Here is a 72089-nt window from a genome sequence, read left to right as displayed (position 1 = left end):
TCTGAAAATTTCGTCACGTCTGCATTCAAATGCTTAGAACCATGGTACTCAAGTAAGAGCAAGGATTTTTTTTAAATTCCTTGTTTTGACACGACTTAATGAAGCTATGAATCTTTGATGTTTATAACATGTGAACAATAAAAACAACTATTACTGATTATCCGTTGGACCTAGAGCGCGCAACTTTTTTTGCGCACGGAAACTTTCTTTCGCAACGGAGAGTTAGTTGGTCTTAATGAATATAGGCGATGGGGGAAAAGCCAATTTGAATGAAACATTAACTCTTCTCAAATTGGCATAACAACGCCATATTTTTCACTTGAATACTCAATACAGAATTTAACAATAAATAGAGAAACAATAATATAACAAAAATAAACAAATACAATGAAGTAAACAAGGGTAAAAATATAAAAAAGCAGAAAATAATAAATATCCGGCATGCTAGGAACTAGTGGATGACACGTTGAAATCGAAATCCGCAAATTATTCGTTGAATGTGGAAGATATGAAGCGAATCGGATCATGATCACCATGCAGGGAGTTGCTATTATTGCAATTATTGCTATATTCCAACAGCAAAAACTTCGTTGTTGGACCACACGTTCCGATGTATAGGTGTGGAGTTGACCTTATAAGTCCGACGTATCTAACTCTCCTAGAAGAATCTTTGCAACGAAAACAGCTATGTTTATGTTGATTTGTTCCAAACATGTTAAGAATCCAGAATCACTCCCAGATGTTTAACGCAACTGACGCGTTCAGTGTCTGTTTCTAGTAGACGGTAATTAATTTAAATCTAGTCCTTCTTCCGCGAAAATCACATTACCTAATACTTCTTCGGGTTCACACACATGCGGTTCGTGTTACACCAATCAGTCAAGACATGAAGCTACTGTTGGAGAAATCTGCAATCTTATATTGAACGAATTTGATGCGATCATCCGCGAAATACAGTCGTGGAGTCTTCAGAACTAGATGTACATCATTAAAATAGAGCAGAAACATCAATGGCCCCAAGTGGCTGCCTTGAGGTATTCCTGGCGTAGAAGTGAAGAGGGACCCCAGGCTGACAATCTTCTATGACAACCGCTATCTCTTGGTCTGTGAAGTAGGATCGAAACCAATGCAAAACATACCATTTATTCCAAATCTCTCCATTTTTGCGATTGCGATGTCGTGATTTATCTTATCGAAAGTGGTGGATAAGTCGGTGTAAACCGTGTTAGACGTAGTTGAACTCTCGAATGTGAGACCGTATTGATTGTCACTTATGTACTGCTTACAGTGAGCCTGAATTGGTTTCATAACCCCCAGCTCAAACAACTTCGAAATAGAACTCAATGAAATTATTCCACGGTAATTATTGAAAGATATGAAGAAGCGGAGTAATCAAAGCTTCGATATGCCTTTTCAGACTTAAGCTGAGAGAAAGCTCTGATAATCATCGTTGCATCAACATCGATAGCACCCAAAACTTGGCCTACAAGTGGAGCTCTGTTAGCAGCTTGTTCGATTTGCTCAATGGTTAGTGCTTCATCTGTGAATATATTCGCGATTTTTTCTGAAAATAGTGCACATATAATGTGGTAGGTGCGTTCCTATTGGAAGTCAAAGTCAAAAACGTTCAGGATGCGATTTAAGATTACCCTGAATATTTTACTGATATCGAAAAAAACAATGTTGACTGGTTCTTTCATATGCGTGGTTGTGACTGACGTAATGGTTCTGAGTGATATTGTGCGATACTTGGTAAATCTCCGCAGGGCACTCTCTTGATGGATTTGAGCCGTCGCAATGTACTCTTCAGCCATGGATGGCCCATTTGTCAATGGTGAACTTTCTGCGGCACGTGACTATCAATAACGTACACTAGAACGTTGAAAAAGAACGTAACTTCGGTTTCGTCATCTTCGTGGTCCAGAATATTTTCCCAATCGATGGTGGAAAGAAGGTCTACGAAAATCGTAGAAGACGGAGAGCGGTAAAATTTCGAAATCATACACTACAATCATTGGAGTTTTACTAGAAGATAGGAAGCCATCACTATTGATGTGGCAGAAACCTGAAGGTTGAGGTGACGGCTATTCTCATTGGCAATAGGATAGATTTATAGTAACGTGGCTGAGCTATAGCTGTCAAGTAGTCTCACTGCACCTGGGTGGAGAGCGGAATGATCAGAATGCGGATAAAGAAATTCGAATTGCGTAAGCTCCGACTTGTGATATTTTATTTAAAGCAATCAAATGACGTTACTGGTGACAAGACTTTCATGAAGAACTAACGCGTTTACATGTCCGCTCACAAAGTTGAGATCGATGGTGCAGTTATCAATTCGAACTTGGCATACATGGATCTACTGAAGGATGGGATTGGCTGTTTCAATGACTCCATGCGCCAGTGATCGTAGATTTTGAGTGACTATCGCACCGGACGGGACAAAATGGTGTATCCCTTCAAACTAGTGTTGGGTGACCTTTAGCGACCTTCTTCGACAAGCATCGTCTGTATAATCGGTTGTTTGTGGTCTTAGACAATGGAGAAGAAACAAAGAGTTTCCAGCGCTTCCAGGAACATCAAAAATCCCATGTGACATTTCAATCAGAGATTCAACTTAGCGCAAGATTGGTTGGATCTAGGTTGGAAACCGGCAACTTTGTGATATTGCGGAACTTCAAATTTCATGGTACGGCATGAACTTATCTTCTCGATGATAATTGATCTAGTTTACTCTACGATCTTTGCTACAGCTTTAAAAAGGTGTTCAGCTTTACTGCCAATGACCACATTTCCGTTCCCCTTGTTCCTATGAAACTGAGAAAACGAGCGAAAAAATAATTTTCGTTATTTTGATTGAAACTTGTCTTGTTCGTTGTTTATTCTGGACTAACCAGACCGTAGCGTAGTCTTCTGGCGCTTTTGGTAGAGTGGTTATGCGCCCTTTTGCAGTCTGCTTTGGCTTTGGCATCAGGTAAACCAAATTTTACTTCTCCGTATTACGACATACGTTCTGCAATTAGCTCAGGTGTCATGTCATGATAAGTCATGTTGCCTTGCCTCTATATAGTCTTTTTTCATAATGAAATTTTTTTTCAAAATAGCAAAAATTATTAAAAATTAATTAAACCTCGAAATCTATCTTTTTGTTCGAAAGAACATTCTTTGCCATTTACTGTTTGTAAACAATTTCTTATAAATGTTGACCATAACAGTGAGGTGGTCCATTCGAGGTATCCAATATTTGAAAACGCGTTCGAGCATTTCAAGCGGTATATAGCTAATTATTCGACTAATGTTGGCTTCCAGTGCTTCAATCGTTGCAGGCTTACCCACATATACTTTTGACTTCACATAGCCCCATAGAGAAAAAGTTTATAGGTGCGATAACGTTCGATCTAGGCGGCCAATTGATAGGTCCACGGAAAGTTAATGAACGTTCACTGAATCACACACGCAATCATTCCACTGTTACATTACTTGTGTGGCACCTGGTCAAGTTGTTCTGATATCAATACTGCATTGCGGAGATGATCATACTGAAACAAAGTTTACTTGGCTCAATTGTAGATTGGATTCGGACAGAAGTAGAAAGTAAACCGAAAGCAAGGATTTGGAATATACAGATCAGAAAACTAGAAGTAGCAGGTTAATTCAGAATAGGGTTGATAGGGTGCTGAGCCTAATGTCGTCATTATTTATATGGTTAATATGGTGAAAATAGGCACTTTACCCTAGATTAAAGAAGTAATCTTTTGCTTTCGGCTGGTAGAAGTCGGATCGTTCGGAAATGTCTCACGGCAAAGGAAAACGATAAATAATATGAGATCGATTTATTTTTAAATTTTTAGGGTTCAATTTTTTTTATTTTATGATTTCATCATTTTATTAGTTTCGTTGATTATATTTACGTCGATAATATTTTTTTCCGGCTTGCATAATTTCATTTCATTTAACTTTTACCAAGTTTATCAATTAAATGAATTTAATTAATTTTATTAATTTAATTCATTCTATCAACTAAATTCATATTATTAAATTTGGTCACATTATTCAAAATTGGGTGGATTCAGCTATATTGGGGAGAATTGTACTTCATTGTCGTTGTACCATTACGCCACATCTTGCTGTGATGGTAGCCGACTAAAACTATTCTAAATGCAATCAGACCATCGTGGGACTTAAAGAAGGGTAAAATACGATCGATGACGCATCCTCTTTTGTATACGTCCGAATCCATAATCCTATTAATCCCAAAAACGATGATTTTCTTTCCGCAGAAACAGATCCCTTGCCAAATCATAAATTTTATTACGAACTTTTTTTATGGCTACGTGCTTGGCACTCGGTAAACTATTCATCAGTTTGTAAACTGAATAATTAATGGTTAATAATGTAAAATAAAGAAAAATAATTACAATAATAATGTTATTTTTTAATTTTTTTTATTTCGACCTATGTAGTCACACATGCTTTTTTACTTTTCAACGACATTCAATTAGCAAGTGATTACAAAGTAGGGAAAGTTATAAGAATTTTAGAGCCATAGTACTCAAGCGAGAACAAGGACATGAAATATACACATCGGAAAACTATAAGTGGCAGGGTCATTAGAAACAGGCCTCAAATGTTGTGGACTAATCTTTTGTCTTCTGCTGGCAGGAGTCGAGCTTAAGCAGTTTTACTACGAATCACTCAAGTCTACCAACACATTTAATTTTGTCAAAAACTAATAAAAAATAATTGTGTCAATTTTTTAGTTTAAAGGTCAGAAAAATCAATTGGATATTAATTAGGGTGGATGTACCAGTAGTCGCATACATAAGGAAAACTTTTGCTAAAAAATCAATGAATAGACCTATTGGCAATGTTAATACATTAAACGAAAGCTTTTAATCCCTACTTCACAGGAAAAATATAAAGATGGTTTATTATCCATGTTATGTATTCAAAACCGCTTATACCACTATAGGAACACATGTACTAATAGTGGAGCAATCGATAATTTCGGTTCCTATTGTTGCAAATCCCATTGATTTGTTATGAGAATTGCAACTATAGGTACATTAGATCAACTATAGGTGTAAGGGAGCTCAAAATTCGAAGAAAAGCATTTTTTTCAGTAGTTATTTCAGCAAATTTCAAGGATAACAGTTTTGTTGTCGCATAATTTTGGTGCGATGAATCGATAAAACAATACTTGTTGATGGTTGGTACCTTAGTTAGGCGTACAACCCACTACTGCAACTATTGGTACACCTCAACTATAGGAGCACCCACCCTACTTATGTTATATAAGGAAAGACCGTGGCTTGTTATTAAATCTCGAACCGGAACGTTAGAAAACTTCATTGGGTCCGAAGGGACGTCCAGACGACATGCTCGATGTCGTGTTAGCTATCGCTGCAAAAAGTAAAGTTTAGCTTAAATTGAAGAAATGTGTTGCTTCCGCTAGGTTGACGAATGACAAACACTTTACAACATGATGCATCAATCACAATACGAATTCGAACATCACAAAGTCGTATGGAATCGATTGTGGATCGACCTTAGCACTAAAACGTCGTCATATTTACAAAACTAAATTTGTTAAATACTCACCATAAATAATACAAAATTCTTGAATGTAAGAAAATTTACACAGTACAATCGTAAGCCTAATTTTGCCAACAGCTTGTACAAAACAAACATGTTATAATGAAACATAATGTGTTACTTGAAGTACACGACGAGAGACAGCGCTCTTCGTCTAAAACAAACAAAGAAAAATCGATTCCATATAACCAACTAACACCGCACTCCCCTACTCCACCCACATAAATTTGAAACAAAAGAGCACAACCTGCCGCTGTGACTTAATCTGCGCCTTAAGGTGCTAAGTGCGCAAACGAAAACGAACGGTTTTTGGCTGCGGGATAATAAATAAACATTTGGCATGCCAAAATGGAGTCATTTGCTACTTCACTACACACTGCCTTGCGACCCTGTTGAAAGACATTGGAGACAGCAAATTATTCCCGTACCAGAACAGTTTATTACGATCACGTTAAAATCCCATCCCAGCGTCGCGTGGGAAAGTCTCCTGCAGATTTGAACCCTGTAACGTCCGTTTTCGCTAATGACATTGGACTGGTGACATTTCTCGTTTAGGATAGAGATCATTTTCAAGTTTTAAATTTTGTTAAAAAAAACTAGAGATCGGAGGAAACATGTTTGAATCCACTAAACAATCGGAAATAGAAACTAATACAAAGAAGGATCATCATAGGCAATACTAGGTTAAATTTCAAATTCATGGTAGACCAGATGGAGAAAAGTCAAATGCTATTATTAGTACCAGCAACAAGAGTGGAAAGCCGGTAGCTAATGTGCGGCCCCGTGTCGGTGCTTGGAAAATCGAAACCATCCAACCGCCACTAATGCTCTTGTGGCACGCTCTCACTGATTTCAAGAACGGCAGTAGTACTACCATTTTACAGCTTTCTAAACTGCTTTGAAGAATGATCCTACTTGTTCTCGACAGAAAAATGTGCTCGAAAAACAAGCTCAATTTGTTTATTCTGCTCTTCACCGGGACAAATTTGTGAGTGGAAGAAGATTATTGCATTTACCGCATTTATGACCAGAATAAATAGATACCTTGATAAAACAAGCGAACCGCCAAAGCGTTGGATTTCAGCTAACCTTGAAAACTGCGCAAAACAGTTCTTTTCATTTAACACTCTGCGGGATACCGCAACAGATCGCTAATTGGTGAAATATGTAGGTGTTTTTATTTTATTGCACTATATTCGAAATCGACTATAATTTGCGTATTTTCATCGACCGCTAGCGCCCGACCTCTGAAATCATCACGATAAGCATCGCGACAGCGCAATTCTAATGGGGAATCGGGGAAAACAATGCCATCTCGCAAACACCCACTTCAATCGGACAGTAAACAACAACAAGTTTAACAAGCCGCAAAAATCCCGCGTCCGGCTCGTTCTAGAGATATAAAAATGCCGGCTGCGAAATGTTTTTTTTTTCAATTTTCGCGTACGCTAGGATGTCAGGATTAACGTTCATAACCCAAACCTTGGGCGAAGATAAATGAAGCACATTTGCAATGCAATGTTTAGTTGAGTTGTACATTTTTTATAATTGCTGTGATCACGACCGCATTAGTCCGTTTGAAATAAAGTGCTTCGAACGAAAACATTTTCGAAATTATTCATAACGTTCACCTATGGGATAGAAATATTACTTTGCACACGAAGTCTAACCATCTCGTTATATTTATAATTGTATTAAGGAAATTAAAAAAACAAATGTAACCCGCTTTTAGGAACATCGTATCCCGAATTGGTTGAATTATAAATTTAATAGCGCGGCCATGCGATACGAGTAATAAAGACATCGTGTTGATTTATTTTGTTTCTTATATTCGAAGCTTTCCAAATTTTCGAAAGTGTGTTCAAAACTGTTCTTTCCTTTTACCACATCATTTTTCACTCTTCTTGCATATTTCTTTATTCCAATCTCTCTGTTCTCATCACTATTCACTCTTTACTTTTCATTCTTCGCTCTTCACTCTTCACTCTTCACTCTTCACTCTTCACTCTTCACTCTTCACTCTTCATTCTTCACTCTTCACTCTTCACTCTTCACTCTTCACTCTTCACTCTTCACTCTTCACTCTTCACTCTTCACTCTTCACTCTTCACTCTTCACTCTTCACTCTTCACTCTTCACTCTTCACTCTTCACTCTTCACTCTTCACTCTTCACTCTTCACTCTTCACTCTTCATTCTTCACTCTTCACTCTTCACTCTTCACTCTTCACTCTTCACTCTTCACTCTTCACTCTTCACTCTTCACTCTTCACCCTTCACTCTTCACTCTTCACTCTTCACTCTTCACTCTTCACTCTTCACTCTTCACTCTTCACTCTTCACTCTTCACTCTTCACTCTTCACTCTTCACTCTTCACTCTTCACTCTTCACTCTTCACTCTTCACTCTTCACTCTTCACTCTTCACTCTTCACTCTTCACTCTTCACTCTTCACTCTTCACTCTTCACTCTTCACTCTTCACTCTTCACTCTTCACTCTTCACTCTTCACTCTTCACTCTTCACTCTTCACTCTTCACTCTTCACTCTTCACTCTTCACTCTTCACTCTTCACTCTTTACTCTTTACTCTTTACTCTTCACTCTTCACTCTTCACTCTTCACTCTTCACTCTTCACTCTTCACTCTTCACTCTTCACTCTTCACTCTTCACTCTTCACTCTTCACTCTTCACTCTTCACTCTTCACTCTTCACTCTTCACTCTTCACTCTTCACTCTTCACTCTTCACTCTTCACTCTTCACTCTTCACTCTTCACTCTTCACTCTTCACTCTTCACTCTTCACTCTTCACTCTTCAATCTTCACTCTTCACTCTTCACCAGTGTTTCAAAAATCATTCCAATCAGCATACGTTGAAAAAACCATAGTTTGACAAATCATTGAAATCCATGATTTCATCACTCATGGTTATTTTGGCTCCTGAGGAGTGAAAACCGCCAAGGAGTGAAAACAGGTTACTAGATTATAATTGCAGCATACAGTTTAAAAGCCCGAGCTCAATTTACATTTTCAATTTTCATTTTATCAAACACAAAAGCAAAACAGATCCTTGGTATAGTTCATGGCGAAAGCTTCTTTTCGATAGACCTCGAAGGTCAGCATTCAATGGTTAGCGTACTAGACTAGGCTTAGGCCATTACAGTAATAAATAGTACACCTGTTTTGCATCCTTCCACTATGCATTTGAACTATTGGATTTCATCACTTCAGCAGAAACATTTTTACACCGGATTTGAGATATGTTTGCCCGTGATTATTGTTAGATAGATATATATATATATATATATATATATATATATATATATATATATATATATATATATATATATATATATATATATATATATATATATATATATATATATATATATATATATATATATATATATATATATATATATATATATATATATATATATATATATATATATATATATATATATATATATATATATATATATATATATATATATATATATATATATATATATATATATATATATATATATATATATATATATATATATATATATATATATATATATATATATATATATATATATATATATATATATATATATATATATATATATATATATATATATATATATATATATATATATATATATATATATATATATATATATATATATATATATATTTGTTAAAGAAAATTAAATTGAAAACAAATGACTTGCTTCAATATATACGGGGAGCGCCATCTCGATGTATCCTATTTCAACATTGAACAACTCCGCCATTTTTCAGCCGATTTTGACAGATAAACAAAATTCTGAAACCATTTTGGGTATAAGTCGATTTACACCAAAAGAAAGCGCTGAATCGCTGAAGCACCCTGTACATTCTGCTGGGATAATTGAGTAATTAAACATACAAATTTTGAAGACCTGTTATCAAAGTTTGTGATTAAATTCTATCTATAAGAGACGACAGAACAAGAATCACAAACCGGAGTGGACAGGAGGAGCCAACACCAGGAGTGAAAACCTAAGAGTCAAAATCCACTTGGATTGCTTTGATTGTTATACTCACTCCCAGAAACGTGCATAACAATGATTGGTTTCCACCGCTCCTTTGGAAACAGGCTCCTTGATGTGAAATGTGTGGTTTATTTGAAACACTGCTCTTCACTCTTCACTCTTCACTCTTCACTCTTCACTTATCACTCTTCACTCTAAGCTTCGTTTATCGAGTACACAAGGTATGTGACAATGTTTGCAGTACATAACATATCAAAATTATTACCAACCGCGAAGTAACAGCGGACACCGCCAATAAACCACAAGCACCAGAATCAAATGTCGATGACGCCAAATCACGCCAGTTAGACAAAAAGTCCAAGCAGTTCACACAACGTATATGAACGCCTAAAACAACTCCCAAACAATAAATGCTTTTTGGTTGTAACTAAATTTATAAAGGTTTTATTACAGTCACAACCATTTCTATCGGTTTTATAAAAGTAATAAACATTGTTCTTGTTAATATCTTAAAGCTCAAATAAATAAATAAATTGTGTAATTGAGTACAATCGAAAAATCTTTTTGGCCTTATTATTTGCTTTATGGCACCTTTGAAGTGCGCAAGAAATTATATAGGGGGTCATGCATAAATTACGTAGCATTTTAGGGGGTAGGGGGGATATACCAAATTTGTGACGAAGTGTGACGAGGGGGAGGGTAGGGTCAGAAGTTGTGCGACGTAGCATTAAGTTTAAATTTTTTGACGGGCATCAAAACCCATTAATTAGAGAAAACAATTTAGTGTTCCTTCATTCCTAAGTTGCTTTTCACGCGGTTTTTTATTTTGTAAATTTTACTGTTCGCGGAATGGCAGGCTCGCAAAGAAAAGGAAAGATTTTTCATGCGGATTTAAATTTCCATATTAGTTAGCTAATATTGCTAACTAGAAGACTTATTTTGGTAGCTGAATTAAATTTTCTTTCGGATTCAATCAAAGAAAATTTAGTAATTTAGTTGAGTTTATGCTTCCTAAAATCGTTGGCAGCTGCCGGATTGTGAACTTCTCTTCATGCTTTATGACATGTAAAATTCTAAACAAAACTATCCACAATATATTTGTCATGGGTTTTTTTTTGTAGGCAATTTGCTGTTATAATGAAAATGTTGATAAAAGTCGTAAAAAACATTTTGTAAGGACATATATTTGAAAGAATTGAAAAAATTTGAATTTTTCATCTCCCGGTTGCGTTGCGTGGGGGGGGGGGGTTAGGGAAATGCTACGTCATTTACAAGGGGGAGGTTAGAATTTTGTGACCAAATGCTACGAGGGGGGAGGGAGGGGTCGAGAATCGCCAGAAAAAAGCTACGTCATTTGTGTACGGCCCCTAGCTAACGCTACTATAAACCCCTGTGACCTGGCTTAATGTTGTTTTATAAACATTCGCAATAAAGTAAAATAGTCTTTGAAAAGAGTCTTCAAAATTCTTATAACTACGACTCCAGATTACTACGCGTTCATTATGTCATTTTGCTGCTTCCTATCTGTGTATATTAATATGCTGATGCAGTTAAGAGAACGGTACGCAAAATTATTTCAAATAATCGCCTGTACACCTGATCAATTATAGGGCCCCTTAGTTCCCAAGTAATCAATAAGCATTATAACGTATTAAATTGAATTGAGACCAATGACTTGCGTTGAATTCCACAAGATATCTGTATTCACAACGTTAATTACGCCATTCCTCTAAGTCGCTCAGAAAGTTTTGCTTTTTTTAAATTGTAAATTATAGCGTAGCCCAATATTTGCTTCTGATTCGCATATAGGGCAGTCTTAAAGGATTTCTAAACCCTATATTCTTATATAATGCTAATATAATGCAAGAAAAGCGAAATATTGTGCTATTACTGTGCATAGATTAGCAGCCCGTTTTCTGCATTACCAAAGCTACTACAAAGCACCAATGCATAAATGTCAAATTTGAAAGCCTGATATCGGTACTACTCATGCTATTAGAATATTTTAATTGGCTATCAATTTCCGCAATGTTTTGCATCGCTTTCTTTATTCTCCTTTTCAGTATTGTGAACAAAAAGGAGAAATGTCAAAATACTGTTTAGAACAGTAATTGACTTCCTCTTCTAATGCATTATGAAGAATATTTTAATCTTAACGTTTTACGACAATTTTTTTGTGTTGGAGACGAACCACTGCGACCAGTATTTAGATCTATTGTGGTATAGTAAGATTCCGTTTTTGGCACGTTCCGTTTTTGGCATGCTCCCATTTTGGCACCCTCCGATTTTGGCAACAAATAGGTTCCGTTTTTGGCAACATTCTTTTTGTACATAATAAGTCTTTGAAAAATGTGCAGTCAATATTTTTTTCGTCTCAATTGACATTGCATTTGACTTTATTTAATGATTTATTTCCAAACATGCACGGTCAAAAAAAATGCGGACGAACATGGTCAGGCGATTTAAACAGTTTGACGTTTGACTCAACTTGCCTGTGCTAATTGCCACTAGGAACAAATGCAATTTGCGAATGCGATTTAAAGGCAATTTCAACACTTAGACAAATTTTCTGGCGGCTGAAATGGACTTGGTTGTTTTTTTTGCGTTATTCAAACATGGCGGTTCATGTTTGGCTTAATTTTTACAATTTTTTTTAAACAATTGGCGTGTTCTCGCTTGTAGTTTGTTTGTATAGTGCACTTAATTTAGCCAACGAATGTGGGAAATTGTGGAATCGTGCGTAAGTATAGTGGAACAAGATCTTTGACCTAAAGTCTAAATGAAAGTCAGACTGTGGTAAGTTTTGATGTGAATTTCACCATCGATTCTTCCTATAGTTTGGTGGTGATTACCTAATGTACTGATAAATTTATGTGAGTAGATAATGAATCCGAAAATAATTATTATTTTTAATTTTAATATCAGTCAATTAAGGGCGATTAAATAGCGCGTTCCCTGGGCGATTTGGGGGCGATTTAAGGGCGAGAAGAGCGGCAAAAAAATTACGGCGGCAAATCACCCAAATGTTGCATTTAAAATAGCCCCCTAATTGCCAGCAAATTGCTGGCAAATTGTAGGGCAAATAGCGCATCCGACTTGGCAAATAGCCCCCCGCTAGCCAGCAACTTGCCCTTTTTGACTGGGTGGGAGTCATATTAACCCTCAAAGACGCAAGCCTTTTTTTAAATTTTGTTTCAATTGTCTCATAGTTTCCATACATTACTGTGATAATTTTGAGATGTCTTAGGCAATGTTGTTTTAAAACAGCGTTATGCATTTAAGGGTTAACTATATTTTACACTACGTGTCGTATTTAATGATTACCATATGTATAGAAATGTATTATTTATTTGTAATATAACGGAATCAATTTTTATAGCAAAACCCAGAGTATGTGCACTTTAAGAGTCAAGTACAGAGGAATGCGCTACACTGCATAATAAGACTAATTTTGGAGAAATTTTTCAATAGAACCTTAGTAACATTGCGAGCCTCTTTCTCTTTCGATTATTACGACGTCACTACATAACTTGGCACTAAATTTTCAGTACATATCGAAAGCCCGTATTTAGGAATACAAAACTGATAGCTCCCAAATAGTTTGTTTTAGCTTTATGATGTCTTTGGTTCCATTTTTGAATTTGTTAGTTTTTTTGGCGATATTTTCAAATGAATGGAATTAGGATGGTTCTTGTGGTTAGGGTGGTCAAAGTATCAGCTGTTTAGATGTGTGAAGTTTACCTGCGCAATGCCCTACAATATAAGAACACAAATAAATTGAAGCAAGTTTGCTGAATAAACAAGGCTATCTATAATGATTACTTTGTTATGATTTTATTAAAAGATTTGGGTAGGGTGGCTCTTGAAAAATTGTTCATTAATTTTCAGAAAGAAGAGATAATAGCTCTAGTAGTGAAATCAACACTACCATGCAGTAAATGGTTTGAGTTTTGACGTCCAGTGGACCAAAAAAAAGCGATTCGAATTAATTGATATGATACACCTCCGTAATGAAATTTTATATTGGATTTTTCATGATTTAACATTTTTCTCTGTTTGTAAAAAAGGTTGAATAGAGTCTTCTCAAAGTATTAAGTCTTGAGGACAAAAGATAGATTTTTTACAGACCTTCAAAGGTGAAATAGATGATCATTTCTGGAGAAACTGTGTTCAAGCCTATGTTATTAAAATGAATATATCGTTTTAGTTAAGAATCCGATTAGGGTCGAACTGAATTCATTAGTAGGGTTATTCGGTGGACTTATATTTGCCATTCAATTTAGTCGATACAAGGCTTTCTTCTCAGTCACTCTTTCTGAAGAACAAATAATAAATCGTGCATTAAATTAAAATTAATTTTTTCAAAGCGTCTGTACTTTTTTTTTGAAACAGTTTGGAAAGATCGCTTGTAGTTCGTGGCTCTTGAAAATTAGTGTATTTTGCGAAAGTAAATGTCTTATTTTGCCCCTTTCTATCCCGAGGTATGAAAAAAGGTGATTTTTCATGATATGTCTGAAGGAGACGCGTGGTAATGATTGATTACCCTGGGTTCGCAATAAGATTTATAACTGTCTCTTAGCATTATCAACAATTGAAAAAATGTGTATTCTGCTATAAATTCACTAAACCCATTTTAAAAAAATGAATTTTCAGATAAAGTGCACTTTGTATTCGTAAATGTGGAATTTTCAAACCATCCTAAGTACCAAAATTTTGAAGCAGAAAAAAATAAAAAATGAGCGCCAAATATGAATTCAGCGACGTAAAACTACCCCAATGTGAAGTTTTCACCAAATTTGAACCCCTTTTGAGGTTTTGTCTGACTTTTGTATGGAAGTTGATCACTGTGCGACAACTGAATTTGATAAAATCATGAATAAAATTGAATTTTCTTATTTTTTCTTTCATCTCATTTCATTTCACACATGATTGAAAATCCTTGAAACATTTTTGAAGTCGTAAATTGAAAATTCAAACTTCAAAAATAAGGTTCCATTTTTGAAACGGTTCCAGTTTTGGCAACTGAAAAAAATAAAATTGTTGCCAAAAACGGAATCCTACTGTATTTTACGACAATTGCCTTTAGTAAATTTCGAATATAAGTACCTTACCTCATTCTTCACAGCAAATTCGCTGCTTTTGCTGCTTAGGCTATATTGTATAAGTTCCAATGCAACGAAATAAGCCCAATATAATTCTCAAGAGGAAAAGCATAACATTATATCGGTTCTATATTAGCTCTAAAACAACACTACATGCATATGTAAAGCATACATGCTTTAAAGATCCTTAATGCATGTATGCAAAATAACAGCTTTTATACATGTAATAGAGCTGGTGATAATACTACATTTCGAATGTGCGTGTATGTATTAACGATACTGATATAAAGTTTGATTACATTGCAAATGCTAAAGCAGGGATTTATTGAAACATTAGTGCAAATGTATGGCCAATATTGTGCAATAGCCAATACGACTTGGTTACAACTCATGTTTATTGTGCCCAGGGGCCCCGAGTTATCTTAAGACGGTCCAAAGATTTTTTCATTCTTGTAATGTCCCGGCATCTACAGCCTAATGGGCTTGTGGAGCATCTGCGCTAATTGTAACGACTATCACACTATCGAACGCATTGTCTGGTCATTTGCTGAGTATTGTAGCGTCAGATCTCAGTTGAAGGAATCACGTGTCTCATATAAGGATATTCTGGCAAGCCGCGATCTCTTCTATATGTATACTATATGTATACGATATACAATTATACATACTTCTATTAAAAACATATCAATATCCAAAACAACTCATCTTTTTGTCTGACATTCTTAGAGCATATGTCTGTAAATCTAATTCAATGCACCAATCGATTCACTCCACTTTTTACTTATTTAGCAGTAAAAAAATTGCATAGTACCACTTCGCAAGCTAAAAGATGATTTCATTTTCTCATCAGCAACTCAGAGCTTGTTACTGAGGGCACTCACATACGTTGTGTGAATTATTTGGATTAAGTGTCGAACTGGTGCCATATTGGTGCTAGTTTGGAACTTTCGTCTAACTGGCCTCAAGTTGATGTTAGTTACTGACGAGATGGATTCGAAATACCGAAATCCAACTTTTCTAAGTTAGTTGTTATGCCCTCATGCACAAATTAGTTCATTAATTTTTTGTCCTCTCCAGAGAGAAAAAAATATTGCATGATGATTTTCGTAGAAAATAGTTTACCTCGGCTAAGTTTTATTATGTGTGATGTAGTAGTTGTATACTAGACAGTAGTAGTTGAAAACTATTTTATTTCTGAGTGGCTTTGCAGAATAAGCCAATAATTCTAAAAAGGATTTTCGAATACCTTCAATTATACATATAGTGACGTTAAAATTCCATTTTTCACAATTAGATGCCAGCTACTAATGACGTCATATGCGCAAAAGATCATCCTTCCCAGATATACTGAAGATACACTCGCGTCTAGTCTATCTTTCGACAAATCCATTGAAGAAGAAATTCGTGGAATCTAAACACAGTTATGCTACCTGAAATGAAAAGACTCGAATCATCAAAAAATGTTATCATCATCAATCATGACTAGAACACCCCTCTTTGAAGTTGGATTAATACGATTTTACCTAGAGAATTATACAATCCAGCACCGCGGGCGAAAACAACTGCTCGCGGACAAACTATCCTTCGGTGTTAATTATATCTGGATGATACGTGGATTACGTCAACCGTCCCCCACACGGCAGCAATAGCTAGCAGCGGTATCGCGTAAAGCACGGCTGTTGGTTGACGGCGTTTCGCACCGTTCAAATCGAAAAAAGAACGGAGGCGCTCATTTCCCAAAACCCACGACGCGAGCAACGGTCCGACTCAAAGACAATAATCATCGGGCGGGGGTTGGATGTTCTCGAAAATCGCGAAAATATATAGCCGATTGTGGGGCATGGCTATACGGAAACAATAACAAACACCAATTGCTTCCCATGGTGAATGGATTCGGCAGAAAAAACAGACACATCTCACTAGTCATAAACAATTGGCTCGATACGTGACCGTGCAGCTGGTTAGTTTACATTATGAGTTTAGATTGAACTTTTCTATCTATGCGGTTTTCCAAGGATGGGCGGTTTTAGATCCTTTCAGTCTCACAATCTCCAGTTATATTCCGAACGGATATACAGTGGCTTGGTATGGCTCACAAGTCAGGTGTCGTACGTTCGCATCCCGTTCAGGGTTGATTCTTAGAATAAGTACGGTAATTGATAGAGTCTTGCACACTAAGAATTTGCTGCGAGAACTATCATAAGTAATGGTCCAATCCCACAAAAGGCTTCTCTTGTGATGAAGTCATAGTCAAACGAAAATATTATATTATAGGCTTTTTGTAAGAAACGTATGTTTATTCTTGGCATGGTTTCAATTAAAAAGACATGATGAGCTATTACGTAGGATAGTCCTTATAATACTACCATACATAGAAATAAAATTCTGGAAAAATACCATAGTTTTACAATTAGTTGACTCGATATTCAAAGCTTCCGCTTCCTTTGAACAGCGCCGTGTTAAATCTGTACTAATTAGATATTTCATCCGTGAATAGTACAACCATATTTTGTATTTACGCCGAATTACACCAGCTGTGCAATAATTTAACAGACCATTGCATTTTCGCAACTCGTTACCCTCAGAACACCAACTGTCGCTCAGCGTGAGAGTCGCAATTTATGCCAAAAATATAATAATAATTACAATATAAACAAACGCCTATGACTTGTCCTGCCAACAAACAATAACGCGGCGTAGTGCCATAAGTGAAATCTCTCCATTCGAACGCCACCCACACACTTTTCTCGTTTGTGATCTGCACGTAGCTAGAGGCGTGCTCATCAATCTTTCTGGGAAAGCGTCGCCCATGTTTACATCCTCATGCTGACCCCGTACCTGCCAGTTGTTGCGTTGGGCCCATTTGAACCATTACTAAGTAGTAGAACCATCATCACCTAGTGCCGAAAATAATAATAAAAAAAAAGAAATCTTATGTAGATAAAGTTTGCATTTCGCTGGTTGAAATATGTACACTGAACTAATGCAGGCCACCCTCGAGATACCTAGGTCGGACATGATTCTGTCTCCAAATTTATAAAGTTCCATCTTCAGCTTTCAGACATAACAGTCGATTGGTCTGTCAAGGAAGCGTTTTTGGGTGTCTTTTAATAGAATCGTGACATCTTGATGATCGCAGGGGTGTGTACATTAAATCAGGAACATGCGTTGACATTCGTCATGGCGGGGTCTCTCTTGCATTAGTTCTGCTGTCTAAACAGAATCAACAACAATATAAGTGTATTAAAGAATAGGAGAGAATTGGGCGGGAGTGTTACTAGATGAATGTTGACCGAATTATGAACGTGATAGATAAAGCCTTTAGTTCGGTTTACAACGTAGAGTAATAATAAATTTTAAATTTCAATTTAGTGTAAGCATGAAAGATCACCCATGGTTGCTATTTTGTTATTCACCAGGATCAATTAAGATTGCTAAACGATCATTTGAAACAACACGCTTAGAAATGACATCAAGATGATTTATGAGGTGTTTCTTTTTGAATGTGTTGGTAAATGAACGCTAACATGATGTGATGTAACATCCTCAAGAAATTGTATCCCCACACAAAAAGTAACCTGTCAGATTCAGTGATTTCTAAATAATGATCTATAGACGGTTGTGATGGATTGACCATTCTTTGTCAAACCAAATTTTACTTGATTTTTCCTGCAGAATGATTTTAAAACAGGGGGAGACAATTTGTTTTTTGCGAGGGAGGTAATTCACGTTTGAAAAAGTTAATATTAATTATAGTACGGGTGACAGCAAAAAGACAGGGAAACGAAGAGAAATAAACTTGCAGATACGGGCGAATGACCAAATGGTTAAAACCCAAATAAACAACAACAAAAAAGCAGATCCAGCGATACGAAAGACAGGATACTTAAAATTTGCAGCTTCGAATTTCGAGTGACAGTCAATACATAATACATACACAATCAATACATAAAATACATCAATCTAGTGGTGGAGGTGGAGACTATATTGACAACACAAAAAACTGAAGGGTTGTGTACAGGACACGACCTCGGTGACATTGAAAGTGTACCATTTTCCAACAGCGTGCAATATAATTCGCCAATGAATTTTAATCTATCGACTCATCTCAAGGCGCAAGCACGTAGCCAGAGGGGGGAGCTAGGGGGCTAAAGCCCACCCCCCATCGAGATACTTAAAAAATAAACTTAAGAAACAACATGTTTTTCGATGACTCTTTAAAAAAATGTATCTTGTTTAGCTGCAACAAATTAATGAGAGAATGGTGAAAAATATCGCCATATCGAACCTCCGAAGACAGCGGTCACGATATCTACTCATTATGCTGAGGATGATAAAACAGTTCCTTTCATATTGTGTGTCTCGTACTCGTCAGAAGAACAAAAGAATGTGTTATGTTAACTCTTGCTGTGGTGATCTGTCGGATGACTGAAACGCACCAGCAAGAAGTGGTGCCCCAGCCAAATACGGAGGCTATTGACTTCCAGTCTTTGCGCACTCCAAGACGCTGTTCATTAGAAAAATATTTCCCAGCCTAGTAAACAGGTCTCCATGCGCAATTGCTCGCACGAGACTTGTAGGATATCCATTAACGTTTTATCATATTCATTGTTTACATCATGGAAATATATTATAGACTAATTAGCTAATGCATTGAACCGAGTCAAATGAACAAATAAAAATGTAGAAGTTTTATAGAAAACTGAGCACAAAAACTGTCCCACAATGAGAATTTCATCGCTAGTGATTGCGTCTAACAAAACTCAAACATTATGCTAGATATTAACCAGAATAAAGTTAGTTAAATTGAATTTCTGTAATAGGCAGTACACTGTATGCATAGCATATACATCAGGCACCTCACTCAAGCATAATAGACAAAAAATTTCAATTAGCTGATGACAAAATAGCCGAGATGACAGTTCTTGTTTTCGCGTCATTTTAATGCAATAGTACTTCTATTAACACTCAATTTCACTTTATGCGTTCCGTCTTAAAACACTGTTAGTCCGGAAAATCGTGATATTTTAAACAATCGATCAATAAGCAAGAAAAACGTGAAAAAGTAAACAAGCCAAAAAGTGGTGAAACAACGGTTTTCCTGATGTGCTCATCAACCCACGAATTATATACCCTCGTATATTACTAATTTTACATACATACAGAAACGTACACAGTAACGGTAGGACTAACTGTTGTGATTTTATCTTTACTTTCCATCGGATGTCAATTGATGTTAAACCAAGTCAATCAATCATAATATACTTAATGTTGCAACAAGCAGCAGCATTTTAGTCGCTTTAGATAGTTTCCAATTAGGGTCTACACACCTAGAAAAAATAGTGTAAATTTACGTCTCCTGACCCTGACATATACGAGCATCAAAAATGACTTAGTTTTACGTTTGATTTTAATTTTACATGACGTTTAATTTCGTAAATCATGTAATTTTACTCCACATGCAGCGTTTGTTCTAAATGGTAGGAAGTGTAATGTTATGTCATTGCGCCTGTAAAGTATATGTTTCCTGCAAAATTAAACGGAACACGGTAATGTTCCGTCATTTCGTAAATTACGGTTTGTTGAATTGTGTCATGTTTGCAATTACGTCAACGATAAAATTCAGATTTTGTTGGTGTGTATGTAAGTTTGTTTGTGTCGTCACGAGTGAACAGAAATCAGCAGGTTATGACGGAGAGCGACTAATATGTTGTAGCTAGTTGAGTCTATAAGTCAATGAGTAGAGATTATTGTTTCAATTTCATGTTTACAGTGAGTGATAGTCCTTCGTTTTATTTTTGTTCGTTGTGGAAGTAATGATTAGATATCACGGAGAAAAAAAAGATGAAAATATGAATCAATACATTGAAATCGATTCAAGAGGAGCTCTTCTATATTTCCTATACACTAAACTCGTGTTCTTTCGGAATTGCGCTCTGATTTTATCCTTTCGAAAGATCCGTTATCCGTAGGGCTTTGATACGTTAGGTGCAACAGAACTAGAAACTATTTCTCAAATTGTGGTAAAATGAGCCTGTAATAAAATAGGCATTAAAGCGTTGTTCAAGTAGTCGAACATCTTCCAATATCTAGGGGAACCAGGGGCTATTCCGACCTACCTAAGCAAATCGCCCTTTTTGGTGGATAGATGTGGAAAAAATAATCGGTCAAAAGTCCTAAATGTTAGTTTGAAACCTAAGCTACATTTCGCTGCCATAAAAGATCATTTCACCACTCCATGGCAGCGCTAGGCAGCGATTTGCAAAACTCTACGTTTTTTCATCCTTTTACAACGTAGGGGTAATTCAGACATCCCTCCGATTTACCCCTACATAGATTCTGCTGTCAAAACTAATGTTTTAGAATAGCGGTTCCACGAATATGTACGACAGTCAGAAAGTCTTACGATTTTCTGAAAAATCGAGGGGGTCCGAATTACCCCTACTATCTTAATAGCCCCGGGTTCCCCTATAGTAATTGTTTCAATTTTCAATTAAATTTTCCATAATGTACTAATGAACTCGGATGAACAATCTTTTCATTTATTAATCAATTGATAGCTAAACAAATTATATTATATATGTACGAAAAATTCGCATATTTTATGAAAATTGTCTGTACGAAACTAATTCTTAGCGATTTGAGAATATATTCTATCAGTGTGGTATTTTCGACGAACAAAACATCTAGCGCTCTAAGCATGTATTCTGGAGGTTTGTTGTCTTTGACGATGCACACTGACTAGAACTGAGTATTACTTTGACAATTTCGGTTTTTCTGTACATAAGGGTCATTCCTGAATACATCACCGAAATATGCAGATTGCTTAAAGAAATTGATCTCAAAATTTGATTTCTTTGACAGGCACCGACTGACAACTCAATACACGGCGTATCGAAACTCTGTCTACATTGGTCGTAAATGGACGCCCAGCATCACTGAGAATTAACGGAAATCCTATATACATAAATTAACAGTGAATTCAAACAAATTTGATGTCAGCTTCGCTATGTTTATTATATTGAGCTTAAAAATAAAGTTTAAAAAAAAAAAGAAAAAAAAACCTGTTTCAGTCCACCTACTGGTGCAATTGTGCATTTCTCATTTGTCCAAACTACGATTCCATGGCTCATTATGTTCAATACAATGGTGGAAATGTAAATTACATATTCAGTACGATTTGCACATAGTACATACAAAGGATCGACAGCCACGATTCTTAGATACTATGTGTCGACACTGAAACATCGCTTGAAACCAGCGGCGAATCAAGGAGGAAGATCCGTTAAGAAATTTTAAACTAGTTATAATTTTAAAGTAGCAATCGCTTACTGCATACTCTTACCTAAGCCTATACAAGCCGGGATTAGGTTGACGATTTTTAGCGCGATTGCATAACCTTTCTATATGAGAAAGGCAAAAATGTGCCAAAGTCAAAAAAGTCAATTTTCGTCAAAAAAAATTTTCGAGATTACATCAATTTTCCGATCTCGACGAACTGAGTCGAATGGCATATGACATTCGGCCCTCCGGGCCGGGATTAGATTAGATTCTAAATTAAAAAGGCAAAAAGGGTCATTTCACGTCAGATTTACAACCTGAATTTTAATTTATTCTAAAATTCTTTCCTGCGTTCTTTAGCGAAAAATAATCGCTTTTGAAATTGAATATTTTATCACTGATATCTCGAAATCTATCAATATATAGAAATTTTTTCTATCTAATATAAGTTGCGTTTTCACATGAGCTTGCCGGAAATTTTTTGGAAATATTTTCATTTTTTTATTTCGTTTATGTATTATTTAATTGTTAGAAATAATCTTGAAAGGTTTATATGAATAATTTCCCAAAATTAGGAGTACTATTCGTGGATTCACATTTTTTCGTGAACTGGTTTGTGAAATACAATAAAGTTTTAGCAGCCGCTAGTAAAATACGGAAACTCTTAGGACCTTGACTTTTTTTCGTCGTATAGATCGTTAAATTATTCCCTCGAACTAGTCGATTACTCGACTTTTCTGCTTCTTTCGACAACTACTGTAGCGAATTTATACTTCAAAGTGAGTAGGATTCATGTTTCAGAATAAGTAGACCAGTTCTGTCACTGTCAATAAGCTGGATTAAGCATAATATATGCTAACCATAGGCGTTCAAACAAAAACATTTCTATCGGATGTGAGTCCGAAATTGGCAAAGAATTTGGTGCATTTGTCCAAGGACAACTGGGATATTCTAGTCAAGGCACTAACTGGAAAAACTTGCAACCGAACGATACAGAAACCAATTTTTTGTAGCTATAATAATAATGAACCGAAAACATTCAAATTGCTTAATTTGTACACAAAATTCACTTGAAACAAGTACTACATACATTGCAAATACACAACAACACCACTGGGACTCACTGCTACCCTGAAAGGCCTGGAAAGGGGATCGTCAGTAGTTCTACCATGGTCAAACCGGCGGAAACAGAGCAAGAACCGCCATCAAATATTCGTCGACGGTCACTTTCATACAGGCGAGCAAGGATGCAAAATGCCTACCTTTTCTGTGGCTGTAATTTTTCTGCCCACATTCTCATTTCTCTTTCGACGCTGCTGTCGTTCGCTAGTGCAGGACACTCAGCGCTGTACGGCAATCTATAAGCAAAGCAGTAACATGACAAAAAATCCTGCCCGCAGTACAGCCACCAGACGCGAGCGGTACAGCTTCTCTTTCCTTATTTTACACTTTTTAGTATTTTTAATCTATTCAATATTTTTAATCACAAACGACGACAATGAATGCGGTTCGTTTACGCCACGACCGGCATTAACGCTTTCGTGTGCGGGCTTCTCCCTTTGACTAAGCAGAAAAAAGTGTACAAAGCGAGAGAACAAACTTTACTACGCCACACTCTCACCAAGCAGTCGGAGTACAGCAGCAAAACAAAAATGTATTCTACTGCTGTACGGGAAAATGTACTTGGTTTGGCTACCGTTCTGGCAAGAGCTGTAGTGATGCGTCGCTGTAGCGGGCTGTACGGCTTGTGTAAATGTAAATATACCGAAAAAATATAGTTTACCGGTTCCGCTGGCATCCCTACAGGCGAGCGAGTGAGTAAGATGTATTTTAATAATAGTTGTAATTTCGAGGGAGACACCAAACTTAAAAATGGCGGAATGTTTCGTGAAAAATAGCAATTTTAATTTCAAATGACTAAAAAAACCCTTACTTGAAAAATTTTCTCGAAAACTCAGCGCAGGGATTAGTTATCTTATACATAGAATGTGCATGAAAAGTTTGAAATAAATCTGGTGTCTTTCTGTTCGTGCAATATTTTCCAAAGTTTTCCAGTAGTATATAATGTGTTTGACGGAAAATCGAAGTCAATCATTCACATAGTCATTTCTTCCACAGAGTTACTTGTTAATAGCGTGAAAATAGAGAGATTTTACGTAATGATTTTATCGTTACATTCTGATAACTTTGCAATGCATGCGCGTGAAATACACCCGCTCGTTCAGCGTAGCGCCATCTATAAATGACTAGTCGATGCAACGATTTCACTGATGATTGAGGACAATTCTTGCACCCAAATTAATTGAGAGCAGGTGAAATTGATTAATGTTATTTTTTCATTGTTTATATATTTTATCCAAATAATTTTCTAATTGTAAATACGGGCTAAACGAGGTAAGTTACATCCATTTTGCACTGAAATGTTATTTAATAAGTTCCTCGTAAATAACCTGTCCTACTAACACAAATTCATATTCCTGAAACGTGTATGAAAGTAGTATGGGTTCCCTGCCTTTCGCAAGTGGATTTGAACTAATATTCCTTCCCTTCCTCGACGATTGTAAGAACGTGGCCAGGTGTATAGGGGAGACTGAGGAGACTTGAACCCCGGGGAGACTTGATCCCATCATTGTAACTCAAAGGCAGATCAGAATACATTAATCGAATATACTATAAAGTTGCGTAGTTTTATCTAAACACAAATTACATTAGCACAGAAAAAAGAAATTGGACATTTGTGTAACCGAATTTTTACCGATTTAAAAAAAAATCTCAGAAGAACTGAAGATTTATTTTCTAAATTTTCAAACTTTTATAAAATTCATAAAATCACCCACTACATACTCTACTTTTGCATACAGAATTACAGGAGAATGTCAATTATATGAATACGTTATGATTGAGCTGATTCTTTTGTTCAAATAAGTTTGCTTAAATAGATGCTATTGGTTCACTTGATCCCTTCAAATTCGTGGAGATTTGATCCCCTTCACCATACTTCATACACACCACTGAAAATAACCGAATTCACACCAGAACAATTTAAGTCATTGTTGTCATAAAAAAAATGTCAAAAATGAACGCTTCATCGTAAAGAAACTTAACTGTAATTGTTTACTACAGTATACGTAGCAACCATTCATCCCACATTTGACGTTCCTCAACCAGAATGAAGACAGCTTTCAAATAATTGCACGGAGACTTGGGGAATTCGTAAAAAAATCAGGTGAGAGATGCGTAATATGTAGTAACAAAAATAACAATATCTAACCATAACAATTTAATCAATACTACAATCCATTTATAAAATTGAATGGGGTAATGTATCCGTTTTTGCCCTATTAAGAAGGGTACCACATTATTACAATAATAATTTTATTATTTCAGCTTCTTTAATTTGTTATTAAGGTCCATTTTTTATTAACCTCTATAATAGGTTTTAACCTTAAGATCATTCGCCTCTTATTAATAGCCAATATAATAACAAAATTGTCTTGAGAATGGTGAAAATCTTCTGTTTGAGCGCAGCAAAATCTCTAATCGAGTACTCCCATTATCGCAATACCATTTGAGTCAATGCGTTGAGCAAAGATGGCAGACGCTGCTTTCACCAAAGGCGCTTCAGATGGGTAGGATGATAATAGAAACAGGGCAAAAATAGGCTTATTACCCTACATGCTCTTTTAAACACGTTTTCATAAAGGAATCAAGTGTCCCCAAATTAGGGATCGAATCTCCACTAATCTAAGAATTTTCCAGTTTTTTGTTGTTTTCCAAAAATGCTCATAGCTCATGTCCAGTATAATATTTCCATGTAATTTTTTTATGATTATCAGTCAACCCTAGAAACAATCTAAAACTACAAAAAAACTTAGTTTTTGTATCATTCCACGGAGTAGGATTGAAAAATAAAAAAGGGGATCAAGTCTCCTCAGTCTCCCCTACTGTGATGCTTGTTCCACTATGAAGAAAAAGCGTTAATCCAAAATGTTTTTTTCTTGCGACACGATATGGTGGATATTCACGATTTGTGTAATCGAATATGGTATGCTATGCTATGCAAAGTTTGAAATAAATCGGTTAAGTAGTTTTTGAATGACAGTTACCACTGCAAATTGTATTTTTCCAGAGGCATTCTCAGGAGCGGATCCAGAAAAAAATTTCGGAGGGGGTCCGAAATTTCGATTTTGAAATGTTCATTGTACAATACGTGATATGTAATAACCTCATTTAATTAAAATCAGTTTTGGTGGTCGAATCTGGTTTGAAATGATTTTGAGTTTAGAATGAATTTAAAATAGAAACTATTTTAAAATTTCTCAAGAAGTTAAAAAAATTCGAGGGGTGGGGGGTCCGAACCTCCAAGACTCTCCCCCTGGATCCGCCACTGGGCGTTCTACAAAAAGCTTCGTCACCGAGTCGCTTGTCGATATTTTTGCATACAAGTTAAGGAAGTTAAACGTTTTTCAATAACACAATCCCTGCAGTTTGCCCAGTAGCGCGCCGACCCTGCGAACAAGTCCGAGTCACGTGCTTCTGAAGCTAGTCGGGATAATCATAAGTTACAAACTCAATTATCACACGAATACACTTTAGCGTGCTGAGTAGTATTCGTGTGATCTTTGTGAATCTTATTGCAGAACCTAATTTCATTTGATATGTAACTGCTCTGCATAATGCAATTGTGTGTCCATTTTTTTAACCCACGTACAGGCAGCTAAGACTCAAATGTATCCTATTTTTTCTAACCCAGTGTGGTAAAGAGCTACAGGTTTTATCAATAGGGTTAATTATTCCTTCGGAAATGAAGATTGTTATCTTTTTCCATTTCCCTACTTTTTTCATTCACGTCCCTTTCCCTTCCGATCAGGAAAGGGAATGAGACGACTTAGCAAGGCACAAATCTCCTAATGACATGAAGAACATACCAATACAGCCAATATATTGTAATTCCCGATTACAAAACCAGATTGGCCCAAGAAAAAGCAACTGAATAGCTTAATATTAGAACCGGTGTTCTTCACCTAGCTCTCCCCGAAGCGTACCATTTATTATAATTGGAAATGTATAATTTATTCCGCCTGATTCCATCGTACGTTACTTTTGAATACAGTGCACACTACGCTCAGACAATGTTAATAACCTACGAAAGACAGGAAGCAGTGATACGCTTAACCGAATGCAGAAACAGGTAGAAGAAACGAAAAACATGTCGAATAATTTACGATTGTTTCATTAAAGACAGCAGCAAAAAAGTTAATGTCAATTTTGTCGGTTGCAGTAAAATTTGATGAGAACTGGTGAATAAGAAAAATAGAAATATATATAATAAGTGTATAGTTCGTGTTTACCAAAATTCTTTCAATGCAGAAACTATAACACGATTTGCGGTCTACCGAACTTGGAACCTTTCTGAAATAAAACTTTTATTGTAAACCTCCCATAATCCCGGACCACCCGTTATTTTCTAGCCTATCATGCACCAAAAAGCATAATGCTTTCCATGTTTACTACAGCAGGTTTCCGAAAACATAAAAAACTAACGTACAAGCTAAACGTCTACTTGTTTCAACCTTATGCATAAACCTGGTTGCGTAGTCATAAAACACAAACTTCTCGTTTAACCTCCAAATACTATAAACAGTTGCATACAGCATCACGAGTTGCTTGCCCACCTATCTCCTACGAGCACGTTGGAAAACAGCTATACGAATATGAATCTGCTACCTATTCTTACGGCCACGCTTTGGAGCAGCTACTATGTCTCGCGATCATTGCTGATCATTCAAATAAACATATTGCTACATACAATCGCACCCATACGAAACCAATCTCCTAGCGACGCATCATGCGAACGCACCGGAAAAGTTTTTCCTCCTACCAACTTGTTCCACTTATATGACTCGGGTGCACTACACTATCCCACACCAAAGACGAATTCTACTACTGTTTTCATGCAATTTTGTCCTCCTCAACACCAACACCGATGCACATTTTAACCGCACCAACACTCTCGACACCACACCGGCAGCAGGCCGGAATAACGGATTATAATAAAAAGGCAGCAGCACCCTGAACATCATCCGCAGAATATATCGTGAAAAACCATCATCATCATTATAGTCATTCGTCGCACTTTTGCTACTGAAACAAGTTGGAAAAACCCCCGGGCCCCAAGAGCAAAAAAAAAACAGTTGGTTCACTTGTATTGCGGGCATCAAGAATCAGTTGCGACCGACTGTAGGCAGCGCAATCCGAAAGCGACAGTATAGTGCGTTATAGTGGTTACTAGTGTATTGGGTGGAACATCAGTAGTGCACGGCGGCGTTGCGATCCACGGTCAGTCAGTGCTATTGGGTCGTGTTGTAACAACCATCTATCTGGACCTCAATAAAAAGGAAACGCTATAGGAAACAGTACCCCTACGAAGTGCAAAGGAACGTGTTAGTCGGTTCAGTGGCAGGAAACTAGTTGCATTTAATTGTTAGTGATTTTTGTGTGTGTAAAGCGGTAGATTCCGGTAAACAGGATACAATGGTTAGTATTAGAACTTTGATAAGTGTCATATGAATAAATATGGAAACGCATGGTGTTTAATGGATGGAGTGTGCTTGGTAGGGATAATGAAGTGGATAAGAGTACAATTTATGTTAAATTTTACAGCAAAAAGTAGAGTAGTAATTAAAATATCTGTTTGAATATCTAGTAAAGATAGTGTTGTTGTATAATCTCCGGACGCGATATTAGCAACTTTAATATTGCTTAATGTATGATTTCTTTAGGATTTATTATAGTTTCCCCGAAATTTCAAAAAGTATGAATTTATCGGAGAGTGATTTACCAAACCCGCATATTTCTGATAAATTCCTCCAGGAACATAGCTTGAAAAATCAAAAAGATATAAAATTAATATTAAAGAATATAAATATAGATCTTTCCAAAGACAAAAACTATTAATTTTTCATATTATCAAATTGAACCAAACATTTCTGGCGGTTAAAACATTTGTTCAAGTTAAAAGTGAAGTGTTTGATTAAACAAAATGCAGTTTGTGATTTTTCGTGATGCAACTGATATAAAAGATATGGCGTCAACATTTTATTTTGTTATTAAAATATTTTTGTTATTAAAATATTACATGAAATTGAATAAACAAAACAACAAAATCTATTCAAAGACCTTGGCTCCAATCTTTTTGCTGGGTTAAGTGACAACGATGCCAACTTCTGTTCCTGAAACTAATGCCAAACAGGACCAGTAGGGTCAAATAAGGATCTGTTCACATTCTCATAGAAAACCAATTAATGTGTTGTATCAATGTTTGAAATATAGCCTGTTTCAGTTAGCTTGCGATCTATCCATGTATATAATAAAAGAAGAATTATTGACCCAATTATGACCTCAAAATGTCTAGTGAAAATTGGTTGAAAGTGAGCGTACCTACTGTCAAGTTCGTTGTCAAGTACGAAAATAGAATTGAAACTGGGGCACTACATAGTTACGGAATATGGCCTAATTCGTTTTACTTTGTATTATTTATTTTCTTCAGGTGGAGAGCATATAAATAGGTTTTTTAAACCAGGGTGCATGATTTTTAGAATATGCCCGTTAATAGATTGGTTGTCTTTATTGTAGAGACTTGAAGCTGAGACACTGTCGGCTGTATATTTAATTGATAAATCTATTGTAAAAGGGGTAGCCTTCGTCCCATAATCCAATTCAAAGTTTTTCTAGAGGTTATAGAATCCAATGCATTGGGACGCCAAAGAGGTATACGAGCGCACGGACGAACGTAGTCGTTGTAAATACCACTGCTTCGTCCAATCGATTTTCTCGCATTCGAATAGGCGGGACAGATAACAAAATAGTTATTGACCGGTTGAAGCAAATCGAGACTAGTTCCCTTCAGAATTCTTCTACATAGACCTAAAACTGCTGTTCAAAATGTACTAGTTAAATGAAGAAAATACTAGTTAAATGAAGAAAATACTCATTTTCTAAAAAACAACGAATTTAAATTATAATTTCACGGATATCTTTAGTTTTCATATAAAGTAAACTTTTGTAAATTCAAAACCTTTTTCCGAGAACAAATTGTGGTATAAGTTACTGAAGGTTGGAAAAACAAGTTAAACAGCACTAATTTACCGCAAATACTTGTTTTGACTTTCCACTATGATTAAAGTTTATCGTGCATCTAAAAAGGTAGCCTAATTAATTAATTTGTCAGGACAGGTGATTAGCTGAACATTCGTGTCTATTAGTCATAGCACAGAGAACAGACGTCCATCTTCAGCATTCAACTTGTGTAAAATCTCTAACGGTTTCGAAGGTAGTTGGGGTATCCAAACCAGGTGCGCTACTGTCGTCATGTTTTTTCGTGGCTGAGTTCGACAGAATTGACAGCGGTTACTCCTCAACCCAGTCAAACTAATCCGGTACCGGTTCGGACTTCCAGCATGAATTCCAGCTCAAATGCAACAACCGATAGAGTCGGAATCGGTTGTTTTCTTTGAGCAAGATTCCATACTGAATCCATTCTGGATTTCGAACCGGTTCCGGAATGGATTTGACGGATAGTTGGGATAGGTTGGTGTGGCGGCGCCAGTGTTTATCGTATATTAATTCAAATGTTTACACACGTTTTTTAAATATTTTTGTTAGATCATGGATGTCTGTTCTCTGTGGTCATAGTGTGCTTTGTTTCTTTAGCCCTAGTAGGCAGGGGATCAAGTTACCACACATCTTTACAAAAACCTCGCTTTGACATGATTTTCAAAATTGTTCATATTACTGACAGGGCATAGTATTCGGATTTACATATTATTCATAAATCGTACAATTCAAATTGACTACAAAATGACAAATTTTGCAATTTAAATTTTTATTTCATTAAAAAGTTATGAGAAGAAAACAAAAGAGGGATCAAGTGTACCCATTCTCCCCTATACTGTCAACCAATTTTCCCAATATACTTTTATCACATTCGTGGCAACTGTTTTGACCCCTTTTAATTGTATCGCTAACTCAGCATACAAGTAGTTCGAATTTTCGAGATGTGAGAGCAACATTTTGAAACGATCTTTTTCGAGGTTTTTTAAATGCACAATTAACAGAAAGCAACAATCTCAATCGTACACGCTGTTTTATGTTTTTAAGTTCCTTGTGAATGTCCGTCACAGGCCTGTGCGTAGTAAATTCTCAATTCTAATAGGGGAGTAGGTAGCTTGAATTTTCACGTTTCTTATAGAAGAAAGGTATAGAAACTAAAGCTTCCATCCCGAGAATTTATTTCCCAGACATCCCGGGATTTTGCAACTTGCGTTTTCTGATTCCCGGGATTCGGAAATCCCGTAAATTGTTTTTGTAAAAGATACATATTCTTTAAGCAGAAAATGCATGCCAGCACGATCGAAAATGGTGAGTGAAGCAAAGCAATCATGTGAAAAAATTCCCCCAGAGGCGATATTCGAACTCGCAACCTTCGAGATTCCGGTCGAGTTGCGAGTTCGAATCTCACCTCTGGGGGAATTTTTTTCACATGATTACTTAGCTTCACTCATCATTTTCGATCGCTTTTCCCCGTTGGATACCACCAGTCCTAGAAAACCTGATATCAATAGCTTCACGATTGCAGTGAAAATGTTACTCATTTGAGGTTTGAACATAGTTTTGTGTTTTAAATCGCAAAAATTACTTTTATCTGGGATATTTTCAATTGCTTTGTATAGACCTAATTTATCTCATATTGTTTTCAAACAAACACCCTGGTGCAGCTGAAAAATTTCGTTGAAGATTTGAGGTAACGAAATTCACGAATTCTTAGTGACGCATTGCAATTCTGTACTTCAACTGAAGTAGGTGCGATCGCTGTATCATCTCAATCTAATCTCAATTTTGGTAATAGAATCAATAATCAAAATAGTATTGAAGAAACAGCTTCTAAGAACTGAGTGACAAATTATCAACGCGCCGCGTTCTTATTTGCAGTGTACCAAACAGACGATTTTTGATAACTGGGCGAAATTTATCTTGTTTCCAATAAAAATTAAATCAATCTATTTTTAAAAATACGCATATAATTTCTTTTGAATTTCACTCAATATTTTAGATCATTCTTTCATCCCTGGGATCCCGGGATTTCCTGGAAAACTATTGTTTTATTTCCCGAATCCCGGAAAGCTGAAAAACGTTGGGAAGTAGAAGCTCTAATAGAAACACTCTATACCTTAAACTTTGCAGATTTTTTTCCAAAGCCTGGAGGGCAAATTTGTAGTAAACCTACTGACTAAATCTAAAGCTCTTTCACCGGTATTCCCCAGTATTCCGGGGCTACCGATAGGTATAACCACAGATAACAGACGTTTAGGCTCCATTCGAAACGTGTGTAAATTCCGACCACTGAAATTACGAATAAATCAAACTCTGAAACACGTTTGGCAAACGTTCGTAGGTGGCGCAGTGATCGACGCAATACAGTTGAAGTGCAGTTGACAAACACGTGTAACAAACAGTTGCGTAGATGGCAATAGTGAAACACGGATTTCCAATGTTTATCAATTTGAAAGTTTACACAGGTATTTTAAGAAATGTTGTTCAAGCTTTTATGTCTGTTATCTGTGGTATAACTTAAAATGGATTGTGCTCTTGCTCTTTTTATTTTGTGTTAATCATTCCTATTGTTTTTTATTCATTGCGACTGTTTCTTGTTTGCTGACCAACCTTCGTGATATAACTGAGCTGCTAAGATCTACTGCAAATATTGTCACCTGCAGAGTCGCTAAACGATCCAGAGATACCTTAATGATTTCTATCTCTTTACTACCACTTATCATTCTTGACGCTACTCGTTCCTATTTGTCTGATAGCTGGTGCTGAGACACTACCGGCGGTGAAATTTCTCTAGACAACGATATCTCGAGTTCGTTCGTTTTTGCCTCCTTAGCTGACGTTGTTAGCTCTCTAGACCTTTACTGTGTAACTGGTCTACTCAGGGATCAGGAATCAGTATCGATTGGCTCAAATGGTACGTTCCCCATAGTGGATCGGAATTTTTGCGCCTTGCCGTGGTTTCGTGTCTATTCATCATTTCCTGATTGGAAGAATTGGAGAAGTGGTAAGGATAGGAATAAAGAAAATAATGACACAAAGGACATAGATAATACGGAAGAATTCTTCACTCCCAAGGGAATAAACTTCTCGATGAGCGGATATATCAACACCCCGAACGGATATTGAGATATTAAGATAACAGAACGACAACACCCCCGAAGAGATATTGTCATTCAGATACGGCTTAAACTATAGCTATTTACCACACTGGGAACTAGGAACAATAGCATATCCTTGAGTTTCAGCTCTCTGTACATAGGTTAATTTATGTATGGAGAACAAAAAATCCGGATACATAACTGCATTACTGCCGGGCAGTACATATCCAACAATATGAAGTTCCGTAATAGGATTCACAAAGATTGAGCACGCTGAATACTAGCCAAGTGACAATTCGGTTTGCAATGTCTAGTTAGTGCTCTGACTAGAATACTACAATTGTGCTTGAAAAAATTCAGCAAATTCCATGACATTTTGGGACTCACGTCCGGCAGAAAAGTCATTGTTTGAACGCAAGTTTGCAAGCTGCGTCAATATTTGGCATGTTCGGATGTAGCCCAAGACCAAATCTTGTGCTTTACCCAACTTATCGTTAGTGGTATAACTGGTTCTGGACCAACAAAGTCAATCGCAGACCCAATTTGTCCGCTCATTCATTTCCAGTAATACCGGAAGGACCGAGTACCCATAGAAGGTAGATAACATTTAAAATACTAAGTTCTTCGATTTGAATTCGACATGCGATTACTAATCTCGACCTCCAATCTGCTAAACAAAGTCAGTTCAGGGTAGCCTGAATCTCAGAGAAAAAATAGATTCTTTTACCGCAAATTCCCTGTTGAAGTGCTGATTGTACGCCACACAGAGAGTCGAAAAATGTTTTTTTCGTTTACCAAAATCTGACGAAAATGACGAGCGAGTGATGCTACTTTCTAAACCACTAGAACATTACGAAACCGAAAATGAGACAACGGCCTACGACAAAGCATGCGGGTAAATTCAATTTCATTATTTCCTCCACACATTCGTTTTCGCTTCGAAATTGAGAACGACATTAGTCTCTTCGATATTGCACATAGCGCTGGCCAAACGAAAAGAAACTAGTAACGATATTTATTTGCCGTTGCTCGATTTGGGAGAATTACAAGCTAGCGATGATATTGGACGACAGAAGGGGCAGTGGTGCGCGTATTTCCTGTGTTTGCGGCGTTCTAGTTGCATTTTATGATGCACATTGCTATAATTTTATTTAATGAAAATAAAAATCAAAATCACTGATTTGAAATTTAAACGAGATTGAATTTTCGTATTGTCATAGGAAAACGAATGTCACTACTTCTGCTACTCGCTTCCATAGAATCGAAAGAAGAAGGGGCGTTGTCTTTATTGTTTTGCTTTGTGTGAATTTAGTAACGAAGGAGGCAGCGAAAAGACGAAGGTGAATTCAGTGAACTTCAACGTTCATTGAATGGGTATGAGAATTTTAGGCCCTGGCCACACAAAATCGCAAAGATTTCTGCTTGGAATACGGTATAGTATTTACCAAGCGATAGAGTTTCGTTTAATCTCATTTCACGACAATAAACTCGGCTCGTTCCTCCAACAAAGAACCGTCAGTATAACAAACTGCATAATCTTCAAGTTGTCGCTCCATCCATCCAGACAGCCATTCATCGGAAGGAGGAATTCTCACATTGAAAGGTTTATAAGGAAAACTACGAGCGAGTATAAAGTCACTGAGAGCAAGGGTAAGCCCTTCCTGTTCGCGCCTCTATTCAGCGCTAATCACTGCCAAGTAAAATTGTCCACACCATTTCATTATAATCGAGCAACATCTCCAACTAGCAAGAACATTCTCGAACGAACGCCAAATATTCCATTCGCGCACGATCATCATACACACAGCAGTAGCAACAACAATAGTAGCAGCAGCGATACGTACGGCAATGCATCATTCTCAGCAAGCGTGAATGAGCCAAATATACAATCGCCCGATGCGGAAAGGAGACGAAAAACAATCGATGTGCGACAAGCATCGCGGATAAGCCACGCGTTTCTAGAACGTGTGGCGTGTAATATAAGTACGCGCGTTCTGCGCATCGCAGCAACCAGTATTATTCCAACAAGTGAAGTATGAAGTACAAGTGAAGAGTGAAAATAAAAGAGTAAAGTGTATAGCGCAAAAAGTGTTTTTCCTTCCAATAAATCACATCCAGTTGCAAGTGGTTTTCCAAAATACAGTCCACATAAGTTGTTTGCAGATTGTTTTAGGTGGTCCATCCGAGGAGTTGCATTTGTCTGCGGACATTTATAAACATTGCCAGCCACCAACAGCAAACTGCAAATTTCCCACACCAAGGGCCACCCCCAGTGCAGTAAAATTTCATTTCATTCAATCGAAACTGAATGAACGCAGTCAATCAGTCGTCTACGGTAGCATTCATATTCATTTAACGCATCAGATGCTGTTGATCTGAAGCTCGGTTCATGGCTCTTCACTCACCGTCGCTTTCAAATGAGTCGCAATTCATAGTCAACCTCCTTCGTTTGATCCTCTCAAATGAATAGATCCGCTTTCAATTTACCCAGTGAGCACCAGTCAAATGAGATCCAGGTAAGCCTAAGACAAGAAGAGACAACTGGCTTCGTGTTTTTGGTTATCTTGCCTTTCTTGTGCCAGATGACAGATGAGTGTATGCAGCTATCGAGGTTGGCAGTGCAGCCAATTTCTTTGTCATATTTAGATATGTTGATATAATACACATAATAATGACCGTTTTATTAACACACATTTCGCCAACATTTATCTGGTACTAATCAATCCAACATTTTTATCACATACTTCTTGTTTCTAGCAAATTTGGCCAGCATAACAGCCTATTCATCAGAATCAAATTTGCAACAAAAATATAATAGAGATGAACGTACTACCAAATACGTTTTTCATTGCAACCAGTTCCAACAAGCTGTTATTACTAGATTCATTATATTTTGTCTGAAATCTGCGAATTTAAGAAATTTTGAAAAATAATTATGCAATATGCTATAATTATTGTACGAAGCTGTCAAAGTCATTGCTAAAATCAAATATGTAATTCAGCAATTTTCTTTGCACCTCTACCAATATTTTCCTGTTCCGATGACATGGTGAAGGGGTAAAACACTTCCACACTGGTTCTATAGGAACACATTACGAGCACAGTCTACAGACACGAGAATAGTCGATGTTCTCTATCAGAAAAAATTCGAAAAGATTTTGCTCGACATGAATGCTATAAACAAGTCATATCGATGGTGGGTTTATTGAAGTAACCAAAAGTCGCCATATTGGATCGATAGCAAAATGTCCTCAATCATCAGTTTACGTCAACTACTGACCAGGACTACTTGTACTTGCAAAAGCGATGTAGACATATATTGATTATGGTTTCGCTTTAGTGGTTACCGAAAAACCGCCATCTTTGTTTTCATGATGGTCTAAATTCATAAATTCCGGTGTTTTATGACTATTTTAAATGATACCCATATTGATAGTTGTTTTCACTGTTTCTTGGTAACCAAAGGCCGTCATCTTGGATTTCAAATAGGCCTCACCTCTTTTTAAATGGTATCCATGTTGCCCTCATCTCTGATTTTAAAATGACTTTAACCATCGAGCTTGAACTTGAGCTTGACTTTATACGACCACCCCTGGCTGCCACTCCGTTATCGATCTGGACTAGCTGAAGTTGCACAGGGAATCAGAAGGTAATTATGCTTGGGATTAGGAAAACATCTTTCAATGTGCAACTCTTGGTAATCCTAAAGTGTTTATTGATCAAAACCGGCATCGGCCAGGCCCGAAAGTAGATCGCAGAAGGAACGTTCGTCCGGCCTACAGCAAGTGCTTTTGCTAGAGGCCGTATATACTACTGCGTACTCCACAAGTATCACGGGAGGAGGACATTTGTTAGTAACTAGATATCGACCCATCAACTCATGGACCGGAAACCAACGGCCTTACATCCCTTCCGAAGGAAGAATTTTCAGAAAAATCTCTACGACCTCGGCTGGGATTGAACCCAGACCAACTCGGATGGGTGGCTGTCACGCTTACCACTCAACCAACTGCGCCTTCGTTTAAAATGACTTTAACCATCGATTTCCGTTATCTATCATCTTGGACCTTTAACGAGTTCGACCTTTTACTCTTAAGACAAGACAAGGCAACTAGTAATACGATTTCTGTATATTTCTGTATTTTGATAGTACGACCATCTCTATATAAATTTTAGTGGCAAATTTGATTCTGATAAATAGGCTGTTATGCTGGCCAAATTTGCTAGAAACATGTAGTATGTGATAAAAATGTTGGATTGATTAGTTCCATTTTGGAAAATTAAGAGTTAATAAAACGGTCATTATTATGTGCTATAATAAGCAATATATCTAAATATGACAAAGAAATTGGCTGCACTGCCAACCTCGCTAGCTGCATACAGTCATCTGTCAACAATCATTCAGCAGGATAAAAGAAAGGTGAGAAACTAAAAATACAGAAACAACTGCTCCAAGATTAGGAGAAAGAAAGGGTCGGTACATTTGTCATTTTTGAGTGAATTTGTTTAAACTTGTAAAATTAAGCATGCCACCGGGTCGCTGGTAGTAAACATAATCATCCGGACGAGCATCCCGGTTCTTTGGCGCACGGTGAAAAGAAAGAAAAGGCCGGGTTTTACATTTTTATCTCGAAACTACTGATAAAAAATAATTATTACCAAATCAAAACAATACTCGAAAAAATGACAACCTCACTCATACAGAGAAAAAATGTTCCTACCTGTATCCGTCTTGAGTTGTCTCGTCTTATCATAGCCTTAACCCTATATGTATTTATTATCTTGGTCGGAGTTATTTTCATCTCAGTGAGTGTTCATTCATATTCATTTGTGAGTGGTTCATTGGAATGGTTCACTTCCATTAACTGAGACCATGCTAATGTGAGGTAGGTTTTCAATAGAAACTAAACAGGCAAAAACGTCAAATGACCAGAACCTGTTATTCAATTGACAGTGAACTCTGAGCGACTCAAACGAAGACGGCAGCAGAACTCAACTGATATAGTGGTGGTATGCTTACAGTGAAAGGCTCGCAGTTTCAATTGAAACGAATATTTTCGTTTGAAATTGATATTTTACCGCACTGGCCACCCCTAGGCTCAAACACTTCCCACAGGCTACACTCTTCTGTGGTTAGTTGCATGATCTATTGCGTTACTGTTCCAAAGCCAAGTAACTTTAATACGGAAAGCACAAGAAAGTGCTTGTTTCAGAAACACATATAGTGGTTTTATGTTCAAGAGTGCCTTTAGAGCATTTGTCATCGCCATGAAGACTATCTTCTGAAGATGGTCTAACTTTGATTGGCGTGTTATAACTTCTCCCTTCTGACACCAAACAAGGCACCCGTATGCCAGTATTGGTCTAACAATTGTTGTATAGATCCAATGGATGTACTTGGATTCGAGTCCCCGAGATTTGCCGAAAGCCAACCTACATTGGCCGAAGCCCATGTAAGCTTTCTTGATTTTGAAATCGATGTCAGGTGTCCAATTAAGCTTTGAGTCAAGAATTATTCCAACGTACCTAACTTGATCAGCGACAATAATTTCAGAGTCCATGAACTGCAGCGGACGAGCTCCGGTTGTAATCTTTCGTTGCGTGAAAAGCACCATTGATGTTTTATTTGCATTAACTGATAGTCCAACATGAAGACATCACTGCTAAACCTAAACAAAATATAATGTTTGTTGCATCAAATAAAAAAGTGTGTTAATGCAAAAACTAGTAATCAATATATGATAATCAGCTGCGAAACCATATGTCGGAAACCCAAGCTCATTAAGTTTTTCTCAACACACCATCGGCGACAAGGTTCCACAGAAGTGGTAACAGCACACCGCCTTGAGGACATCCACAGACACTCAGTTTCCTTATCTCTACCTGTCTTAACGATGAGCACAGATGTCTGTTGATAAGCATTGCGTGTATCCAGTTCGTGATATATGAAGCTACTCCATGACCAAAATGATAGGCTGACTTGAAATGAATCAATGAATTGATCGAAAGTAAATGGTAAACTCTCGATGTGGTTTCCATCCATCCGCGCAAATTTGTTGTTAAAAAAGTTTTCGTCTTTGCGCAATGAAAGCACAGATTGCTATCATGCAGATTACGCATGCAAACGCTAATAAACAGGGATGCCGCATTGAAATCTGTGTTTCGGTCAAAAATATCTTTTTAATGTCTGTGATAACTGAAACAGGAAAAAGATCTGCAATAAATTTCCGATTTTCATCAAAATGCCAAAAATCTTCAATTTGTAACATTGCAGAAAAATCTGTGAATATTGTAACCCTGCTAACAAATTAGATATACCTACATTCGCCACAAACGTTGAACCCAAGCGCACAAAGCAAAATGAGTCAACGCTGATGATGGATAGAGCGAAAAGGACAACTAGTACGACACTATATTAACCGTGTTTGCAAATGGAGCTCGAATGCACAAGTGATTTTGTGTACGAATAGTTATGTTCGAGATTGTACTTAAAAGTGCGCTGGAAACGAACACAACACAAAAGAAAGCATAGTGTTTGAACGGACAAGCTCAGTCGCGTGTTTGACGGTACCGGGTAGCGTACCATTATAGCCAGTGTAACGGACTTCTAACTCAGCTACACTGGCTGTGAAAACACACAGCGCAGTAATCTGCTCCGCCTGCCGTTCAACAGGCAACTGAGCTTGTCCGGCGAAATCCGTTCTTTAAATAGTCGATGATGATGTCACGCATAGAATCGTAGCGCACTAGATACACAAATATGTCGTGCTGGACCTGGGAAGCGCTGTCTTCTTGGTGTAAATGCGTGATATTTTGACTAGGTTGTACATTATTTAAATTTTTAATGCCATGATATCAATTTTTTTGGATTTATCTATTGGAATCTATTCATAGAAGTATTTCGGGGCGATATGTGCAAAAAAGTTGAAAATTTATCGTGAGATGGTTGAATCATATGCGTTTAAAATTGGACTACTTTTCGCTACCATTTTTGTAGAATTTTCAAAGTGCACCCCCATATCGAAAACAAAGACGTAGTCCTACGCCAAAACTCCTAAGTTTGATAGCTTTTGCGAAAAAGCTTTTAGAATGTTGTAGATAACATTGTGCAATGCAACATGCATACCAGCTGGGGAAATCTTCTACCAGTAGATTTCCCCAGCTGGTATGCATGTTGCATTGCATGCAGCGGTTGCTCGACCAAACTAACATCCCGAATATATAGTCGAACAAACGTTCCACTAATTTAATCGGCCTAAAATTCTTTGCCTCTTCATAAGTAACGCGGCCACCTTTGGGAATGAATTTTACAATTGTTTCCTGCCACGTCAATGAAATATATCCAGTTGCAAGACTACAGGTAGGAACTCTTTTCAAAATATGATGAAAGTGTTCATATCCTCTTTGAATTAGATCTGGCATAATTTCATCTTTTCCCGGTGACATACGGAGCAAAACCTTCAATCGCCCATTTGATCGATTCGCTTGTCACATTCTACAAGCAAATGCCCAATAATCAGAGCTACCAGGGGCAGTCGTCAGTGATGGCTCCGTAAGCCTAGAAAGAGTGTGCTAAAAGACAGTTGAGCACTACATCATCGTCAGACGACTATTCACCATTAGCAACTCTAATCGAACTGGCACGAAGGCTTTTCGATTTCGAAAGTAACTTATTCCATCTACTAGTCTCGTTCAAAGAAGAGGCTTTCCTAACCACTTTACTCAGTAAATCGAAGGGAATTTCTGTATGCTTTGCGAGCCATCTTAAATTCCTCCAAGCCATCCCAAGTATCTGCGATTCCTTCTACATAATTTTCCGTATCGAACTAGTTCGGTATTCCGGTATTGGTTGCTATAGAAGCACGCATAACTCGAAGCAGGTATGCTTCTACTACTAGTGAGTTTTTCATCCACGAACTTCATTCCAGTCAGTTGGAGATTTAATCGTCGGAGATACTCATGAAACCTAGTCGCCAAGCTCTCTTCGCAGAGGTCCCAGTTCGTAGATTTGGTATTACGATATGTGACGATATCCAACGAGACGTTTAAATAATCAAAGACGATGTACTTATGATCAGATAACGACGGTTCAAGATCGTATGGTACGAGCCAGTTTGCCAACTCATGCGTAATACCGTTAGAGCAGAGAGTTACATCTAACACCTCTTCTCTGGCAGCTCGTCCAAATGTTGAACGATTTCCTACAGTAAGTATGTGCAGATTTGTACTACTAAAGAATTCCATCATTTCGGTACCTCTCAAATTGATATCTGAGCTGCACCAAATTATGTGGTGGGTATTTTCATCACCGCCGAGTATGAAAGGAAACCCATTTTTGCCACAGTATGATACAACCCTTTTGAAATCATCTAAAGGATCGTTATGCGGTTAATATGCCGAAGAATATACGCATTTCCTGTTTATGTTATTAACGGTCATATTGAACGTGACAGTACAAATATCGCGAGTTAAAACAAACATCCACGGTGTCAGAGATTCGCGTAACACAGCAATGGTAAGAACCACGGTACTCCGTGCGCGACTGGCATATTTTAGTCCTGCCAGCCATTCAGTCTTCGGTACGGAGGAAACACCTTGACTTGATGACTCCTGTTTTCAGTCGCCTCGTACAACATGGGGGCACGAACCCAGCGGAGAAATTCTTGGTTGTGATACATCAACCCGCCATATACCACGCGTTTTTTTGAGCTAGAGTTATTTCGGAGGCGTCTTGCGTATTGCGAAAAGAAAATATTAGGTAATAATATTTGGAATGATCAAATGATCATGCGTTTCCATGGTCGCCACTGCCAGACGCCACTATGTCTGTTCCCCAACATCATTCGAAGTTTAGATCGTTATGCGCTAATAAAACAATTTTTTACCTCTTTTATTACAGGATGATCTTCCCCCAGAACAAGTCGCAAGTAAGTATAACTTTTCATTTCAATAGCATCTGTTATAAATTTAAGTAATAAAAATATTATAAATGCAAAGCAAAACACACCATCTGTTGTCGGTCCATTTTTCTGCTGGCTCTTGACACAGATTCGCCATTTTCTTCTTTCATACTGCAACAGTGGATAAAATTTCCCTGGATACAAGGAGAACCACTAAACGTCCAATGTCGTATCATTATTAATAATCGGCGCGTACGGATTGGTCCTCATGTAGCATTTCGGCTTTTCACAGAATCCCACCACTTGAAAAAAAGACTAAAAATACCCCGGTTCTATTTCGCAATGTACCAGTTTCAAGTTCATAGGCGGTCTGCCTGTCCGTCAATAACCCGTGGAGCTGATCAGTGCTCCACGCGTCATCCGCATTGCAAATCTCGATCACAACTTTCACAACAACAGAAAAAGAAGCAATCCAACCGAACGAAAAAGTGTTTACATCCGGTGGCGTCGGTGTGCTACTTGTTGTTTGTCAGACGGATCGACGGTAGTCATTGCCTTCCACCACTCGCCCGTCAGTTGTCCGTCACTGCAGATCTCCCAAGGCGTCGGCGGTACAAAGTCCATTAAGGCGGCGAGAAATATTGGCAACCCGTCAGCCACCTGCCAAAACAAACGCGGAGTGATCTATTTTACGCGTTTTTCCACTCCTCCTCTGGTATATCTACTTCTAGTGTGTCTTATGTGAAAGTAAAAAGTTTACCGCAGACATTTCCATCTGTCGGTGAAACTTATAACTGTGTCGAAGATGTTTCCCCTCTTTTCGGCGGCAAACTCGAACGCATTTCCATGTTTCATTAATTACGTGTTTTCCCTGATTTATTCTATGGTCCATACTTCTCACACGGTTTTTTATGAAAAAAATGAAAAAAAAACAGACGAAACGTTTCTTCTTTCAACGCTGTTGCGAAATCTGTATACACATTTAAACCCCGCCGTTGATGTTTGTTTTTCGTCGGCCGCGTTATGGTCCCATTTATATTTTTGGCAGCCCAAATTTGTAATCAGTTCTAAAAATGTTCCAAGGAACCGTTTGCTACCGTTTCTCACGGGGTAAAACGTTCGCCTGTACATATTCGCACACCCATTTTTCTACCTTTGACGAAAAGTGGGCCGAAAGGTTCATCAACCCGTTCACTGGCACCGTGATCGTGCCCAGACAACTAGAACAGGAGGCACGATTCTAATCCGACCGCGGTTGATGCGATTTTGCAAAATACATACATACGTGCCTCTTCATGCGACATTATCCTACCGACATGCAACCACTCAGACTTGTAACGGGACATTTAGCTGAATATCGTAGGCAATGATCTGTACCAGAAACTAAACACTTGTCTAGACACAGATGTAGGATAAAAACGAAGAAAAGCATACGCATGCTGCCAAGAACTACGCCCGATTCGAGCATAGATATATGCAGCATGGCGGCAACGATTAATTTTGTACACGGAAGATGCTTTCTCGTGTACCAGTGTCACGATTTATGAAGTTGGAAATTGTACTCAGACTATTTGGTCTATTGTTTTATGTTTGCGTAAAGCTGAATTAGTCATTGTGAATGTAATAGAGCTGGAATATCATATTATATCTTGATAGCAGAAATTTGACAACAATTAGTATAGTTTATGTGTATATTTATTACTTTCTAACGACATTCAATTAGCTAGAGATTATTTAGTAGTAAAAGTTATGAAAATGTAGAGCCAAGTGAGAGCAAGCAATGGTCATTAGAAACAGACTTTAAATCTTACGGACTAATATTTTGTCTTCTGCTGACAAGAGTCGAGCTTAAGTAGAGCTACTACGAATCGCTCAAGTCTACCAGCATGTCTCACAGCAAAGACAGACTTGTCCCTCTTTACCATGAGAACCGACAGAAGAGAAGACACGTAAGAACTGGAAGCTTGCCGACGATTCACAGCACTAGTGCTACTGTGCATCTCTGTTTGCCTTGCAATTGTCGGAGTAGATTTTTATTAGGCTATTGCCACTGCCCTTGCATTGGTAGCAGGGTTTTCCATTTTGTATGAGTCGGTGGCGCGCGGTTTATTTATTTATTCGTCAAGCATATTAAAAGTCGGCTAAAAAAGTACTTTGTAAAAATCGGCTATATTTTTTCCGGTATTTATACTGAATGTTTTTTTTATCCGACTCTTACAAAGGAAAGTCCCAGTCCGATTTTTATGCTTGTGGTTTATATCCGGATTTTATATTCTAATATATTTGAAGCGGGTTTTACGAAGCACGTTCTGTCCTTGCGACTTTTATTGTCGGTCGCTCATTTATACGGTAAAGTTGCAATTTAAGTTGTTTTCTGGATATGGAGAAGTCAATTCTTTCACAAAATTCATTACAATGACGCATCATTCTATTGAGGGTATCCTAAAAGATTGCTCTAGGAATAATTTACGAGTTCTAAGATACCGGCTAGACACAATTTTTTTTTTTTGCTAGAGTAATGATGCGGATTGTACACGTTGAGAAATAATATCGTCGATAAAGTAAAATATGGCAAATTCGAGGCGTTCTTTGAGTGTTTATTTGTTTATACGTATGCAACTTGCTTTATACGATAGAAAAGGGAATGTCGTCCAGCTTAATTTACAAAGGGCGTACAAAAGAAATGGATTTTGGACTGATTCGATGCGTTCTTCGTACAGGACAGTGTATGGGTTCTACATCACGCGGCAATATTCCCAAATTGGTCTGACATATGTATTGTATGATGATTTAATTGTGTAAGGAACTTCAAAATTATAGCTAAAGTGTTTAATAAAGTCCAGCCTATTTGCTTTATTTATTACTGGTTTACAAGCTGGTTTCATAAATGTATGTCTATGGGAATATTTGAAGTTTTTTTTCTGCTGGAGGATATTGAATTACATTTCTTTACGTTAAGTTGGAGTAAACTTTTGCTACACCATGTGTGGAACAGAAAATATAGGATGTCCCAGAAAGTATAAGCTTCATTGAAAATCAAAATAAAACATTTTTTGGAGGAAATTTTATTTTGGTTTCATAAATCATTTCTCTATAATGTTCTTTCTCAGTAGCTCAGATTTTATTATCATTAATCATAAGCCAAGAAACGCACTTTTGCTCTAACGCTGCTCATAAGTCTCTGCAAAAACTCCTTTGAAATGGTCTTAGACACTTTTTTCCAGTCCTTCGCCATATTTTCGATGGTATCTGTCGCTTCAACATGTTTTCTTAGATATGCCTTGTTCAGAGCACAGAATGTTTCGATTGGTTAGGCTTGAGGACAATTAGCAGGATTAGAAAGGTTCGGCCCGTATTGAACTTTATTGGCGTAGTACCATGCTGTAGTGTCTTTCACACACTTCACAGAAACCAAATCCGTCCAAAACAATACTGGACTCTCATGCTTCCTGATCATTGGCAGCAAACGCCGATTCAATCACTCCCGGAATTACGTGTCAGTTTTCATTGTCTCTGGTGTTACAAACGTCTCTGAGCTCATTCTACATTCGCAAATAGCTTGCCAAACCATTGACTTTTTACAGAATTTCTTGATAAAAATTGGCTTATCGGCATCATCGAATTCCTGGCCTTCACGCACAGTGTAATATTAATGTCCCGAAAGCGTAATGTGCAATTATTTCATATGTTTCATCATCTATAGCAGCACACGCCGATTTTCACATTTTTTCATCGTCATACAACTTCCGAGCGCACGATTTAACGGTTTCAGCCTGCTTTTCACTCCGTTTCGGCATCTTCTCTTCTTGAAGATTTATAGATGAACTTACCTTACCTTGGCACGTTTCTATTCTATTATATTCAATTCTATTCTATTCTAACTCTTACACAGCCAGTATTGAAAAGCATCCTGGAAAACACTGCAGTTACTCTTTAGTGTTTTTCTTGTCAACATTACTATTTGAAGCATATAATATGCTTCATGGCTCAAATATTAAAACAGCCAGGCTTACTGTGCACAGTTGGGTTTGAAGATGTTTCAAAATTATACGGCAATTAAATTATTCATTTAATGAATAATTTAACTAACGAATCGTTTTGAATCTTGAAGGAGGAAGAAACGAGGACAACCGTACCGACCGTTACAGATTAAAGGGGATATGCAAAATCGTTGGAAGTGACTTGTCTAATAAGGTAATTGTCACCCCATTTGGTCCTTTGGGATGGGACAAAGGTATTTACACCTTGCCCTGGCTAATGAGCCTAGGTTAAAGCGCCTTTACTCTCTCTGTAGATGGATTCTTACCTTGGCACGTTGGACATAACTCTTGGCAACATCTCGAGCAAAGCCGCTTTTTTATTCGAAAAATCCATCCATTTTTTCATGCCGGTCCATCTTTGGGTCCATTGGTCCTGGTTTTCGAATACATTTCGGTACATCCGCTAAGCTATAAAGCCAAATTCTCCGCTTTCCGATCCAATTAACGAGCGTTCGTACTATGCACGAACGCCAATATCCTTTCAAATGCAAATTTTCGGATGGCATGTCGAACCGCTCCTTTACTCACACTTTCCAGTTAAGAAATTGGGAACATAGCACGATTTGTGCACTCCCGTTGCGAGATAGTTGCGAGGGTGGCAAAAAAGGCTGAATGGCTCTATCCGAAAGATGTCCGCCGAGCGGATTGGGTCGTACCAGAAGCAGGATGAGGATGAAAAGGCGTCCCGAACGAAGAAGAATACAGAAGATTCAGTCCGATCGAGCGCGAAATCCCACGACCATCAACCTCTGAGCTTGCCTCCGTCCGTCGCAGCGAAAATAAAAGCAATGCATTGCAATGCAAGCGAAGCGTTTACAGGAGGAAACGAATGCGGAATATTTGCGGGAAAAAGTAATAGAAATTAATACGCGTTGAAAAAAAGAAGAATGCGTATAGACCGGGAGCTGCAAAAGAACCGAGAGCTTTGTGAACGTGAGATCGGGAAAAGCTTTCAACATCAAAGGGAACAGCAAAAGGAGAAGGAACATCTTTGCCGTATAAAAAGATGGAAGAGATTCATCAGGATCAGATGTCATTAGTAGAAGAACAGTTAAAGGAAGCGCTAATGATCAACAGCGGATGGAATCAGACATTCGGCAAATTAACAGAAGTTTGCCTGAAAACCAGAGTATGCACAGCGTAGAGGACAGAAATAATTGAAGCGCCGCAAGAAACCAACACCAGATCGTCGATACAACTTCCTACGGGCTAAGGCCACAACGTACCGAACCCCAATAGGGCTCAGCTGGCTGCCCTTAGACGCTCCCAGCTTTTGCGTGGGAACCAGAAGACTGGCCACTCTTTTTCGGCGCCTATCAAGTATTCAACGAGGCCTACATAGTCTGACGAGAAAAGTCTAGTGTGACTTCAAGACTATCTCAAAGGTTCAGCACTGGAGTCTATCGACGGCCAGCTTCTTTTTCCAAGCTCGGCCCCACGACTAAACGTAAAGCTTCGCCAGCTATACGTACGCTTGGAGCAGTTGCTGAAAGGCCACCTTGAGAATGTACGCAACCTAGTATCGCCAAAAGTTGACAATCTGGCCAGTATCATACCGTTTGACAATGGAGTCGAACAGCTGGAAGCTGCTGATTTTACGCTCCATTTGGTGAATCCGTTTCTCATGTAAGACTTGATCCGCAAACTCCCGGACGGGGAAAAGTGACAATCAGTGCGATATAACCAGAAGAAGAATGCGGTTACACTTTCGACATTTACGTGGCCAAATGCGGATACAAACCGGATACAAGGATTGCAATCGGGACGAGCGGACGTGTGGACAAAGTGTCCTCTATGGTGACAGACTCTCAGACCTTGTGAGGTATGCCAGCGAACGGACCATCTTTTGCGATTCTGCAAAGACTTCAAGGATTTGGCATATGTAAATCAAATGAAAGTAGTGATAAGATGGAAACTGTACAAGATTTGTCCCAACGAGCATTGCGATTAATGGCGCTTAAACAATTATTGCAACGTAGGTGATTGTAGAGTATTGCTCAATCCGTTAGTTCATCCGGTAACAAAGTGCATAGTGGAGGAAGTCCAGTGACTGTTCTCGCCTGTTTGGATAAGGGCGTGTCCGTCATCGTAGTCGACAGATCGTTTGGGGACCGTAGGTATACAGAAGACACTCACAATCCATAGTACACAAGGGAGAGCAAGGAGTTGAAGGAAGAAAGTTTAGAAAAGCGTGGAATGGTCATATGAACAAGCTTAGAGTTTACCGGCGACTTAACCCTTTGTAGGAGTCAGGATCTTTTGGCATTAGAAATGCGAATCACCTGAGTCTACGGCATGTCCGGACAAGCGTAAAGTAACTTGTTACTTCATACTGTCGGAACCGACAAAAAGTTAAGTCACGGTAAACTTCCACACTAAGCATTTGCGACGTTGAACACTCATTGAATGGGCTAGTGTTTTGTTTTTTGGTCCCTCACCAATTGCCTGCCTGGGTGTTTCTATTTTATCGACTAATGTGACTGTATCAGCGTCTGTGGCATATGGTCACAAGTGTTGCTGATTCGCACGGCGTCGGCAGCTTTCACCCAAAGCTGCGACGATGGATCCCCATCACGGTAAATTCTATTTTTACAATTTTTAACTCCTTGCTCTCCCTTGAGTACTATGGCTCTTAATATTGAAAAATATACATCACCTTCCAGTCACTTTCTAATTAAATGCCGTAACAACAGTTGACAAATTGACTCAATAGGTCGTTAACAAAAAAAATGGTTAACAATAAATGCTAAAAATACGCTCACAATCAAGTGGACGACAGACGTCACTCCAGGAGCATGAACCTGTGTACTATAGTGGTGGTTGTTGCTGCTAACGGTACGTATGGTAGACAGAAGGACGCTGCTACACCAGACATTGAATACCGAAAAAATGTCGGCGAAGTACGACTACATACGAAGTGCCATTTGAATCGTATCACGACCGACCGGAAATTATTCCTTTGCCCCAATCCCGATCATTGTTCGCTGCAAGCTCGGCTGGATAATTTACGAATCGAAACATACAGATTCAGCGCTGACGGGGGTTATGGTACCATCAGGAGATATCCAATGAAGTAATACATGATTAGGGTAAACAGGACTAATACGCCCTCCTTAAGCATACATGGCTATATTTCACCATACGACGCTATGATCTTCTCACTAACTACTCTAATTTATTGTTATATTAGTTAGAAATTAGTACCCGTTTCATTTTTTATTAAAAACATCCTGATACAAGTACAATTAAACATTTTTCAAAGATGCCTAAATTTTTCACCCAGGGCAAAATGCCCCCGGTGAAAGTGTAATATGCCCCACAACAAGAGGACGGTATGCCCCACAGCAATCGGTGAATATGCCCCACAACAATGGGTGGGGCGTTTTGGTCGGTGATGAGCTGTTGTGAATACATGAATAATTCTACACACACATAGTTTTAATCCAAGCTATAAACTAAGATAGTAACTATAACATTCTAGTAAGCTACTTGAAATAGTTCTATCGAATCCGACTATTTCTAATTGGTTGTAATGCTTTTGGAAAAAGTGGAAGCTTACATAAAAGTAGCTCTTTTGAAACTTTTGTGTATATTGTTGTTTTGCAACATATTAAAAATACCAAACTAACTTAGTACGTTGATTTCTTGAAACGATACTGTTATCAGTCATTTTTACTTTTTAGATAATTCAGGAATCCTGGGAATCGAAGAGGGGCATTTAGCCCCGGTGGGGCGTATTATACCCTTTTACCCTATATATTAGAAGAATCGGGGGCGATTATGCAGCAGGAATCGATAAAACACAAAAAACTTGAACCATGTACTCGTAGTTGGGTTTACTGTGCGGATTTTTTGTTCTCCTGTGCCGCACAATCGAAGTTACTGAATGGCTGAACCTCCACCACCTTCACCTTTTGCAACTTTCGAGCCAGTAGGGAGGCTTGCGCAATTTCCCACAGGGTTCTGACGGGCCAAGTCAAGTTTCCAATCTGTTTCCGTCAAACGCTGCCCTATTCTTTGCCGATTGTTCCAACCTGTACATTTGTTCTCATTGTTTCGGGATTGTTTGCTTGGTTATTCGCCACTTCTCTGACCTGGGCTGCGAAACCTAGCCACAGCTCCAATGGCTCCTTTAGCCCCTCGCTCCTAGACAGATGTTGTTTGGAGCCGCTCCTAACATAAGGTACACTAGTGGTCGATAAGTTCCACTATCAGGCTATTGGACTAGAGAGAAAGAGAGTGATGATTATAAAACTGTTGGTAATTTACAATGGTGTAATCGTTATTTCTCAATGAGAGATTGGATGACATGTACTTCTATAGACTGTGAGAACCAATGCTCAAATGCTTTGAGGGCATTTCTGCACTCCGTGTAAAAATTTTATGTTCTCACATTGGCACTTTCTATAGTTTCTAATGGTGCTTCAACAGGAAATAATGTAAATACAGCGAAGACCAGATTTTGTCAGCCCAATAAATTCGACCTAATTTAATAGTGATGGAGTGTTGAAAGGTTATCAATTTATTGATTTATTGCTTCTCATCTCAGTGGCTCTAGATTCAATCCCAGACGAGATCGTTGAGATTTTCTGAGGTGAAAATCTGTGGTCACGTCTTCCTTCGGAAGGGAAGTAAGGCCATTTGGTCCCGGTCCATGTATTGATGAGCCAACATGAAAAAAGGAATATTTTAATAAGTTGGGTTTATTAAAGAGAATTAAAAAAATGTGTCAATGTCCCCATTTTTGTTAGCCTAAAATACACCATAAAACCAATGACATCCAATTATCATATTGATTGATTACATATTCGAAAGGTTGTGTTTCATAATTTGATTTTTACAAGCAAATTCAAATAATAAACCAATACCATCCAACACCACTAAGGAATATACAATGTCGTAGATAGTACACTTTCAATTTTTACTACGTCCATAAATATTCACGTTGGCCCTCACCCAGATTTGGGGTTGTTACAAGCAGGAGCATGTCACGATAATTGCCTACCATCACTCTGTGCTGTCAACTCGTCCATCACTCTTTTTCTCCCGAGAGCTAACAAACTTCCTGCTTGTGCTAATCCACCGGTTTCTATTTGTTACTGATTTGTTTTTTTTTCTCGTTTTCCAAAACTTCCGCCTGCTGTGGCACAGTTTTGCAAAAGGCCTTCAACAGTTTCGACCGTGATAAGACTGGCAGCATCTCGTCCGACATGGTCGCTGAGATTCTGCGGCTGATGGGACAACCGTTCGACAGACAGATCCTCGAGGAGATGATTGAGGAGGTCGACGAGGATAGTAAGTTATTATGAACCATTTCCCCCTCACCCATTCAATCGATAACTGTTGCTTTCCCGCCCCGCACAGAATCCGGACACATTGAATTCGAGGAGTTCGTCACGCTGGCAGCCAAGTTCATCGTTGAGGAGGACGAAGAGGCGCTGCATAAGGAACTGAAGGAAGCGTTTCGTCTGTACGATAAGGAGGGTAACGGCTTCATTCCAACCTCGTGCTTGCGTGAAATTTTACGGGAACTAGACGATCAGCTGTCCGAAGAGGATCTGGACATGATGATCGAGGAAATCGACTCCGACGGTTCGGGAACGGTCGATTTTGATGGTAAGAGAAAAGGGTCACTTTTTTCAATGTTCTTTTATTGTCTACTAGAGTTAGGGGTAAACAATGGGTTGGATGTACTACAGGGAATTCTAGTTGTTTTCTTGTGAAAACAACGGAACCTTCGACCGAAAACGTGTTCCGGAGCAAAATCAATCCCTACCATTCAACTATTTTTAACCGAACATGTTTACGTTTCAATATCTTTTAGCGCAAATAGGAACGATGTAGAGTAGATGTGTCTAGTTTGGGGCTGTTATTCAGTGTAGCAATTATGACTGATTCGAAGAACGAGTAGTAAACCTTTCCACATGCACACCAGACATATTTATGATATTTTGGCGGCTAACCAAATCGACTTTTAAACGGATCAGAATCGACTAATTGAACGGTGAACGCGTGCAACCTCCGTCCGTTCCTTCAACAAAGCTAACCGGGATTTTCCGAGATTTCAGTAAACATCCCGCAATCTAAAATTTGCTTTCAATAATACTAATAAATAATACCTATGGTGAATCGATTCGTTTGCCAATCATTGACCGGATGCGCCCAGACGAATCAACAGGCGGTGGCAGCTCTAGCGAGTGGATATTATCGCCACTCGACGAATGCTGAATTTAAACAGTGATCAGTTGGAACGAGTTGTTGTAATTTAAAGCAATTCGGCATTCAACAGTTGCTGCATTTATGGGACGTAATGACACAGACATTTATTTTATTGGTTTAGTGCGACAGAGCTGTTTGTTACTGGAGGTGTGCGGTTCTCAGTACACTTGAGATTCCCTACCATCTATCAGATTAACAAGTTATCACCGTTTCTTGGAAATAGAAACAGCTTGTGTCCCCGAAAATTGTTAGTCATTTATATAAATACGGCAAAAATTTTCCCCCCGAGTGGTGAAATAAAATTAATTGCTATAGAAAGAGGAAGTTTATTTTCCACCTTCTCGCTTTCCATGTCATCCCATAGAGGTAGAGGAGGTGATTTTGTTACTTCCAAAAATACACTCTCCAAAATGACAGTTCGTTTTATTCGCCGAGTCCGTCAGTTCGTGTGCGGACCCAGCTCAAGAGCACATTTTTACGCATAAAAAAGTAACTAATTTATTACCGTGGGTTGCGCATGAAATGCATCCCATCTCGGTAGGTTCGCAGGAAAATCGTAGAATGGTTTAATTTTAAAGCTCAGTAGAGACAACAGGTGATTAAGAAAACTGTATGTGTCATTCTAGACCACCGCAAACTAATGTCGTTTGAGGCTGAAACTGATTCAATTCTCTATTGGTTATACTCTATTGAACTGAAAATTGGGTTGGGTCAAACCTGAAATCAATTTCAAGTTCGCTCGCTGTTTTGCGAGACCCTAACTCAGCTATGTTCGTTTCCAGGATGTCAAGAAAAAATGGCATAAGTACTAACATAGCATAGCATAGCCAAAACGACCGCATTGGGTGGCTCATACAGTGGTATAGTTCAGCGCACACCTGGCCATGTCCTTACGATCGTTGAAGGGAAGGAAATGTTAGTTGAATACGGGGAACCCACATCGTTAGAATGGAAGGAAAATGGGAAGAGGATATGTTGATATAATATTTATGGTATGGTATGAATTATATAATGAACTAAAAAATAACAATAAATTGGATTGATCTCACCAAATTTTCTTGAACACCCTGCAAAGGAAACAGACTTCGGGCACCTCCGGGCTACCACATTCTCTGTGTATTCTGCTAATAGTGTTTAATCCATTATTTTCAAGGTGATGCGCTGTAGACGTCGACCGCAGATCTGTTATTTTTGTTCATGCCTCAACAACAGTATTCAAATGCACAAATATTAATCCGGTGCTAGCAATTCCAGATAGTTGGATAGATTTCTCCACAACTAATCTCTGCCGACAAAAAGCCTTTTAGTTCTGCTCTATCTGAGTATTCCGTACTATTCGAGTCCTATGCTCCTGACGTCCTGAACGTGAGATGATGCTTGGAGTACAGACTTACAGCCGGGTTCATAGTTTTTTTTTCACATTTTCGACGCACTCGTTGTTTCCACGTTGTTTCCACGAATAATGAGAACCACCTTTTGAATTATCGGCAGCAATGTGTATATAAAATCCAGAGAACGACAAACGAAGAAATATCACAAAACTAAAAAATGACAGCAGCGATATTTTTTGCGTCCTATGCGCATGGCTACTACGATCATTCCTCTAGAAAAAATGACATAAGTACTGTGGAAAATATCACGCGTGTTTTTTTGAGAAGGGCCAATAAGCATGCTGTCAAAATTCACACATTCATAGTTCCGGTGATGTAATTAGTAGCCTTCAAACCGCAGAAACTTATTGCTTGCCATACCAGCACTTTTTGCCCAAATTTCCCAACTTGAATCAACCTGCCCAGATTGCCTACATTTTCCGATTCAACAACAGTATAGTATTATGGATTTGGAAAGGTTTGTGAGTCCACTTGCATCACTCGCGACTTACAATTTACGGACCCTTGTTACAGCACTTGATTTTGTTCTGCGCTTTGGCGATTTTCTGCTTTTTGTAGGCCTTAAGGTTTTAATTTTTTCCTAATTAAAGATACCTCTTTCTGGCCCAATTTCGTTGGAAGATTCTGGTTTTCTGCCTCTTTCTGGTAGTTCATCTAAAGAATAGTGTTTTCCAAACTTGTTTATAATGACCTTTACACTCGCGTAGTAAATTTCAAGGCGCATCACCAGTTTTCGCCTACATACATGGCGATTTTTACTTAGCCACGTGTCCTAAACCTTAAAGTTCATATCATGTTTGATACGCGACATTTTAGAAACGAGTAATTCAAACCGCATAAAACAGTAAACAAACCAAGGATGATAATTAAATGCACAGATTGCTTTGATGATGATCTAATTATGAACGAAGCTTAGTTCGATACACTGAAAAAACTAAACACGTTAACATCATGTGGAAATCTATTGAATTATTTCAGTCCACAAACACATGAAATGCACACGATTGCCATTTGAATTTCCATTCAAGCATGGGTAATATTGTTTTCAAATGGAATTCATGCGAACATTGTGTGAAAAGCACATTAACATCATAAGAAATACCATTGGCTAAAATTTCCAAATGAATTGCACGTGAATATCACTTTATTTTACCTATAGCTTTAATTGGCTGAAGAATCGGTGAAATCAATTGTTTTCCATGAAGAAATGCACTACATGTTTTTCATGCGAAAATCATTTGCAAAATTCATTCTGTACGACTCAATAGCATGGCAATGCATATTCAATGGATAAATATGTCGTGCTCACGTGGAATTTATTTGAATTAAATTTGAAACACCACATGAAATGCGTTTTATTGAATTTTCATGTGAAATTCAAAAGGAAATCCTTTCTTTTACTTTTTAACATGAGAACATGAGAATGAATGTGATGTTTAATTGCATATGGATTTATCGTGTCGATTATTTTCAGTGTTCAGCTTTCATAAACAATAAAAACGCTGAATCTCTGATATGAAGACTAGCCATCTCAATCGTTTGTTCACACTCTCCTCATTCGAGAAGGATTCGAGGAGATTTTCCTCGGATTGAGGAGTGCTTTTCACAGGTATCGTGGTCGATTGGAATGACACTGACAACAGATGGACGATGGAGTTGGCAAGTTTTTAGTCAGATATTTAGCGTCTTTAATAAACGAGACACCAAGATGGCCATACTGAATCGTCCATCGGATTAAAATCCGATGAGCCATGAGCATGAGCTGACAGTTTTGCGAAAAAATTCAGCTGTTATTACTGAAAGGCTGTGATGCCCATGTTCTGATACATCTGACATCACTCAAACCCTGACAGAAGCGTGACGATGACACTTGGAAACGTTTCCTATATTTAAAAAAAGGCGGGAAGCAACTACCAATCATTATGGTAGTTGTTTTGAAAGTGCTTTCAAAACCGGAAACCTTTATGTTTCGGAAAGCCATGAGCTCACCCAAAAAGATTCTCGATTCCCTCGAAAACTAGCTATCCATAAGATCAATCGCGGACCCTGGCCTTTCATGTGGACTAACTGTAGCCTCAAAATTCAATGCAGGAATACAAGAACTGCCACAGCACATTTTCTGGTGTTATCAGACGAGATCCATCGTCTACACTCCCGGATGAAACGAGCTAAGGAATGGAACGCGTAATCTTCTTCAAGATCTTCACCAGAGGCCAGAATGGTGAGATGCGATGTAGTTTTCTCTGAAAATACCTGTTGCGAAATTTCAGATTACTCGGCTGGATAAAATTAGTGTGGATAAACCTATTTAGTTAGTCTAGGAGGCGGAACAAACAAATCAATGCTTGAAAGATTGTAAGGACAGTCAATATTAGTCTACTACATATCAAAAAAGAACATCCTGTGCTGTAAAGTGCGGGGAGTCTTCAGCGTTGACAAATCTAGCAACATGCATCTATTATCATACGCTCAGAGTAAATCGTACAAAGCTTCTTTGAATGCGCTCCAACCGGTTGCTTTGAACGGCGTTGTATGGCGTCTGAGACTTGTACTGAATACTCCAAGATGCTACGAAGCAGTGCGCAGTATAAATTTCATTGAGAAGAAATCCACAAAATCAACAGTATTTCGTTTGAGAAAACACAATATTGTAAAAACTCTCGCCGTTGTTGCTGTGATGTGGTCGACGAAGTATTCTATCGAATATCACTCCCTAGTCACGGATAGAATCCACACTCTCGAGGGCTTAGGTTTGAAGAGTATATTCACAACGCATTAGAATTTTCGAGTATCCAAAATTTATTACATTAATCGACGTGGATCTGCATGCCATTCAGCAAGCATTACTACTCAATATTATCTGTATCATCTTGGAGCACAACAGAGTCGAGCCCTGAGGCAATTGCACGATACATTTTCAGATCATCATCGTAGAGTAGTTTTCCAGGCTTGATGTGGGTGCAGATATCGTTGATGAATAAGAGAAAAACAAGTGGCCCCAACTGATTTCCTTGAGGGACACCGGTTAACATACCAAATATGCTTGAACTTGTAATTTCAATCCTAATAAAAGTGAATCGTTCGAAGAGGTAAGAATGCAGCCATCTAGTTACCCATTGAGGAAACCCTAATCGCTGCAGTCTCATAACAGTAATGTTGTGTCGAACACATTAGCGAACTCAAAATATGCTTCTTGACGCTTCTCAACAGCTGAAACTTGAAAACTTGTGTATGTCATCAACCTCGAAGTTCTGACGTTCTTCCATTATGTTGGAAGATGCAGCATACACCGCATTGCAAACAAACTTTTACAGAACTTTAGTTAAACAGTTTAGCGAGTTTCCTCTGCAGTTTTCAATATTGTGAGTGTTTCTATCCTTGCAAAATAGCAGTTTCTTTCCAGACACTTGGGAAAACATTTTCCGCAACTAAATACTTGAACGCACTCGGGCACAATGTTTTATGAACGGACGAAGCGAACAATCCAGGCCTTTAAACGAGTTAGACAGAGCATATCGGCATCATTTACGTAAGGACGGAGGAGACTGATATTATACATTGGCAATATTTCTGGGTACTGTTGTTATGAATAGACAGGAGGGCTGGTGAATACATGTCGGAAGTGGTCTACAACAAGATCCACCGAGGGGCGGCATAGCGTAGTTGGTGAATCGATAGCCTTGTACGCAGGTCACCTGGGTTCGATTTTCAACCCCGACCTTAAGGTTAAAAATTCTATAATCAAAAATATAAAAAGTAAAAGATCCACCGACTCGGCTGCGGAATGTGAACTTTTGTCTCGTAGATACTGGAATTCCCCTTGGAACGATTTGTGCTATTTATAAACATACAGAGGGATCGAGAGATTATTTCGCAGGCTTTAGATATCATATATCATTTTCTTGTTCTTTGGAGCTGTCTCCGGAAATACTCCGTCAACGAATAAGATTTTATGCGTTGAAATCTAGATCTAGAAAAAGAGTCCTCAGCCGGTTACCTACAGGAACCTTGAGGATCTTGAGCGACGACGATCACTTGCTGGGTGGTATCCAGTGACTTGTCTATTTCCACCGGCGAGTTGTTTATCAACGTTGATGTGCTGTCTGAGTAGATTGGGCTCAGGCACCTAAATTCAATACCACCGGAAAGTGGTAGGAAGGCTACTCGCTGAAGACTACAGGAGAACTATCGATGATAACATTTTTGAAGAACAAATGCTCAAAGGAATGGATCCCTCATCTGGGGATTCTCACCGAGCCCTTTGGATAGTCACGGTAGCCTGATGCTGTGTTCCCTCGTGTGCACAGAATATCAATTACTTCCGGTACTAGCGTGACGAGTTTACAAGTAGTGAGCAGCGATTCGTTGGTATTTCCAGCTACAACACCAGCAAAGGATAATCCTCGTTGGACAGCTGGAGTCATGGGACAAGATGACTCACCCTAAAACACATCATACACTGCGTCATCATCGTCGTAGTCGAACAATCCGGGTGCTCCGAGTTATGACCATATGTATTTTAGATTTTCAGGTTACTCGATCTTGGGCCATCATTTTACAGTCTCCTCGAACACCTGTCGTACGCAAATCTTCCTTGGTTACACAAAACCTGCTAGTGCGAGGTATGCCTCAAAGTAGATCCAGGTAATCTGCCGAGCAAAACTTTAGCGGATCTCTCTTATGGTATTCGTATTATATGTCTAGCCAACTGTAGTCTGCTGTATTATGTCAGCCATGCTATTTGTCTACTATGCTTAACCGGCTCCCAGCTCGTAGTTCATTAACCCATGCCATTCTCTACTGTACCACCGAGTATTGAATGCAGTATTCTTCTCTGAAATACACCAATCAGTCAAAAGTCCACTTCCTTCTACGTACATGTCTCAACAGCCACAACACCTCTTTATGCCTCGCTGCAAACATTGTTATTACTTAACCACCGTAACCTAACGGTTTCCACCTCAGAACCAACACAGATAGGAATGTATCGCTCTGATGAGCTACCATGTACTTAGTTTAGTCAAAGTCAGTCCGATTCTCGCAGCCTCACTTTTTATTCAAATGCCCCTTCCACTGCTCTGAGATCAACGCCAATGATGTTGAGGAAGCATGTGAGGTCTCGTGTTTTGCTAGTTCCGTTCCATTGCACATCATATCTGCGTATCGCACCTGCGAGCAATGTATTAAACAACAGATGAGAGAGCGCATCGCCCTGCTTAAATCTATCTAACGTCACAATGGAGTCGAATGTCTCTCGGGCTATTCTGACGCTTGATTTTGACCGATCGTTTCACTGAATCGTACACTTGAAATAGTAAGTCCGACAGTTATACTTACGATAATTGTCCAGGAATTGTCACTGTGTCGTTGTTGATTTTTCTTCTCGAAACCTGTTTTGGCTGTAGCCCACAAAGAATTCAGCCAACTGCCGCTATCTGCTAAACAGAACACGGGAGAGTACCTTGTAAGCGGCATTGAGGATCGTTGTGCTTCGATATTTATTGCACTCTAGTTCTAACCCATCTTGAAGATAGGTGGATGGCATTTCTTCTTCTTCCCAAAATCATTCCGATCATTCAGTGGTTTTTTCGTACAGTTAGTCACTTCCGATTGTTAAAAGTTTGGCTGGGATTACGTCCTTCCCAACGGCTCAACCTTTTTCCAGCTCTGGCTGTGTGCGATTTTTCTTCTTCGTACACACAGTTTCTTCAACTTCAATCGATCATGTCCCATTCTTTTCTCGTTGACGAGTTAAATAAAACTCGCTGAAGCGCACGATGCTAACGGTGCTTCCATGCCTCAGAATAAATCGGATATAAGGTTGCCTTAAGTTTCCAAATATCACTTGCAGTTGCAAACTTCCCACACTTCTAACAGGGTGAACCTTCGGAAAGGGGACCATTTATTAAAAGATTAAATATATTCTATTTTACCACAGTGGTAACAAAACTAAGATCCGTTAATCTATATTCAAATCTGTCCTCTTTCATTGCAGAGTTCATGGAGATGATGACTGGTTAAACCGAAACAACTCAAATTCTTCGCATTATCCGATTTCGTCAGCTCGCGTAACAGCCGCGCAAATACCCTTGATGAAGCTATCATTCTCTTTTATATATTATTATAAAACACGCATATTATACAGATCGCATTGTTGAAAGGAAAGAAATGTAAATCTTCACGTCTAAAGGAGCATGAAGCATCTGTTTGAATGTATTGTTATTTTACAAGAGTTCTTAGCGTTAGCAATTTTGTATTATGTCTGAGATTTAAAAAAAAATTATGAAAACCACTTTTCCGGTTATAGTTTGCGAATTCGTTCGTTTACTCTGTTAAGTGTGCCAAACTCGCCAACACTATTCGTAATCTTTAAGTTCTATAGGCCAAAGCGACACAATCGAAAGCTTCGGATATGAAACCTACTAGTATATTATACAATGGAAACTTTGAAAATCTCACAATCTGTTTTTATTTTTAACTGTAATGTAGCATTGTTTGTATCTGCTGAATTCCCATGTCTAATAGTAAATAAAAACAAGTTCAAATGAAAACTATCACCAATAGGTTCGCCAATGGTATTTTCTTCGAAATCCCTGCTCGCATCACGTCTACAGCTTCGCCCGCATCAGTGGCTTCAGGTACAGTTCAAATGTTTTGTTAACTGGTTCCTGCACAGAAAACACCTATTAATGGAGATCAGTTTTTACACATCTTTTGCCACGTACCTGGTTCAAGGGACTCCGCATAGCATCATCAAGCAAACGCTGGTACACGTTCCCGTCGAATGCTCCGAGAGCGGAGCCCAGTACATAATCTGGATAATCAAAAGCATCCACAATCCCAACGGCGTTTGGGCGTATGGCCGCTAAAGAGGCTTCATATTTTTGTTGTAACTTCGCGAGGTCTCTCTCCGACATGGTTGTAAACTGATCAAAAAAATATTTGAATCGAGTAGCTTATTTGTAGTATCCAATTACCCTACCCTCATTAAATCCCCGACAACCTTCAACGCTTCATCGAATACCACCAACTGGCACAATTCTCGCAGCACTCGGGTCAGTTCAGGAGAAGCTGTCTGGCAGGCCGTTTCGATCATTTCGTAGGCGGACTGCAAAACAAACCCACGGCCGTGGAGCTCAGCCACACGTATTAATTCCAGCCCGGTTAAGTTGGTGGCTTCCTCCGGTGTAAATCCTTTACGTTTGCGTTGCTCAATGCGTGCATTCGCATGGTTCAATCGGTTGGCTGTGATGACCTGAAAAGCCGAAATGATGACCGGTATAGAATCACTCCATGGTAGTCGTTTGGTGGATTTCCCAGCAAACTCTGCCAAATATTGCACCGTTTGCATCAGTTGTTTGCCCTTAAGGGCGTGGTTCCACATTTTAATAAGGTATCTGAAAAGAAACCACAATTGAAATAATGTTTTCAACCACTTCGACATCTTGCCTGGCAGTCTGCAGCAACAGTACAGTATTTTCACCTTCATAGGTAGAGGCAGCCGTAGCGACGGTGTAGAAACTCATAAAGTTAGCACAAGATAAGTATCCGTGACCCCCACAAGCCAATCGACACATCTCGATTCCACTGGCAGCATCGGACGTAGAAACGACTTTTAAACAACACGCGATGGCATGAAGTTCCGGTAAACGATCCAATTTACCAGAATTCAAATCCGATGTCGTTTCCTGGTACATTTGCCACAAATTATCGGCCGTTAACTTCAGAGCAATTGCCTTGGCGATTTGAGGTAGTAGTTTTCCTTGTTGGGTTATATGGTCGATTATTTGCACCTCCGGTTGACTGAAAAAATGCATTGATTTAAAATATTATTCACGTGAAAACTAGACTATTTAATTTAATACTCTGGATTGATCACACTCTGTCGCCGCACGGACGAATACCTCACTGCAATGGTAGCCGATTTAGCCAAATTATGAGCCATTCCACTGACGATGATCACTCGTACGAAGACCATGGTACCGTAGGTCAGTACTGAAGAGACAGGTTTAACATACGTCCCATCTCTAAGCAATTGTGCATTTCGCATGAGCATGTTGGCTCGGGGAATTCGATACTTCTTAAAACCAAGATACCCATTATTGACCCCCTTAAAACCCATTTTGTGGCCGATGTCACCGATTTCCAATCCTGGCAGTGGCATATGCGTGTCTTCATCGCGAACCTGTACCATAAACGCGTGAACACCATGACACTTCCCGTTGGAGTACAGCTGTGCCATTACAATGCAGTGATTCACGGTTTGAGCCACTGAAAATACATTTATTCATTAAACTGATCCCACGTTTGATCACACGTAACTTACAAGCTCCCGGCCACCATTTGTAAGCAGTCAGTGTAGGACTGTTGAGTATAATTTCATCGGTTGTCTCATCGAAGGTAGCCGTAGTTTCCAATCCCCGGAGAAAGGTTCCGTGGCCGAGTTCAGTCTGCGCATATGTTCCAAGTATTTCACAGTTAAGCGCTTTATCGAGCCATTTTGCTTGCTGTTCCGCACTTCCCTGTCCGACAATCGCTGGGATGAACATAACAAAGTGAAGCCTTAGTGGACTGCCCTCCTTGATAACGCCCGTTCCCAGGAGCGAATCAAGGAAGTTACTGAGGAAAAATCTTCATAACAATAAAACAGGTTTGGCGGTGTGCATTTTAATACCTACACGTAATTTTTGGCATCGTATTTTTCCTGTTCTTGAAGTAACTTCTTCACTTTGGTGAATATGACCGTCGCTTTGCGTACCGTTTGCTCGTAGATTTCTTGGTGTGATGCGTAGTGCAATGGTGTCGTATCGTGAAACTCCGGCTGGCTAACATAATAATTTTCTAAATAAATACACAAACAAAATATCTAGGTTGTTAGTACGACTTATTCACGAGGAGTAGGAGTTCATTCTAATAAAATAAAATAAAATAATATAAAAGAATCCATTCGATGGGCGGGCATAGCGTAGTTGGTAAATCGATTGCCTTGTATGCAGCTCACCTAAGTTCGGTTCGCAACCCCGCACATAGGGTTAGAGATTTTTCTCAAAGAATAAAGAGTCGAATGACACTAAGGTTAAAGAATCCATTCGAAAGAAATAGTAGATAAGCCTCAAATAACAATAAAAGAAAGAAATAATAGATACACCCTAAAGAAATCTGGATAGAAACCAATATTCTAATGTGATACAAATTTAAAAGAATTGATGAAAGAAATAGAAACTCCTATGATCTCTCACGATATAGGAGCAGCAACACAGGGGATTAATTATTGCATCTGCCGCCGGATAAAAAAGGGCATCTAGGCTTGTTTTATGCAAAGAAAAATAATAGTGTTATCAATCTCCTGGTGAGCTCCAGCCCTTACAACAGAAAACTGCATACTGTTATTGAAAAGCTGCTTATAGTTGCATATTTGTCTTATGTTATATGGGATAGGGAATCTACATGCGAGTACTTATAGTAAAGATTATGTATTAATAGACCTGCAAATCGCATATTTGATGTGTATAACAATGCACTCTAATGTCTCACGATTACGTGTTGTGTTTACCTGAGTCCCAAAGACCTTTCGAATAGATAAGAATGTACATATTAATAGATAACACCATTATACTTGCTAAGTCATGTCAGTAGATGTTTACGTTGTTTGGTGGCAAAACTTGATTACGAATGTGTGCCCCCCAGGGATGGCTGTTCGTAATCTATATAAATAATATGCAAGGATATAGTCCTTTCTAATGTGTCTTTTTAAACCTTTCTTTCTATCAAAAAAATTTCCAATGACGAAACAAAAATAATAACATTTTAATTAGTGGAGATAATCGAAGCAATTCATTCTTCACATATTTCGAAATAATTCTCGTACGTTTCCGTTGACGTACGCTCATCAACCGGCAACGATATTTTTAGTCCCAGTCTTGGTTAACTGATTTTACTAATGTTACGAGCTCTCGTCATCTTCAGTTTTCGCTTCATTGTCGTCCAGTTCTCTGTTGATCGGGACGAGGGACAAATTAATGGAGCTCTTTTTTGATGAACTGGACGCCTTGTGCCATTGTGGCACGTCCTTGTTACAATGGCAGCTAGCTAAATTAAGCCAAAACTGACTGAACCAACCACCTTTTGAATACTTCCAAATTCATAATCTTAACAGTCAGAAAAATGCCGACTTTTTAAACTACAGGAACAGATCGCATTCCAAAATTTTTTTGGCTGAATCATGCTTAAATATGCCAAACATCTTATCGCGAGAAGTGGCCTAATAAAATTTGAGACCTGAACTTTGTTTGAAATAGATATCGCCGATCAAGTCACGTCCATCGTGTTTAGCCAACACATGGCAGTCCAGCTGGTAACCACTGTTTGTTGTTTGAGGCTTCGGTTGGGTATTGTACATATTCAGAAATATTTATAGTATTCTTCAAGACGGATTTGGCCGCATCTTGCAAAATGGAACATTTTGAAAGGGCAGACTGTTGGCAACATCTCTAAATTTTATTAAAACGTATGATGCATGCGGAAAACCCGTCAACTTACTCCGGCCCAGGGTAAGTTGGCGGTATCTATAGATACGCTAAAAATAGGCAATCAAATAGAAAATCAAATGCTTCAGAGGTCCTATTGGAACATGCTGAATATCTTTTCAAGAAAACTGTATATTAACCGACATTTGCTATTATATTTCAATCTCAATACCGCATTTAAACTTTGACACGTACTCCAAACATGGAAGAAATTAGATATTCACGAACATAAAGGCAGCAACTACGATGATGACACAGAAATAAACAATCGATGACACGGAAATAACCCTTCCCCCCCAAAACGCGTTTGGTGATAAAAACACAGGTTTCCACGTGAAATGGATAACCGCAAGATCTGCCGGACAACCACAACACTCGTTTTATTATTTTTATTGTTTACACAATGGAAATACATAAAACACCCACGGCTCCGTTTGTTATTTAAATGATAAGTTTTTAAATTGCGCAAAATTTTGAATTTCTGTATTAGGTCAGTGCACACTGTGCACTTTGTACTCTTAGTATAAACACCATGCATCACATTCAAGTGCGCTACACAAAAATATTTCAATTTGTCTGAGAACAATACAGCCGAGAAGACAGTTTTTGTTTCGCGTCATTTTAACGCAATATCATTTTTACTAACACTTTATTCCATTTTTATTAGGAATTCGTTCCGTACTAATACACTGCTAATTCGCAAAACCGTGATATCTTTAACAAACGTGTGAAAGTGGGAAGGACATAAAGTGGTAAAACATAAAACATACATCGCTCTTAGGCTAAGTTCACACGATACACTTAATATTGCAACCAGTAACAGCATTTTAGTCGATTTCTATGGTTTCTGAATATTGTTCATGTAAGTTTGAAAATGACGTGACAATACAACGAACAGACATCAGGCAATCACGAAGAGCTGTGACTCGTTGAATCCCTTAGCCAATAAGTTGGGATAAATGCTTCGATTGCATGTCTTCAGTATGTGACAGTCTTTCGTTCTGTTTTTGCTCTTCATGGAATATAATAAGATAGATAATCTTAAATCTGAGAGAAAAGAGAGGAAAACAGAATCAACCGATCGAAATCGACTCAAGAGCACCTCTTCTATTTTTTCTATACACTCAACACGAGTACTTTCTCATTTCGGTTGGAATACATTTTCGTCTTCGTTATCCGTACAACTTTGATACGTTAGGTGCAACAACTTTAATTGAAACTATTTCCTAAATAGTGGTAAAACAAACATGTAATTAGACAAACATTACAACTTTCTTCAAGAAGTCATACATCTATTCCAATCTTGATGATGATCGTAAAAAAATCTAGAGCTAATAATTTTAGCTAGTTAGCTTAGTAGAGCAGATTAGTGTCAGCATATTCGCTTAACGAATTGACTAAAGTTATGTAAAAGTTTCACGGAAAACGGATAATTTTCTTTAATTTAAAAACAGACAACTCTAAAAGAAGCCTTTTCGGCAAAGGAGAAGCAAGTGCGATGTGTTCTCTTCCATGTGTTGGAAGCAAGTGATGCTGAAATTATTAAGCTCACCCATATTTATAGTTTCTAGTTATTTTGGTGGTGTCATCATTACATGTAACAAATTTTACGCAAATTGGATGCTTTCAGTAACCAGTGCTAAGTGATTTTCTGTCGATTAGTGAACAGTTTTTCAGCAGTTTCCCACAGTAGATTAAATTCTGGGTAGTTTCTATTAGTAGATTAAATCATTGAAAGATATATTTTGCATTGTCCAAAAATCCATGAATTCCGAAATAAAACCTTCAAATATTCACACTAGCTTAAGGCCGGGACTAAGGTAGCGCCTGAGCAACTTCTAGTGAAGCGTAACGTCCCACTAGAAAAGATAAAGTTAATGAGAACTGATTGAATCGAAACTTGGTTCGACTCAGCAAGGCAATGTGCACTACGCACAGCGCTAGTTTATTCCTGTCTCTAAATTGGTGTCAGATTCTGATGAGATAAAATCGAAACAAAAGTTTCATAACTAATGTAGTTACAGGTTGTATATTGTTCACGCACACAGTTTTACTCAATTTTTTCCTCTCCTTAGTGGGGAGAAATATAAGAGTAACTATGAGGGTATTTTAAAAATTATTTTTGATTTTTAAATCTATCAAATGTGCCGATTTTCATTGGGAAAATTGTTTATTTTCTAAGAACAGATTCCAATGCACAAACCCAATTGTTTTTATATTATGGGTTAAAAATGTAAATATTCTATAACATAGTCAAAATGTTCCATGTCTGGCACGACAGATTTATGCACCTAACACGCTACGCTTCTATGAATGACGTAATCATCGACTATTTAGGGAACAGAGTTGGTCGGACAAGGTCAGTCGCCTGTTGAACGGCAGGCAGAGCACTGTGCTGCGTGCTTCCATAGGCAGTGTAGCAGGTTGATATGTTCGCTACACTGGTACGCTACGCAGTGCCGTTTCAAGCACAAATTTTATGTACAATCGCAAAAGCATTGATTTGTATAAAACAGGTGCACAAAATCGCTTATACAGTTTAGCACCAAGTGCAAATACGGTTGATATAGCGTCGAAGTACCCAACAAACATTAGGAGCTGAACTATAAGAATACTGGCTGATTAAAAGCAGATTAAAGGCTATTTAAGCTGAATAATACTTTCGCTGAACTATTTAAGCATTAACAGTTTATTCAGCCTATTTAATCTCCAGTATTCGTCACTTCAAACAAGGCTGAACTATACTACTAACAAATGTTGCAGCGACAGCATTAATGCTTTTATTCAACCATCTTAATTAGACTGAATTACGAGTTGAATAAATGATGCTGTTACCAATATGCAAACCTTTAATCATTAAGCTGCACTACATGTCTTCAAAAGGTTGATTCTACCTATACATTTGCTCTTATACCACTTTTGACTTTTAGCTGAATTATGTGTTTAACAAAGGTAATTGTACCTACTCCAAAAATTGACACGGTTAGCGAACCATGACGAATGGTAACCGACCTGGGTTCGAGTCCCAATACAGGCATATTATTTTTTTTTACTTTTAACTTCTCACTTAGAACCCTTTTCTTATTCTATTTGTTACTTCAACGGTTTGCTCTTGTAACATTTATACAGTGTTTTTTTTACAATTTCATGCAGTTAATTTGCAATTTCAATTTCGGCCTGAAAAAATGTCTGTTAACAAAAAGAAGCTATCAAGTTGGTTTGATGCATTAGTAAACCTAAAGATAATTCATAGCAAGGACTTGTATATACATACACACTTAGTTGAACCCAGCCAAATCCCCGCACAGCCGAGTAATAAGTAATCTTTTATACTGATATCTCGGAAAATTCTCGATTTTTCGAGACAAAAAGATCGATTGTAAGAAACAAAAAAAATCAAAAAAATCTCGATTCAATGACAATTTTGAAACAAAAATCGATTTTACCAGATCAATTTTTTTAAGTTAACAACATCGATTTTGAAAAATTCGTTTCTACATCGCTCATTCCTATTTCGAAGTAAGTGCCTATCTGTGGACTATAAAGTCCCTGGAATAACATATGATTATTACATTGGCGACAGTTGTACTCATAAATCTTTCAAACGAGAAAACAGTATATTTTCTAAGTGTTTCAGTATAATCCAATCGAGATGTTTTCATATATTATGGTTTAGAAGCAATAACAACAGCAAATTTATTTTGTTGTTTTATATCTACTGAGTTTTCAGCATGTAAACCAACGATTTACAGTTTTTCAATGTAGAAGCTTGCCAAATCATACGCGCTCTTGTTTACGTAAATTTACCTTTTAATTCAAAATGGTCTGTTTACCTATTGAACACAAGAGAAAATTTTTGTTCGAACGATGCTGTTAATTTTTGACACCAGAATTGTTTCCATGGACCATTTGCCAAATGGTATGGCAAATAAATCAAGGAGATTGCCACCTTAGAATTATAAATGGCTTCAATCCATCATTCAGTTACCACCACTATCATATGATACTCATTTTTACTTGTCTAAAATTTTTGTGACATCCGTAAGTCCTCATCTTGGATACAAAAACGTCTACAATCATTAGTTTTTGAAATTAGTAAATTGTCTAATTTAAAATTTCCGAATGTTCTAAAAATTATCGCATAAAAAAAATATCGTAGGTTGGGATTCGAACCCAAGCCAACTAGATTCACTCAAATCTATAAAAGGCTAGTGTAGTCTTTGTACAGACTCTATTCAGCAGCCTAGACTTTTCGGTACATCGGTGAAATCTTAAGCATTCGATGTATGCAAGATTGGTGCAGACAGTAAGGTAAGTGCTTAGTATTCAACAGGTTGCTGATTCGGATCCAGGTACGTGATATGACTTCCAACAAGGTAATACAATTTTTCTCTAATTGTAGCGTAACACTAACAAAAGTATATACCTTCCAAAGAGATTGATAGCGCGTGTAACTTGAAATAAATGTCTTTTTTAATAATTTTCTATGATAATGTTCTCAGCTGAATAGCGGTAACGAAAAGGTTTATTGATGAAGCTGAACTGTGACTTTCTTCAGGCTGTATACATGCTGAAGAATTGTTCTTTAAAGTGTCTCAATCAAACAAACTGAATAAATTTTCCAAATCCCGGATGTTTAAGGGTGGAATAAACGATATATGATTACACGTATACCTCCAATGTTCAGCTAGAGCTGAATAAAGCAACTGTTAAAACGTTTAAAAAACCACGAAATGTTTGTTGGGTACTAGTTATCTCTTTCGCTCCACCCATCATCACTGGCGTTGACTCATTGTTCTTGGTGCGTATCTTTCCGTATACGGATACGATATACCCAGACAGCTGTTTGATTCGAGCATTGTACAACTGTACACCGTTCGCTTAGGTTCAATGTTTGAGGCAAATGTGTATACCTAATTTTTTTTGCGGTTGCATGCATGCATGATAGCAATTTGTGCTTCCGTTGCGCAAAGACGATAACTTTCTTAGCAACAAATTTACACGAATCGATGGAAAGCGCAACGAAGGTTTATTATTTGCGTTCGATCAATTCATTAATTCCACTCAGCCTATCCTACTTTGATTCTGCTAATACATACCACAAAGCCTATTTATGAATGAATACATCGCCACTCAAAAAACGTATCTACAATTATTTTTGATTCTGAAAATTTATTGTTTCGATACTTGATTAAGACAACTGCATTCGATACATTTATATGCGTACTTTAGATACGCTAACAGGCTATCGTCACAAATTAGGAGTTTGTTAAGGTCCAAAAAATTATGAAGTCCTTTCAATCAGTATATGATTCCAGTGGAGAAAAAATAAATTGTTGCCGCGTAGTTATTGAGAAGAAAAAAATAATAATAGTTGGTGGCAATAAAGGGTAAACACAGTTATTTATGCACGTAACGCATCCCCCGTTCGAAACAAAAAAAAATATTCGGAGTACCTAAATTTATACTCACCCGTAAACCTCTTCTCGTCCAACTTGTCTTGTCCACCTACCCACCAGAGAGTGAACTCTTCCTGATTGAAAGTGCACTTACTGCGTTCATGCTGCAGATCTTTGTTTACTACGTCTACCGGCATTACTTATATTATCACTACACATCCGCAAACAGCATAAATGTTTTGAAAAACAAGACTCAAATCTACACGAGAACAAAGTTCATCCAGTTATTGCTATCAACCGGTTTCTAGCTATCGATCTTCAACAAACCTGTCCTTTTACTGAAGTTCCACGGGTTCTTTTGCTACGCTATCAACATCCAGCTTCACGTTCACTTATCACAACGCACTCCATGCAACTGACCGCCGAAAAACAAATGATGTCGCAGTAAATTAATGATAAAGTCTTAGATTTGAGGCAGCTCATATAAAAGGCTATAATCGTCTAGCGACTGACAGAAAGAGAACGAGGCAATCTATCACGGTGTACCTAGTAGTTATACGCGAAAGCTTCATGCGCAAACATGTGCTTTTGGCGGGACTAACTTAAGGCGCATTTCTATTCGCGTTACAAACGTGGTTCATTTATACTCGATTCAAAGCAGGTTGGATAAATAATTCTAGAGAAAATTTTCAATAGGACGTAAGTAACAATGAGAGATTCTCTTTGGGGTCTTTCTCTTCTGTTCATTACTCGGCCATTTCAACAACTACTCTGCTCTTTGCATAATATTCTAGTAAAAACCGTCGGCTTTCGATATGTACTGGAAAATTAGTGCAAAGTGTTGTAATGACGTCGTAATAGACGAAAAAGAAAGTAAATAAAGAGAGGCTCTCAATGTTACTTACGTCCTATTGAAAATGTTCTCTAGAATTATTCCATGTAATGGAACAATCATGTTCATCTGGCTTATCAGTTGTTAAAACAAACATTTTAAAAAGCACATTTTGAAAAAAAAAATCTATTGAAAATTGACGAAAAATCTTTGCGAATTGAGTTTTGCGCATTTTCTCCCTCGCACCGGAGATTTCTTAGGACTGAAGAGTTTATAGTCTTGATTGATAATCAATTATCTTCATTTGGCTCGTGAAAATTATTGCATTTATAATGTCACCGTGGTTGTGTTTTGTACACAACCCTCTTATTTTCCTCCCTCGAGAGATTCTTAACCGTCAACTAAACTCCCTGTATAATACAAGAATGTAACTAAATCGAAGTGCACTGAATCGTAGACAAAAGTTTTCCAAGTCCACATAAATGATAATAGCGAACTGTCAAAAAAGTTCTTGCTATTGAGGTTAACTATGACGACGAAGTAGAGGAGGTAGCTCATTTCAGTCATCCCACATTTTAATAGCTTTTGGCCTTTATAATGGGATGGCAATTAAATCGGAAATTAAAAACCATTCAATTCCACTAACAAAAATAAAAACCATTTAATTCCACTATTAATTAGTCTACAACAAGTTGTTACAAACCAATAACCAACTACACCAATTTAATTGCACCCAAATCCCTGCCACCCAAACATCAACTATTTATATTACAGTCTTGATCTCATGAGAGGCTTCAGGTACAACTCAAATGTTCTGTTGACCGGTTCCTGGAGAAGCAGAGAAAATAAATACAACTGTATTCGGTTATTCGCAGCAACAATAATTACCTGGTTTAAAGGACTTTTCATCGCTTCCTCGAACAGGCGTTCGTACACATTGCCATCGTAGGCACCCAGTGCAGATCCAAGAACATAGTCTGGATAGTCGAACGCATCCACCACTCCGACCGCATTTGGGCGCAGGGCAGCAAGTGTCATTTCGTATTTTTGCTGCAACTTTACGATGTCATTCTCGGACATGGTGGTAAACTGCGGAAAGAAAGTTTTGCCAATGTTAGAACAGCTTTGTGAAACTCTTCAAAATCTATGTTATAAATTGATTATGCATGTTATATGTGAGAAACGGGACTTCTAACCGGATATTCTTTTGAATATTTTATAAAGTGATTCTGTAACATATCCATTACAATTTGTCGGACAGTTAACGAAAATTTATTCGTTGTCTTTATATAACTTATCAGTCTTTGACTAACGCAATACACATACACACACATAGCAAATGTAACTGAAACCTAAATCGAAATTAGCTCAACTGCACGTTTTTGAATATGGAACTCTCCTGCGGTTATATACAGCATAATACGTACCCTCAACAAGTCCCCTGCGACCTGCAATGCCTCACTGTACACCACCAGTGCGCACAATTGCCTCAGCACATTCGCCAACTGCGACGAGGCTGTTTGACAAGCGTTCTCTATCAAATCGTACGCGGATTGCAAAACAAACCAACGTCCGT

At 38.1% G+C, this 72089-nt stretch overlaps 3 protein-coding genes across 4 annotated transcripts; 1 reads left to right on the top strand and 2 right to left on the bottom strand.

Moving 5' to 3' along the window:
- The first annotated feature begins 28096 nt into the window (after positions 1-28096).
- Positions 28097-60307, top strand: LOC131694716 (troponin C-like). The gene is made up of 5 exons (XM_058983195.1): positions 28097-28533; positions 42106-42133; positions 51298-51441; positions 51511-51762; positions 59752-60307. The coding sequence occupies exons 1-5, from the start codon at positions 28531-28533 to the stop codon at positions 59775-59777; spliced, it is 453 nt and encodes a 150-aa protein (XP_058839178.1). The 5' UTR covers positions 28097-28530; the 3' UTR covers positions 59778-60307.
- Positions 60202-70178, bottom strand: LOC131694715 (probable peroxisomal acyl-coenzyme A oxidase 1). Of its 2 annotated transcripts, XM_058983193.1 has the most exons (9): positions 70009-70178; positions 69755-69940; positions 62435-62597; positions 62083-62375; positions 61622-62027; positions 61206-61559; positions 60739-61153; positions 60482-60682; positions 60202-60424 (listed from the first exon to the last, which is right to left on the bottom strand). In XM_058983193.1, exons 2-9 carry the CDS (start codon positions 69876-69878, stop codon positions 60365-60367), a joined length of 2016 nt encoding a protein of 671 aa, XP_058839176.1. In that variant the 5' UTR covers positions 69879-69940; positions 70009-70178; the 3' UTR covers positions 60202-60364. The 2 variants fall into 2 exon arrangements, with proteins under 2 accessions (XP_058839176.1, XP_058839175.1); XM_058983192.1 differs by having other exon boundaries at positions 69755-70178.
- Positions 70179-71157: 979 nt separating this feature from the next.
- On the bottom strand, positions 71158-72084 carry LOC131694717 (probable peroxisomal acyl-coenzyme A oxidase 1; the record flags this gene model as incomplete). The annotated part of the gene is made up of 3 exons (XM_058983196.1): positions 71158-71341; positions 71402-71602; positions 71941-72084. Coding segments are annotated over 3 exons (405 nt in total), but the record flags the coding sequence as incomplete, so codon positions are not given.
- Positions 72085-72089: the final 5 nt, after the last annotated feature.

This window comes from Topomyia yanbarensis, unplaced genomic scaffold (genome assembly GCF_030247195.1).
Source record: "Topomyia yanbarensis strain Yona2022 unplaced genomic scaffold, ASM3024719v1 HiC_scaffold_121, whole genome shotgun sequence".
NCBI classification, from domain to species: Eukaryota; Metazoa; Arthropoda; class Insecta; order Diptera; family Culicidae; genus Topomyia; species Topomyia yanbarensis.
This window is presented reverse-complemented; position numbering and strand designations above follow the sequence as displayed.

What these genes read in the sequence shown, in the direction of transcription:
- LOC131694716 (XM_058983195.1), top strand. An exon ending in TCCCCCAGAACAAGTCGCAA is followed by an intron (nt 42,134 to 51,297) that starts GTAAGTATAACT and finishes GCTGTGGCACAG; the next exon opens with TTTTGCAAAAGGCCTTCAAC. An exon ending in GGGAACGGTCGATTTTGATG is followed by an intron (nt 51,763 to 59,751) that starts GTAAGAGAAAAG and finishes CTTTCATTGCAG; the next exon opens with AGTTCATGGAGATGATGACT.
- LOC131694715 (XM_058983192.1), bottom strand. Translation starts at nt 69,878, where the DNA reads ATGCCGGTAGACGTAGTAAACAAAGATCTGCAGCATGAACGCAGTAAG. An exon ending in GGACGAGAAGAGGTTTACGG is followed by an intron (nt 62,598 to 69,754) that starts GTGAGTATAAAT and finishes GTATTTATTTAG; the next exon opens with AAAATTATTATGTTAGCCAG. An exon ending in TTGTCGGGGATTTAATGAGG is followed by an intron (nt 60,683 to 60,738) that starts GTAGGGTAATTG and finishes TTTTTTGATCAG; the next exon opens with TTTACAACCATGTCGGAGAG.